General features: G+C 48.5%; 2 protein-coding genes across 13 annotated transcripts in view; both read right to left on the bottom strand.

Annotated features, from left to right (window-relative positions):
* Positions 1-16,305, bottom strand: part of SLC6A12 (solute carrier family 6 member 12) — a 24,810-nt gene extending 8,505 nt beyond the window's left edge. For 8 of the 11 annotated variants that reach the window (XR_007153898.1, XR_007153901.1, XR_007153903.1 and 5 more), the window contains exons 1-9: positions 16,092-16,305; positions 9,984-10,118; positions 6,860-7,000; positions 5,950-6,037; positions 4,836-4,968; positions 3,248-3,382; positions 1,371-1,474; positions 932-1,056; positions 408-520 (exon numbers count right to left, since the gene is read on the bottom strand). Coding sequence is in view for 5 of the 11 variants with exons in the window: in XM_047866329.1 (XP_047722285.1) it covers positions 408-520; positions 932-1,056; positions 1,371-1,474; positions 3,248-3,382; positions 4,836-4,968; positions 5,950-6,037; positions 6,860-7,000; positions 9,984-10,118; positions 16,092-16,305 (1,188 nt within the window). In the remaining 6 variants the exon portion in view is untranslated. Of the gene's footprint in view, positions 1-407; positions 521-931; positions 1,057-1,370; positions 1,475-3,247; positions 3,383-4,835; positions 4,969-5,949; positions 6,038-6,859; positions 7,001-9,983; positions 10,119-12,967; positions 14,569-16,091 lie in introns of those variants that run through there. The other 3 variants (XM_047866330.1, XM_047866331.1, XM_047866333.1) reach the window with 3 other exon arrangements.
* Positions 16,306-21,087: 4,782 nt separating this feature from the next.
* Positions 21,088-60,544, bottom strand: SLC6A13 (solute carrier family 6 member 13). Of its 2 annotated transcripts, XM_047866334.1 has the most exons (16): positions 60,444-60,544; positions 56,931-57,137; positions 47,878-48,012; positions 45,165-45,305; positions 41,112-41,196; positions 40,309-40,441; positions 39,272-39,406; positions 32,656-32,759; positions 31,624-31,748; positions 30,057-30,169; positions 29,594-29,731; positions 28,718-28,820; positions 28,167-28,267; positions 27,009-27,179; positions 26,595-26,717; positions 21,088-21,296 (listed from the first exon to the last, which is right to left on the bottom strand). In XM_047866334.1, exons 2-15 carry the CDS (start codon positions 57,130-57,132, stop codon positions 26,595-26,597), a joined length of 1,809 nt encoding a protein of 602 aa, XP_047722290.1. In that variant the 5' UTR covers positions 57,133-57,137; positions 60,444-60,544; the 3' UTR covers positions 21,088-21,296. The 2 variants fall into 2 exon arrangements, with proteins under 2 accessions (XP_047722290.1, XP_047722291.1); XM_047866335.1 differs by lacking the exon at positions 21,088-21,296 and having other exon boundaries at positions 26,196-26,717.
* Positions 60,545-70,369: the final 9,825 nt, after the last annotated feature.

Here is a 70,369-nt window from a genome sequence, read left to right as displayed (position 1 = left end):
TTTGCCTGGCGTGGCCTTGCCCTGGCCACCTCGCACCCCACTCACCCGCGCTGATGCACAGGAGCGCAGGAAGGGGCACGGGGCAGAAACAGGGTGGCCAGCCCTGCCCTCGGCCGTATCTCTATGACTGAGGGTCCCAGCAGTGAGGGTTGGAGGGGGAGATATGTTCCGTCCCCAAGATGGGGGCGGGGCTGTGGGGGGAGAAAGCAGGTGGCCCCCCTCACAGAAGAAGGTCTTGAGGCCAAGGGTCACCCAACCAACTGCAAGGACAAACCTTGGAAAGTGGAGTGGGGCTTGGAATGTAGGTCAGGGGAAAAGGAGTTGGGGGGGGGGGAGGGAAAGCCCAGAACCTCAGAAGCTGGCAAGAGAGTCACCAGGGCAGGGAGGGTCGGGGTGGGGTGACGAACCTGGCTGTCCAGCCCTAGGAAGATGAGCATGATGAAGAAAAGGCAGGACCACAGCTGGGATAAGGGCATCATAGTCACCGCCTTGGGGAACGCGATGAAGGCTAGACCAGGACCTGCAGGCACACAGCACAGTCAGGAGAGCTCCTGGCTCTCACTGCCCTGGCGAAGAGACTTTTCCCAAGGCACTGTGTGTGTGGAGGGGCAGGGGGAAGGGGGGAAGCGTTTAGGGGAGTGGTTCAAGAGATCAGGGTAGTTTCACCCCTTACTCTGCTCTCTGGTTCTGGGGAGTTGGCTGTGCATTGGTTCATCCATTTATCCATCCCTGCACACAACCGTGGGGCTACCCGCCCTTAGTGCCCTCCCCCACCTCCCTCCCTCCCATGAGAAGGCCCAAGCTCTGCCCCCAGATGCTGAAAGGTTCTCATAAGCCAGCTGCTGGGACTCCTGCCTGGGACCCTGTAGGAGGGATCTGTGTTCCCTGACCCCCCTTCCCCTCAGGGCCCAGACAGCAAAGTGGCACCTACCAGACTCGGCCACTTCAGAGATGGGCATCCCCTGCTCCTGGGCCATGAAGCCCAGGATGGAGAAGACCACGAACCCGGCCGCGAAGCTGGTGGCGCTGTTGAGGAAGCAGAGGGCGATGCAGTCCCTGCGGGGCGGGGCCAATGCAGAGGAACCAGGAAGGAAAATGAGGAAGACATCCATCAAGGGAGGGGAGATCCAAAGACAGCAAGCGGGGAGAGGAGAGGGAACAGGAAGGCAAAATATGCGAGAGGAGAGAAATGGAAGAGAGAATGGGCGAAAGACCACGGTCATGTAGTGGAAGGTGAGAGAAGAACGTGAGGAAGAAAGAAGAGGAGGGAAGGAAGACACTGAGTCTGCAAGATGAAGCTGATTCCCGACCTCACTGCAGGCAGGTCTGGCGCCCCGGGGTCCCGCAGCGTCCCCGCCGCCCAGCCCTACCTGTAGCAGTTGTTGTGGTACTTGTTGTAGCTGCCCAGGGCTGTCAGGCACCCCTGGCAGATGGCGAAGGAGAAGAAGATCTGGGTGCCCGCATCCATCCACACCTACGTGAGACCCCAAGAAAGTGGCAGAGGGAGTGGGAGGGTGCCCGCCCATCACCCCTCAGCCTGGGAGGGTGCCCGCCCATCACCCCTCAGCCCCAGCGGGCCCCCCTGGGTGTGCCCTCAGAGTTGCTTATTCCCCACTCTCTGCTCACAATCTCTTCACTGGCAGGCCAGGTTTAAATTTGCCTCTTTTGGGGGAGAGGCACCTGGGTGGCTCAGTCGGTTGAGCATTCAACTTCAGCTCAGGTCATAATCTCACGGTTCCTGAGTTCGAGGCCCACATCTGGCTCTGTGCTGATAGGGTAGAGCCTGCTTTAGATTCTGTGTCTCCTTCTCTCTCTGCCCCTCCCCAACTCTCTGTCTCTCTCTCAAAAATAAATAAATAAACATTAAAAAAAATTTTTTTAAGTAAATTTTCCTCTGGGGGCACTTCGTAGGCACCAAGTACTTGAATTTCTCAGGTGGAGTGGCGGTGCCCCGAGAAGGCAAAGCCTACCTGCAGGGCAGAACTGAGAGCACCTGGCTCATTCAACAAGTGCCACGGGCCACTTCATTAAAATATAAAGAAAAACACCACCAGGACTCCACGGGGAGGGAGTGCAAAGAATGTGCTCAGACAAGTCCTAGAGGAGGAAATACAAATGGCCAGCAAATCTGTGGGAAAATGTCCAGCCTCACAGCAGTAAAAAATAAAAAAAAAAATTAAGACAACAAAATGATACTATTTTGATCTATCAAATTACCAAAGGTTAAATTATTATCGAATCTCCCATGGGCCCTGCAGAAAAAAGGGTGCCCTCCAATACTAGGGGAGAAAGTCCACATTTCTCTAAAGCCAGTACATTTCAAGAACCTTAAAAGCACATGCTCTTTGACTTAGTGATTCCAGGGCTGACTGCCGTCAGGAAATAATCAGAGAGGTGGCAAGAGATTTAAATATGGGGTGTCCAATGCAGCTGTATATACGATCATAAAAAACTACATGACCTTAAATGTCCAAGAATCAGAGATTGAGAAAGTGATGACCCCCACCCCAGGGGTGAGCGTTCAGAGGACACGGGGCCTTGTCTGCTTTGCCCACTGCCCCACTCCATGGTCAGAGAGCCACCTGGCACTGAACGGGTCCTCAGTACATTTTGGATGAATAAGTGACCGAATGGATGATGGATGGAGGACATATTGTGCAAGGATTTAAAATGACTTCTACAAATGAATGTGATAGCATGAAAAATGCTTACAGTGGAATTTAAATGAAAAAAGATGCATCTCTCTGTATATAAATATCTCAAGTACATTAAAACAAAGATACACAACACCAACTAGAAAAAGAGTTGGAAGGAAATATACTAAAATGCTCATAGAGATGATACCTGAGTGGTGGGATTACAAGACACCTTTATCTAATTTTTCTCCAGTGGGGATATATTGCCTTTAATCTTTTTAAAAAATGTTTATTTATTTTTGACAGAGAGACAGAGCATGAGCGGCGGAGGGGCAGAGAGAGAGGGAGACATAGAATCCTAAGCAGGCTCCAGGCTCCGAGCTGTCAGCACAGAGCCTGCTGCAAGGCTCAAACTCAGACCGCGAGATCATGACCTGAGCTGAAGTCAGACGCTCAACCGACTGAGCCACCCAGGCGCCCCTTTTTAATTTTTTTGCAGGGGGGAGTATATTGCCTTTAAACCAAGAGAAAAGCAACTACAGATTTTCAAAAGTACAGCTCTGGTTTGGGGTGGGAGGCATCTGGGAAAGGGTCCCCAGCACAACCCCTACCTGGGGGTCCTTGAGGCGAAGCAAATCTGGCTTCAGGTAATAGATGACACCTTCATAGGCTCCCGGAAGGGTGATGCCTCGGATCAGTAGGATGATCAGCATCAGGTAGGGAAATGTGGCTGTGAAATAAACAACCTGGAGGGGAAGCGGGGCCAGGTCACTGCTGTTGGGGACACAGCTGCCAGGAGGTACCAGGGAGTCTGCAGTGGTCCTCCTGTCACCCCCTCCTCAGGCAGCATGAGTCACACCCAGCTCAGGGTCCGACACCTTCTTAGAGATGCTGAGAGCGTGTGAGCACCTGTCTTCCTTTACACATTCCAGTGGGTCTTAGGTGCCCTGGCAGGCAGACTGTGAGATATACATCAGCGGGGCAAAGAGGGAACAAAGACAGGGAGGGGTACAAGCTTCCAGCCATAACATTTCGAAGACTATTTTAGAATCCAGGGGCGCCTGGGTGGCTCAGTCGGTTGAGCGTCTGACTTCAGCTCAGGTCACGATCTCCCAGTTCGTGAGTTCGCGCCCCACATCGGGCATCCTCTGTCCATCACCCACCCCTGTCCCTCCCCCACTCACTCTCTCTGTTTGTCTCAAAAATAAATAAACGTAGAAAAAAAAAATAGAATCCAGAATCTGTTCTCCCTTAATCCCTCACCCTAGCTGGTCTCCCTATGCCCCTGGTGAGTGTGGGACATGGTGAGGGAAGGGGAGCAGATCACCGCAATGACCTGTGGCAAAACTTAGACTGCACTTTTCCAGGCTTAGGGTTGGGCAAGCAGCAGTGGCCTGAGCTCTGGGACATGGAGACACTCAGATGGGTCTACTTGGCCCCTGACCAAGTTTAACTCCTTAACCCACGGGGATGGCAATATCTGTGTTATTATCACTATTTCTAGTTTTATTGTAATTACAACAATCCGTGGAAAGGCAAGGCTGCCCCCCAAGGGCAGGCTAATCAGAGAAGTCAGCATCCCGTCTACTTCTGGCTTTAAAAAGCATGAGGCATCCACCTCAGATTCCCTGGGTTGAAAATAAGTGTTCAAGTCTGAACTCTCTCAACACATACAATAAGCCACTCTTGTCCATTCTTGGCTTAAACCCCCGTGATTATTGGAAACTCACCACCTCAAAGATAGTTCTGTGTGCTAGTTCTTACCAAACATTGTCTTGTTATGTTGTTAGGTGCAAACAGCAAGTCATAAAAGTGTATGATCCTAATTGTGTAATATACACACATAATAAATACAGATATACACAAGCATACTTAAAAAGGAAACTAGAAGGCAATACAGCAAAACATTAACAGGGATTAGTAGATCCAAACTGCCACCATGCTGGCTCCAACAGTGATTAGGGGGACTTTTATGCTTCTCAATTTGCTCTGCATGTTTCTTATGTAAACAGGTCTTTTAAAGTAATATTGAAAGAGAAAGTCTTTCCTTGTGCTGAGCTAAACTCTTCCTACCATTTTCCCCTGCTCTCACCATGCCTCTCCCCTAAACTACTCTTTCAGTTCTCCAGAGGGACTCTGTGAGTGTCTCCATGGATTCTGGGGGCTGCAGAGAGCTTACCAGGAGCCAGAACACCTCACCTTGCCAGTGGACTTGACCCCTTTCCAGATGCAGAAGTAGCAGATGACCCAGGCAAGCAGGAGGCACAGGGCCAGCTCCCAACGCAGGGCCCCCAGGTCATGGATGCCTGAGGTGATGCCCAAAACACGTCTCCTGAGGATGGAAAAAATGAATAACCAGGTGAAAGGCTACAGGGGCACAAATCACCTTTGTCTTCAAGTCTCTTGATTCTTAGAGCTGACCCCACACATCTCAGGTTCCAGGCTTCCCCACCCCATCCCCCTGCACCTCCCCTATGGCCATGCCATGTTCCCACCTGTAGTCTGTATGCCCCTGGCCGTTAGAAGACCAAATCACGTAATCCCATAGGTATCTTTGTCTTTCTAACCATCCAGCTTTCTCTGTTGTACAGAGAGATAGAGATAGAGAGAGAGAGAGAGAGAGAGAGAGAGAGAGTGAGGGTGGTAAATAATAAATGGATAAGTAGATGGAGAGTAGATATTCAGGTTGATGCACAACTACATGGGTATCAAACAGAGGGGCTGAATGTGTTTTAGTACCTAAAGGGTGTAGGGAGTAGTGGAAATGTGTGTGCGTAAGCATTGGTGGACATGTGTGAGGTTTGGGTGACATGGGGTCGTAAATGTGTGAGGGTGTAGGTAGACACATGTGAGTGTTGGTAAATAAGTGTGGGTTTTAGGTAAGGGTGAGGGTACAGGTATACTTGTGTCAGAGCGAAGGTGGACACGTGGGCATGGGCAGATGTAAGGGTGTAGTCAGGGGAAGGGTGGAGGTGTGAGTATAGTGTTTGCCAGTTTTTGCAGTACAAATGCTTCCTCCTTGGCCAGTTTCAAGCCACCAACATGACATCACTGAACACAAAGCTGGGGAGCGATGTGCACAACCAGCTCTCCTTAGCTGGGACAGACTATTTGCCGTGCACCTGTGGACACGTGTGGGTTGATGTGAGTGTTCCCTCATGGCTCAGTGATGTGCGAGGTGGGGGTGGGAGGTGGGTAAGTCCTGAAAAGCATGCACAGAAAGGCTTGAACTTGTACTCCAAGTCCCAGACCTCAGACATCCAAATTTCCTGCTTGGGGCCCTTAGCACATGGCATCCAAGCCCAGCACCTACTCCCAGAATTCCATGACAGGTGAAGTGAAGTTCTCAGACGGGGTCGCTGTGCGGGCTCCTGAATGGTTCATAAAGTCCACACAATGCTCTGTTGGGAACAAGGGGTGGGGCGGGAGGCTGTGCATCAGCTGGGGACCAGATGGGGAGAGATGCCCTCACATCCTAGTCCCTCCAACCCTCTGACCTTGCAGCCCAGCAGTCCCCATGATTCCCAGTCCCAAGAGCTTCCCCTGGAGCCCCCATTTCCCAGGAGTTAGCCACTCAAGTGGTTCATGGGACCATGTGCCTCCCTCCTCATGTGCCTCACACTGCTCTTGTTCCAGTGAATCTGGCTGTTTCTCTGGCCACCCCGCCCACCAACCTCTGACACAGACCTCGGATCCCCTCTGCCCCTATAACTTGCTCACTCTCTCTCCACTCAGTAGATGAATGGACTGAGTTCTTGGGCTTGCTCTTCCCCCCACATGGCTTATGCTGTTCACATTTTGGGTCCTTCTCATCCTTCAGGCCTCAGCTATCTCTTTCCCTCCCACTGCTGTATAGTTTCTGCAATGTTTCTTTCACCCATTGCAATTTGTGATTGTTTTATTAACTTGTCTCTATCACTAGACCACACACTCAAGGAGGGCTGTGGCCACGTTGCCAGTGCTCACCCTTGGATCTCTAGCACCTGGCACAGAGGGAGTGAGGATAACCCCCTGCAGTTATATAAAACATTCACAGTCTTGTTGGATTTTTGGTTCTCCTAATGGGAACCTAGCCTAGGCTCCCACAAAACTGCACCAGAGGCCACAGAACTTGGCTTTGAGGCAAGTTATACCATGTGCTCTGTCATTGTTCGCCATCACCAGCCACCACAGGCCCAAACCCTAAGGAGAGGCCCCCTCCCAGGGGCTGAAATGATGGATACCTGTGTTCCAGGTATTGGTACAGGTTGTCCAGGGCAACTCAGAGGTAAAGGAGCTGAACAGGTAGAAGAGAGCCCAGGCGAGGATGATGATGTAGTAGATGTTCAGGTAGGACTCAATGACCACCGACGCCAGACCAATGCCTTCGGGAGTAGGGCAGGCATGGGGAGCAACAAATAGAATCCAAGAGATCAATGTTAGCCCAACAAAGTCACATAGAAGCTGCCAGCTGTGGCTAGAAGGACATTGGGTACTAAACGAACAGAACACCCGTGGTTTGCTTGTTGGCCTCAGAAGCCATTTACAGCATATTTTTCTTTTTAAATTTATTTTTATTTTTTAATGTTTTTAAATTTATTTTTGAGAGAAAGAGCACGAGAAGGGAAGGGGCAGAGAGAGAGAGGGAGACACAGAATCTGAAGCAGGCTCCAGGCTCTGAGCTGTCAGCACAACCCCACGCGGGGCTCGAACTCACGAACCATGAGATCATGACCTGAGCCGAAGTCAGACGCTCAACCTCCTGGGACACCCAGATGCCCACAGCATATTTTTCTAAGTAAGAAAAGCAGGTTACAGAATACTGTCTCAGGCATTCTTCCACTTTTGCAATATATATTTGAATGTATACCTTTTTTTTTTTTTCTGATGAGATAAAGTCTGGAAGGATTGTCATCCAAAAGTTAACGGTGGTTGTCTATCTAGGTGATAGGATTTCGGCTCATTTTTTAAAGTTTGTTTGTTTTTTACCTTTTGTCCATCTGCATTTTCTAGTTTTTCTGTGACAATCATGCATTACTTGTAAAATAAAAAGTGCAAAACCAAAAGAAACCAGCAAGGAAAAAAGAAAGGAGAAGTGGTCGCTGACTGTCAAGAACTCTGGAGCGTCAGTCTCCACACGCCACCTCGCTGCAGAGTGCGGGGCCAGAGTGTTGGCAGAGGCGTTCTCACACCCAGGAGCAGCCTGGAGGCTGGCTGTGGCTCCCTATGGGGGGGGGGAGGTACCAAAGGGCAGGCACAGTCACCCCCACCCAGCCCGTCTGCTCCTGCAAACGTGGGATCTTTGCCACAGTAATTTTAAAAGTAGCACGTTGCCAGGGAGGCTCTTAGTCCCGAGGTGTGAAAGCTGGGCAGAGGACAGATCACAGGCCTGTTTGTCCTGAGTCCTGAGTCCTCGCCCGGGCTCAAGAACGACTTAAGGAAGGCCAGCTCAGTCCCAGGGCAGGTTGGAGAATCAATGCTGACTGTCAACAATACCACCCCTTGGCCAGGCAAGCCCACCCCGATTGTCTATTCCCGCTGGCCTGGCAAACTCGACCAGAGGCCATCCGTGTTTTCCTGCATCTGGGTCCCTGCAGAGCATCCAGGCACTGGGGGACGGGAGCCCTAAAGTGGCCGTGGCCAGGGCAACTTGGTCCTCGGGAGGGGCGGTGGCTGGGGCTGCTGATGGTGAGGAGGGTCCCCCGGGGGAGCTGGTGGCAGGGATATTCAGAGCGCGCCCACAGACGCCCACACCCAAACAAGCGGCCACTGTGCGGCCACTCGCTCGCTGGAACGCACTGTGCTCCCACCACCCGCCCCGTAAACACAGACCTGACCCTGGAGAAGGCAGGGCGCCAGGCTGGGGAGGGGAGGTGCCCCTTCTCTGAGAGGAGGAAGCTTGTGCCTGTGTGCAAATTGAAGAGGGAGGGGGTGGGCGAGCACAGGGTGTGCCCAGGCTCCCTGGGAGGTGAACTGTGGGCTGGGTGCAGTTAGGCAGGTGGCGGGCAGGCAGTAAGCAGCCTGGACCCTCCCACCAACATAGGTGCACACACCTTGAGTGAGCCTTTCCCTGAGACCCCAGGCCTTGGAGTCTCTTCAGCTTGGAAAAGACAGAAGGAGCAGCAATCGCTCCCCACAACCCCCATCCAATGCTTAGTCTGCTCCCCCTGTCTGTGGTGACTCCCTTGGAGAGTTGGTACATGCGTGCCAGAGAGGCCGGCCCCTGTTTTGGACACCCAGGGGCTCGCGTGGACCTTGGGATAGAGCCCAACTGGCTGGGACAGTAGGCTGCTCTGGGGTCTGGAGCAGAGCACTGAGAAACTCTGTGCTCCGGCTGAGGCCACAGCACTCCTGGAGCAGCCAGAACTCATGAGTAGAAATGCATGTGGGCCAAGCTTCCCCCTGCCCCAGCCGCTCACTGCTGCCGCTACAAGGGTCCCATGGACGCCCCAAGAGGGATCAGTACCAGACCAGCCTTGTACCCCAACCAAACCCCCAGTCAGTGGTCAGGGACCCGGCCTGCTCAGGAACCAGTGTTTCTCTACCATGCCCACCCCCGTCCAGCCTACCAAGCTGGGCAGCAACCCCAGATAGCCTAGTCCCTGGGCTCCCTTAGGGACTGACATGAGGGAAAGAGTCTTCTCCTCATTTCAAATATGCAAGAAACTTCTCGGAGACCAGGATTGGGTTTCCCACTGGCCCCCAGGGGACTGGTCCAGTCAATTAAAGATGGGGTCAGGGAAGGACACTCCAAACTGCTCACACTAGTGTCAGCAACTCCATAGAGGGAACAGGAACTGTCCCTAACATAATCCCGAACACGAGAAATAGCATGAATTTGCAGCTCAGGGAGGCCTGGGTTCAAATCCTTAGTGAATGACCTCGTTTTCTCATATACAAATAACTAAGAGAGTTATTACTGGAGGATTCAATGAGGAAATGCATGTAAAGTGCTTACATGAGCCCTAACACATAGCAGGGCTGAGCAGATGTTAGACGACATCATCTTCATCATCATGACTATTGTTATGTACTCTGGGACCACGCCATGCACCCAGGAACAGCTTTCCAGGAAGCCAAGGAAGATGAAGCTCAGGATTCCTCACTTGCAAGGACCCCTTCCAAGGCTCCTCATCTGAAGTTTCACTTGCAATTTTGTGCTGTCTTTCTTGAGGAATGCCTTCCTCCCAGCATCTATAAGCTTTGGGCCCCACAAAGTCTGGCGACACTTCCTGGGTCGTCCACAGCACTTAGCACGGGATGAGAGGAGATGACTAGGAAGCGGTGGCCCCAAAGGAAGGGGAATGGGGTGACGGAGGGATAGAGGCCCTTGGGGGCCCTGGTAGAAGGGCAAAAGGGAACACTCACCCTGGAGAAGGGGGCAGATCTTCCTCCAGGCTGTCACGCTCCCTTGGCTGGTGTACTGGCCCAACGCCACCTCCAAGAAGAACACTGGGATGCCACAGGTGAAGAAGAAGATGAAATAGGGGATGAAGAAGGCTCCTGTGGAAGGAGGCAGGAGCTGAGCCCTCAGTCCTCGGAGACCTGTGCCCCAGTGCTCGTCACCCTCCACACCCTCCCAGAGGCCCAAGTCGGCTTCCTCCCATCTGCTGGCAGGGACAGGCAGAAATTTTCCAGTCTGAGCCCCACTCAGGATAGGAAAGGCCTTTGAAGAAAAATGAGTAAAAATTTAGGTGGAAATCCTAACAGACGCACTATTTATTTTCTCAGTGTGCTTCACAAACTCAGTCAGTTTATTATTTTTGGAACAAAAACATGTGTTCTGTATAATTTGATATGCTTATTAAATTATCAAGTTTGTTACATGTTAGAGAAAAACAAACAAAAACACCTTGGAAAAATTATTTTCCCTCTAATAATTTTCAGAGGGTTTTTTTTCCCCTCCACCAGGCTCTGGTCTGAACTGGGGTCTTAGCAGACAAGGCCCTTCCTCTGCTCAGGCAGATTCCCAGGCACTGGGGTTTCAGTAGCCATGTGATAAAGCACTGACCTACAGACCCCCATAGGAGGCCAGACCTAAAAAGCATCTGATAAATTATGGAATTTGAAGACAACCCTAAGCCATCAGTGCCCACTTCAGTCACTAAGATAGTGACCTCACCTCAGAAGTGTATCCATGGGTGAATGGAATATTGTTTACTGTACAATAATAACACTTAGCACCTATTTGCTGCTTACTGTATATAAGGCATTCTTTTTTTAAAAATTTTTAATGTTTATTTTTGAAAGAGAGAGAGAGAGAAAGAGAGAGACAGAATGTGAGCAGGGGAGCGGCAGAGAGGGAGGGAGACACAGAATCCAAAGCAGCCTCCAGGCTCTGAACTGTCAGCGCAAATTCACAATCCATGAGATCATGACCTGAGCCGACGTTGGACGCCCAACCAACTGAGGCACCCAGGTGTCTTTGTAAGGCATTCTTGTAAATGCCTCACCAGCATCAAAATCCTCATCAAAGCCACCTCCTGTGGGGTAGGTACTATTGTTATCCCCATTTTACAGATGGGAAAACTAAGACACAGATGAGGAAACTGAGACGCAAACCCAGCTGGTCTGATCCTGAGTCTGTGCTCTTTTTTTTTTTTTTAAGAGAAAGAGAAAGAGCTCAAGTGTGAGCAGTGGAGAGGGGAAGAGGGTGGGGGAGCTCAAGTATGAGCAGGGGAGAGGGGCAGAGAGAGAGAGAGAGAGAGAGAGAGAGAGAGAGAATTTCAAGCAGGCTCCACAATCAGCATGGAGCCCAATGAGAAGCTCAATCCCACAACCCTGGGATCATGGCCTGAGCTGAAATCGAGAGTCAGAGACTCAACCGACTGAGCCACCCAGGCACCCTGAGCCTGTGCTTTTAACCACTGCATCATAAGACCTCTCAAGTAATCCACTTTACTTTGTAGACAAAATAGAAAGTGCAAAGGGAAAAAGCATTGTACACCTTTTCAGTTTTTTATACACACACACACACACACACACAAACACATACATACTTCTTTTTTTGCAAAAGTGAGAACCTACTATAATCACTTGATAACCATTTAAAAACACATCAAGAACCTATTATATCAATAAATACATATGTCACAATTTTAATGGCTGTATAGTATTCTGCCTTATGCATCCACCCTAGTTTATTCCATCAGTACTCCCACTGGCATTTTTGGTTGTTTTATTCGAAACTCTGCTGTGATCCGTTGTCCACAGCCTTGTGCACTTGCCTAATTTGCTCCTCAGTATAAGTTTCCAGTAGACAAATTTGTAGGTCAGAGGGTATGCATATTTTTTTTTTGCTTTTTTTTGTGGTAAAATATATATAACATGAATTTTACTTTTTAACCATTTTTAAGTGTACAGTTTCGTGGCATTCAGTACATTCACATTATTATCCAACCATCACCACCATCAATTTCCAGAACCTTCTTACCCAACCCAATCTGAAATTCTGTAGCCGTTAAATAGGAACTCCTTGTTCTCTGCCTCTCTCCAGCCCCTGGTAACCACGATTCTACTTTTTCTCTGTGAATTGCTATTCTAGACACCTCATAAAGAGGGATCATACAGTGCTTATGCCCTCAAGGTTTATCCATGCCATTTTAAGGCTGAACAGTATTCCCTCTTGTGTATATACCACATGTTTGTCTATTTGTCCATTGAGGGACATTTGGGTGGATTTCCACCTTTGGGGTTTGAACATTTTTTTAAGGTCTTTGACATGCATTTCCAAATCGCCCTCCCAGACTCTCATACCAATCTGTGCTGCCAGTAGCGATATGTGAGAGTGAGACAGAAGGATTTGCGAGTCTTCTGGGCCCTACAGAACCATAACAGCCAGTAACTCTGTGAGTCCTGATGTCTTTTTTAACCCCAGGTTTGCCGGTACATCCTGAGTACTGCTGGAACATTCCTCAACCCAGTGCCGGTACCATCACTGACTCCAGTTTATGTGGCTTAGGTGGCTGAGGGGCAGTGTTCAGAAGTGTTTGGGCTGGGGGCTCTCCCAGAGGGCACTTTCCCAAAGTCTGGTCTGTGGTGGCCTGTGACCCATGGACCCCTTCTGCTGGCTTGTGCGGAGGCCCTTCTCTCTACTGAAGGAGACAGTCTCAGCTCTACCCTTGGCATGTAGACTTCAGCCCCACGGAAACTGGGGAGAGCTCAGGAAGCCTGGAGATGGGCCGCCGTCAGCCTGAGTTCACCCCAGAAGAGCAGTGAGGGCCTGGGCCATGGGCAGCAGTGAGAGGAGGTTGGTCCTGGATCGCCTGGATGGTTCCTCCATCCTCCCTGGGTTTCCAACGCACTATCACTGCAAACACAGTTCCCTCTAATGAACTTCTGAGAATCCTCACCTGGGGAGATTGCCCTGGCCCACATTTCTCTTGGCATCTGCCCAGACTCTGGGCACCAGAGGCCTGATCATGCCCCACAGGAATCTGTGAAGACAGGATAACTTGAGACGTGTTTATAATCTCCCTCCCTCTCCCTCTGCTCTAAGGTAGGCCTTATTACCTCTGCCAAGCACACACTCCTGAACCACTGAGTTTCCATTGATATCTGGAAACTCAGAATTCATAAAATTCTCTCTCCGAGTGAACCATTTTTTGAAGATGATCTAGTTTAGTGACTCCTTGCTTTTTTGTGATCAAAGACATTATTATACCAATAACATTGTTTTTTATCCCTTTGGAAAGATTTTTCTCTACAAAACTATTTATTAACTAATAATAATTATCTATTAAGCAATAATAATTGATTCATTTATCAGTAAAAACTATATTTAACTGCCAACTGAGAATTATGGTCAGCTTGAGATAAACCCTATTATCGCAATGAGTTAGTGCAATTGTAAAAGCCTAAAGCAATGAGTTGACATTTGAGTTGGTCCATGAAGTCATGTCCCCCACACAGATCCATTATCAAGTTGTCTGCAATGAGGAACATGTGTTACTACTTTCCTAGACCCCCACACACCAGTGACCTCAGATCGGGACCTTTGATCTGGCTCAGCGTCTCTTGTTAAAGGTGAGGGAAACACACCAGGGCCGGCGGGGGGGGGGGGGGGGGTGGTGGGCAGTGTGCCTCCTCCAGGTACTTAGGTTGGGACAGAGCTCAAGTGAGGACACAAGGGACAGGAATGAACACAGACCCTGGCCAGGAAATGCAGTCTGGTTCTGCCTCTTCGCAGATGACCCAGGCTCAGCCCAGCGTCACTGCACACTGGCACAGGTGCTTGTCTCCCCAGGCCGCCCCACAGTACAGAGGCCACAGCCACAGTGCAGCCACCAGGTGGGACGAGGCAGCGTGGACCCTGGAACCCGAAAACCTGTCTCCTTTTCGGACGGCAGGGAGAGGATGCAGGAGCCTGCGAAGCAGGCTACCAGCTCCCAGCCGGTTCTATGGTCTTGGGCAAATCGCTAAACATTCTGAGCCTCCACGTGCTCTATGAGATGAGGGCTCAGCCTAAGTCCTCTTTAGCTGGAGCATTAATGCCCTGTGTGTCCGTGAAACTGGCCTAGGACGGTTCAGTTTGTGAGTTCAAGCCCCACATCCGGTTCTCTGCTGTCACCGCAGAGCTAGCTTTAGATCCTCTGGCCCACTCTCTCCCTGCCCCGCCCCTGCTCATGCTCTCTCTCTCTTTCTCTGGCTCGCTCCCTCTCTCTTTTTGTCTCTCAAAAATAAACATTAAAAAAAAGAAAAGAAAAGAAACAAGTTCTTCTTGCTTCCCCTGATCTCTGGCCAGGATTCATCCCCCACTCCCAGGCCTGGCTCCATATCCCTGACCTGCCAGGAAACCCCAACGCTATTTCTTTGGAGCCATTAGTTCAAGCAGCTTGTAATAATAACTGTAAGTTTTGAAACACAGAACAAGTTACATAGTAGATACTCAGTAAATACTTGTCAAATTAAATATGAATTGTGTTTAGAAGGATTTTCTAAACAATGATTATCTTTAAATAGGAATGTTTCTTCTTTTTACCTTTCTGGAATGTTTCTAATTTCACAATATACATATGCGATTTGTACAAGAAGAATAAAGATATTTTCAAAAGGGAAAGATGAATCTGTCCAGTCACAGGGGCTCCTGGGTGGCTCAGTCGGCTAAGTGTCCAACTCTTGATTTCAGCTCAGGTCATGATCTCACGGTTCATGGGTTTGAGCCCTGAATCAGGCTCTGTGCTGGTAGCACAGTTCCTGCTTGGGATTCTCTGTCTCCCTCTCTCTCTCTCTGCCCCTTCCCCCGCTCACTCTCTATCTCTCTTTCAAAATAAATAAAAATTAAAAACTTAAAAAAAAAAGAATCTCTCCAGTCACAAATAAATTCATATAAATGAATTCTTCCATTTGTATGCAAATTCCAAGTAGGTAAATCTACAGCCACAGAAAGTAGATTAGTTGTCACCAAGGGTTGGCAGGGACACGGAATACAGTGACTGCTTATGGCTTCGGGGCTTCTTTCTGGAATGATGAAAATATTCTAAAATCAATTGTGGTGATGGTTGCACAGTTCTGTTAATAGGCTAATACCATTTAACTGTACACGTAAAAAGATTAATCTGGCCCCTTCCCACCATGCCCCTACTCATTTTTATTACCAGTGCTGAAAAATAATAAAATTAATGTTCCTTCAATTAAAAAAATCATAAACAAGGTAATATCACCTCTCTGATCAAATTCTTCTACAGTTCCCATCTCACTCAGAGGAGAGGCTACAAGATGTGGGCCCTGTTACCTCTCTGATCCCTTCCCCTACTCTTGCCCCCATCTGTCTCTGCCCTCCTCTTCAAACATGCCAGATGCACTTTCACCTCAGGACCTTTGCACTCGCTGTTTGCTCTGTTTGGAATGTTCTTCACCTGAGAACTGTCCATACGATTCACTCCTTTACCTCCTTCAAGTCTTTCCTCAAATGTGACCTCCTCAGCTAAAGCTTTGCAGGTCACCTTGCTCCACATTTTCAACCCCACCCCCTCCCCGCCGATGACCCAGCTTTGCCCCACCCCTTCCCTGCTTTGCTTCTCACCGTTCCACAACTCGCCATTCAACATACCACGCATTTTACTTGTTTGTCTGTCATCTGCCACCTTGCACTAGGAATATGTTCTGTTTTGTATCTAGAACACTGCCTGGCCCAGGGTAGGCCCACAGTAACACAGGTCGAATGAACGAATCCTATCAGCCACTGACACTGTCCAGAATAATGAAGGATTGTTAGTAGTGTATCTTACTAAACACTCAGATTCCTTGGTCCTGCCCATTACCTCGATTAACCTTCACCGGAGCCCTGGGAGGCACCATCCCTATTTCACAGAGGAAGACCCTGAGGCGGAACTAGAACTCAGACCCAAGCCCTCCAAACTCCATTCCAGCCTCCTTCTGGTTTACCGCATCGCCAGGCAGGAGGCACCCAGGTGGGCCCTGCCTGGCAGTCAAGGCACGGCTCTCCCCACCACGCCTACCTCAAAGTGAACTCACCACCTCCATTTTTGTAGCAGAGATAGGGAAACCTCCAGACATTGCCCAGCCCAATGATCTCCCCGGCCACTGACAGCACAAACTCCATCTTGTTGGTCCATTGGCCCCGATCCTTCACCTGGTCCTCGCCTTCCTGGTCCAGCTTCTCTCCCTCCTCAGGGAGCCAGGAGACCACAGGAGGCCCGTCCTCGGGGACTTCCATTTTTCTGTCCATAGCCACGGGGTAGATGGGGGGGCCGCCGAGCCGGGAGCGGGCAGGATGGGGAGACAGGCGCGCCTGGTGGGAGGACAAGGGGTGAGCCGTGCAACCCCAGTGCGTGCCCCGCCACCCCTGCTTTCTCCATCCTCGTCTTTTGTCATCCGTATAACATTGCTGTAATATCTCATATGGTTGCAATATTGTTTAATATTGTCGGACTGTTGATTTTCTTCCTGAACTCTCAAGGACTTTTACACCTGAAGTTACACTTTGCTCTCATAACTCAGAGACCAAATAGGGAGCCAATCTTAGTTTGTCCATTTTGCAGATGGAAAAACCCAGGCCTCGAGAGATGAAGACCACGCAGGAGTGGACTGGGAGGAAAGGGCTCGGGGTCTTTTATTCCGAGTCCCTTTTGAGCTTTACAGCCAGCCACCATGTGCGCTGGGCCCATCTGCCCAGCTCCACAGGGTCCACTGAGTGGTGCCAGCCCAGCCTCTGGCCTCCAGCCCAGGAGGGATCGAAGCCTGCCAGGGGTGATAGGAGGTCAAAGGGCAAGTGTGGCTTAGGTGACTGCATGGTCTTCCCCTAGCGGTTGTGTGCTCATTCCCGTGCCAGGTCATTGATCGGCTCAGGGTAAACATGGGAGCCAGCTAGCCCTGGGTGTCTGATTGGGAGGGAAGGAGAAGGTGGGGCCTCTGAGCAAGGCCAGGTGAGACCCGGAATCGGCACCAGAACCAAGTACCTATGGCCTTCGAGGGAAACCTGGCTCCTTTTCTCTCCGGCATACCTCTGTCCTGAGAACACGCAAGGGGTCCTGGTGGGAGATCCCAGGGCGAGACTCACTTGGGTAGTGGTCATCTCCAGGTCAAGGTGGCCCCTCGTGGGAGACCCAGAAGTGGCTGCCCATGACAGCGGGTCACTGCTCTTCCTCAGTCCCTGCTCCCCTAAAGAGCCCAAAGCTCCCTGAACTGCCAGAAAAATGATGTGGTCGTTCTCAGCTTTACTCTGTGCCTGTCATCATCCGTTTGTCCACCCCCGGGAGATAAATTGCAGCACTGCGGTGTTGTCCTGGAATCCGTGTTTGCCTTCCCCTCCCTCCCCTACACACAGCTGCCCTGAGGCCACCTCCGCCTTGGCTCCCAGTGAGCTGCCAGGAGGAGGTGCCCGGGCTCCAGAGGGAAGCGCCCACCCACTGCCCCTCACCTCCAGGGGCGCTGGGGGAATCAAAGTGACCAGAAGCTACCAAGTGCTCCATGCTTCTCCAAGGCTCTAGACAAACACAAGGGATTCTTTTTACTAAAAGAAGTGTCTGTGTTTATTTGTTGGTCCTTTTAACCCAGGCAACAGCCCAAGCCCAAGTCAGTTAGAAAGGCGTGGCAGGAGCCATTTGAGGTTATGGAAATTTTTGAAGGTGACTTCGAGGGTACAGGTTATCCCAGGAATGGGAAAGCCTGGCAGGGGGAAATTCTGGTATGGGGACTCAGAGGGTTCCACTGCAATCGCAGCCCAGGACAGGAGATGAGGAGAAGCACCCAGTGGAAATCAGAGGTCTTGGGCTTCTGGTGTCAGGGAGGAGGGAAGGGAGGAAGAAGGAAGGGAGGAGGAGGAGAGGGAGGAGGGGAAGAAAGCTCCCAGGTTCAGAGGAGACTGTCAGACCTCAGGTGGGGGGGGTGGTGCTTTGAGAGCCAGAGTGTCAGGTTGGAAAAACAGGGCAGTCTGGCCCCAGGGGGAAAAGTTGGCGGGTACCCGAACGAGCTGTAGATGTTGTTACATAACTGGGGTTAGGGCACCCTGACCAATGGCCCCCAATTCATTATCAAACAAATGAATGGATGCGTGGAGGAATAAATGAATGAATTCAAAAATGTTAATGGAAAAGCACCAGACATGAAACCCAAGTTCTAGTCCAGACCTAGCCAATAATAATATTAACAAAAGTTAACGTTGTGCCAAAAACATACACTTGTGTATGTTACTAAATTTCATCTTCATTAAAATCTTTGACGTAGGTATTACTGTTAACTCCATTTTATAAATGAGGAATTGAAGCTCAGGGAGGCTAAGGAACAGAACTTGACACCCACCAGGTGTTCAGGAAAACTATTTTTGAATGATTTGAATAAACTTACCAATACACTAAGCGGTGGAGCTGAGTCTCTAACTTGGTGTGTGACCTTAGGCAAATCACACCTCCTCTCTGGGCTTTAAGTCTCCCTGGAAGAGAGAATGATCCCTGTCAACAAGGGCATTGGGAGGGTGGGGAGTAAAAATAAGATCCATGAAAGACAAGGAGAGATTTTTGCCTTTGCCTGACCAAGTACCAAGTACCAAGAGCTATAGTGTAGCTCAGCTCAGGGTGAGCCCCAGCACACAGGTCACCAAAGGGGTGGTCAAGGGACAAGCCTTACTTCGCAGACCAAAAGCAGCTATTCCAGGGCCCAGCTGTCCTGGACAGTTGAAGGAGGGGAGACCTGCTGGGGCAAAGGAGTAAACGGAGGGAAAACCAGAGGCGAGTGCAGGATGAGGAAGCAAACCCACAGGGTTTGGGTTGTATCGGGATGGGGGAAGGGAGACAAGAGAACATACATTGATGAGCTGATAATGACATTTTTTTTTTTTTAATGTTTAAAGGTTACTGGGAAGATCATAATTTGTGTGTTAGAATGAAAAACCGGAATGGCAGAATGAAAGCAAGAGCATGTGAGAAGGAAAGCTGGCCTAGAGCCACGGCAAAGCCAAGGGGAAACAGGCTGACAGTGCAGCAAGTGCAATTCAAGTTAGACTCAGGGAAGAAGTGTCCAGGAGGATGTCAGACACAAAAACAAGCCGTACAGAGCTCTCCTTCTGGGGTGACTTTTAAGAAGCCAAGAGGATGGCACGCCCCACCTTTCTGCCTCCCCCACCCCGTCCCCACGGTACCCTTCTACCCACTCCCCCGCTGTGTGCTAGGAATAAACAACGGTGTCATCCACAGTTGAGATGCCTTCCAGAGATCCCCCCCTTCCCAAGGGTCCACCCGTCTCGGTCAGCTCTCCAGCCGCTCGCACCACCTTCCCACCCCCGCTAAGCTGGAGCAGGGCACGGGGCACGGATTGGAGCTCACCGCACATCCATGCCCTCCAGAAGCAAAGACACCTACACCCACACTGGGCTCAGTCTGCCCATCGAGGAAATCTTCAAGAGGCCTAGCAAGTCCGGAATTAACTGTGTTCAGGAGCTGGGCATGAAGACGGAGGCCTGGCCGGGGGCTAGCGGAGGAGCAGACAGGTGGGGAAATGCCACCCCCCGTGTGCCGCCGGGATCCCAGTGCAGCCCATCACCCTCCCGGGCCAGCCCCGGCTACGGGGGCGAATGGGATGCCCCAGCCCCTGCTGCAGCCCACACCCACATACCAGTTCCTTTTTCCGTACACACACTGGTGCTGTTCCCGTCACGTCCCTTTGCACACACATACCTGTGTGCATGGCACCAAAACCTGACTCCGTCTAGTCCTTCACACCCTGTGGGCTGCTCGCTTCAGCTGGTGGCCGCCTGCACCTCCCGGCAGCTCCCTCGTTGCCCTTCCCTGGCACAAGCATGCTCATGCCCCCCCGGCACCCCGAGCTAAGGCTGCTTCCTCCTTCTGGGAGACAGTTGGCTCCCTGCTTGCCCTGCCCCACCTGTGGGGGAGGGCAGAAACCCCTCATCTGCGTGGCTAATTGCAGGTCATGGGCCCTCAGGAATGCCCAAGCTTTCTCCTGTCTGCTCTCCCTTCCCACATCGCTGGGCACTGTCTGCTTCCCCTCCCTGTCAGTCAGGTGACCACCCCTCTTTCCCCGCTTGTCTGGGGCCAGCCCCCGATCTCTGTACTTTCCCAGGATGGTCCCTGAGCATGGTTTGGGGAAGCTGGGGTGATGCCCCTTGTCCTAAGAGTCCCAAGCATCAGACTTTCCTCCGGTCCCAGGTTTTTGTACCACAGACACACACACTTCTGCAAAGCTTTGCCACCTGGGACTCAGCCCTCCAGCCCCTCTGAGGCACCTCTCAGGCACTGCGAAGGCACATCCAGTCCTCCACTTCCTGCTCACCTCAGTCCCGATCTCCGCTCCCGTGGTCAGCTCAGCTCCATGCCTTGGGTCCCCAGGACAGTCCCGGGGAAGCAGCTTGCAAGAATACCCAGAAAGACGGGACCTGAGAGGGAAACTGTCCACCTCTTCTCCTTCCCTTTTCCTCTCAGCTCAGAATCCCGTCCAAGTTGTTGTCCTGGGACTCCCAGACAGAAAGCAGCTCTGTGTGTGTGTGTGTGTATGTGTGTGTGTGTGCACGCACTCACACACACCAGTGTATTGGGAAGTGAAGAGACAGAGAAATACCACAAGCAACAGGAGGGACTGAAGCCAAAAGTTTGTGCACCAGGATTACAACATCCGACTTCAGGAAGCCAAGTCCTCTGTCCCCAGCCCCCCCCCCATCTCTCTCCTGCTGTGGGCTGCCCCCCCCCAGCCCTCCTAGTGGGTGCTGTCCCAAGACGGTCCCTCCAGACCAGCTCAGAGACTCATACCCCATTTCATCTCCCTCCTTTCTTTCATCCCTCCCGCCTTCCCCCTTCTCACCGTGCCCCTCCAGCACCAGCAACTTCTGAGGGAAGAAATGAGGATGTACAGGTCAGGGAGCAGCCTTCTCTCGCCAGAGGAGTAGGATGGGAGCCACCAACCCCACGGTGGAAACTGACAACCTTAGGAGGGGAGTTGGCCTCAGTGACGAGGGCTCAGGAGGAGGGTGAATCACGCACTGGAGTTTTCCACCAAGTACCTGCCCTCTGTGGTTTCAAGGCAAGGCTCTGGACCTTCACAACCACTACCCTATTCCCTGGGATTTTCCTAGAGAAAGTGCCCACAGCATACTTCAAGAAACCTAATCTAGAAAAGACACAGGTTTACAGTCAGACGAACCTGAGTTTGAACCCCTCCTCTGTTCCACCAGTCAGGGCAGCTAGGCAAGGATCTGAGCCTCAGTCTTCCAATCTGTAAAGGGTACAAAACAATGTCTACCTACTTTTCAGGGTTAAAGACAATATGGCAAATTGCTTAGGATATTGTAGGTGCTTAAAGGCGAGTGGGGGTGGGGGCGGTCATTGGTGTTTGTTGTGTGTCCTCGGGACGCAGGGGCTGGGATGATGGGTGTCTGGGCCCAGGCAGCAGCAATTATGTTCTGGTGACCTCTCAGCACTAAGGCACACAGCTGAGACAGCCTGGCAGCTGTCAGTGGTGAATTGGTATTTGTAGAATAAATGTGTATGCCCCCGCCATGAGTGAGTTCATCCAGAACGGGGTCCTTATCATTATTCCTGAGCATGCCCTCGTGGTGCTGGGTACAGGACCGTCCCCTGGTCGGTCATTCATTCAGAACAGCCAGTGTCTTTTTCAAGACAGTGAAGGTGCTTTTTCAGCCCCAGGTGCTGAGGAGGGAGGGGAAGTTGTGGGGAGCAAGGGAAATTTCCCTTTGCATGAACTTCCCCTTCATATTTTAGAACTTCCCAGCAGGGCTGGGGTGTGAAGTGAGAATCTCGGTCTGTAGTTTTCCATCAAGCAGCCCCACTCGGTGTCTCTCAGGCCCCTCTCAGCATGTCCTGTGGGGATCCCCAGCAAGAGAAAGCTAGAGCGAGTCTCCGGCCTCAGACTCTTAGCCTCTGTGAAACCGGAAGGTCGGCTCTGGCAGAGCCACACGGCCTCAACCAGAATTCACACCCCTGTTACCCCTGGGCTCAGCTGGGACGGTGTGACCTGCATTGCTGCATCTGCCCTGTCCCTGCATGTTGGGTCCACCGTAGTGCAGAGGGACACCAAAGTCCATGAGATTACAGAACAGTGGCGACAGCCGTCCCAGAACAAAATACCCAGCCTCTCCATGAACGGAAGCAAGAGGAAAGAGAATCAGATGAAGCAGGGGTTAGATTTCCTAGCTCATTCATTCATTCAAAAATTTTATTTCAGGGGCACCTGGGTGGTTTAGTTGGTTAAGCAGCCGACTCTTGATTTCGGGTCAGGTCACGATCTCACAGTTGGTGAGTTCGAGCCCCACATCGGGCTCTGTGCTGACAGCGGAGTCTGCTTGAGATTCTCTCTCCCTCTCTCTGCCCCTCCTCTGCTCCTGCTCTCTCTCTCTCTCTTTCTTTCTCTCCCTCTCTCCCTCTCTCTCTCTCTCAAAATAAATAAACTTAAAAAAATTGGGGGCACCTGGGTGGATCAGTTGGTTAAGCATCTGACTTCAGCTCAGGTCATGATCTCACGGTTCATGGGCTCGAGCCCCACATCGGACTCTGTGCTGACAGCTCAGAACCTAGAGCCTGCTTCGGATTCTGTGTCTCCCTCTCTCGCTGACCCTCCCCAGCTCGTGCTCTGTCTCTCTCTCTCTGTCTCTCTCTGTCTCTCTCTCTCTCTATCTCTCAAAAATAAACATTAACAAAATTTTTAAATAAAAAAATTTTTTTTATTTCATACCTACAATGTGTCAGACTTTCTGCAGGGACCTGGGGCTATGCACGGACAGGCAGTCTTACTACCTTACCTTCAACTTGTAGAACAGCTGCCTTGTTTGCTCTGGCCTCCTTTTCACTTTGAGCCCATCCTTACTCAAGCCCACCCTGGCCCCTGCAGCTTCCAACCCCCACTGGGTATTCAGACCAATTAGTAAACTCCCAGAGGCCAGAGACCCCAATCTTTACAAAAGGTAGGAATCCTGAAATTACTTGGAAAGCCTACCTAAGACTGTGTCCACACTGGGGAGGGTCCAGAGACAAGATGAAATACAGTTAAATGACTCAGTCATCTTGCAGCAGTGAGAACTGTGAACCCCATAAAATGTTCTCCTCACCACCTTCATCTAACCCCATGCATGCTTTTAGAAGGCCTGCCATGGCACCTACTGTGTGAGCATGTAACTTTTGTTCCTGCAGTGTGTTGTTTCCTAGGGCATAAATATCTAAAGGGTGGGGACTGCTTCATAATTCCTTGTTTTTGCCTCCAGCATTTAATGCAGTGCTGGCTCAGAGCAGACACTCAGTGTTCATTGGATGGATGGATGGATGGATGCAAGCTGAGGGAAAAAAATCCATCCCAGTTTTCCATTTTCTGGAAAACCATTGCTCTCCTGGAACCAGGGGATAGATTAGGGCTTGAAGGACTCAGGTCCCGCTTTTCCTGAACAATACAGCTAGTGCCAAGCCCGACTCTGGGGCCACGGGATGCAGAGTTCTTCTAGGGCTACCTCTCCCTTACACCCTTGCAAAACGCCTAGCCCCATAAATGTGTAGCCTTTTTCTGGGCCCAGTACGACTTGATGCCTGCGGCTGGAGAGGTGGTAGGGACAGCAAAGATGCCTCTGAACTCTTCCTGGCCTAGTGTCATGGGGCTGGAGCCACAGGAAAGAGGATGAATTTGCTCGAATGTGTCCCCAGGGCAGCTCTCCCCTACACCTTTCACTGGACTCCAACAACACATTGATCTAGGTATTATTATTTCCATTTTACAGAGGAGAAAGTGAAGGTCCAGAACGGTGAACCGGCCCAAGGTCACAGAGCTGGTAAGTAAGAAGGCTCAGACCCCAGCGGGGACTGCAAGCCTCTGGGAGGGACTATACTGGGCTGACTGTGGTGTATCTCAGTTGGGCACACTTATCTGAGGGTAACAGAGGACTGGGTGTCTGTGTGCACACAGATGGATCTGGGACATGCGCCAGGTCTGAGGTGTGGGATCCAAGGCTCCAAGGCAGCCTGGTGGGCTCAGCTTCCCCGCCTGTAAGGGCCCCGCTTACAACTCCAGTGAGCTGGGCTTCCTCCCTCCCCATTCAGCCATCGCTTGCCCAGGGCTCCCCACGCCTGTCTTTCTTCCCTAACAGGTGTGGCTGCTAGACAAGAGGGGTCCCCTTCTTTTTGTGTCTTTTTCCTTGGAGAACTGCAGGATCAGGTATCTGGCCTTGCAGGGAGAGAAAGCAGATGGGACAGACAGCAGGCCCTGCCCCACTGTCTCGGCTAAAGCGACGTTCAGGAGTTCCTGCTCCTGTTCCTGGCCCCGACGCAGGCAAGTGGCTTTTCTCTCACGTCTTTGCCTGTCAATGCCCTGGGTTATTAGAGCATATCCCCCTCATCCGTCCCCCCAACTGGCTTAATGACCTCACACCATTTGGCACTGAGGACTGAAAGGGCTCTCACACCCATGACATCATTTGAGCCCTACAATAAGACTGCGTGCATGCGGGTGCACAGTATTACCTCCGTCTGAAAAACATGAAGATCTGAATCCCAAGTAAGTTCCTGTGCTCACTTCGGCAGCACATATACTAAAATTGGATCTCGGGTAAGTTCCACGAAGACAAGTTAGAAGCAGGTCAGGACTGGACCCCACATCTCCTGATGCTCAGGCCAACGGATTATTTTCACACCATATTCCACCACTAATGAATCTCCTAACTAGGATTCAAATTGCCATTACTGAAACACTGGCACTCCTCCCTCAGATGCTTGCAGCTGTGATCACATGGATGGATGGAGAGACAGCTGTCACACTGTCAGCACGGGGTTCACAGTCCGCCCCATCTAAACCAGCGAGTTCCTTCCCAGACCCCAGTTTGCTTTTCCTTCAAAAAAACAGCATCTGTCACAAGTTCTTATTGAAGACACTGTGTCATGTGTCACGAGTATAGCCCAGCGTCACATAGTAGGTGTTCTGGAAATATCGTCAGATGGGTGAGATGCCAGGGGTGTGGTGTCTCAAGCTGCAGCATGTTTCTCTAGCAGACTGACTTCTCCCACCTGGCACACCTGAGGGAGGCCCAACCAGTCATTGTCCAGGAAGAAGCAGCCAACACCGACCAACAGGAGGGCCGCGATCACCAACTTTTATGAGTTCTCCCAACAGCCACAAACAAATCAAAAACTGAAGACTGGCAAAGATTCCGGTGCATTTTCCCACTAACTGACCTGTAAAACAAACTAGGAAAATCACCCAGGGGACGCTGTGTGCCCTCAGTCTGCAGCCCCAAGAATCCCAGGCACTCCCCCAGAACAACGCCAGAAGGACCATCTGAACAGAGGTGGGGACACCGGCCGACCCCAAAGCCTCCACATGTTCAGGGAGAAATGCAGCTGTGTGTGTTCAGGCACTTACACACACACACACACCCCGAGAGATAAGTCCACCCCAGCTCCACGCAGCTCCACACACATAGGCTGCAGACACCTGTGGTAGAACTTGGGGACCAGGCCACGCCACTGACCCCGAGGTAGGACAGGCTTTGCCTTCTTCCACTTGCATTCTCTTTGCAGCCTGACCCCAAGAGCTCATCTGAGCAGCTCCAGCCCTGACCGCGAGCTGTGGTCATGGCAGTGCCACCCCCTGGTGGCCACGTCCGGCGGTGCCGCGCCTGGCATCTGTCCGCTGAGCAGAAAAGCGGTGGTCCTCAGGAGGTGGGCGCCCTCTGCTGGCTGAACTTGGGTAGTGCCCGTTCTGTCCGGGCTTCTCATGCCTGCGGCCTCAGGTCTGCTGCAGTCCCTGGCTGTATCCCTCGCGTCCCCCCGCAGGCACCCGCGCTTGCACTCACAAGTTTGGCAGGTGGGGTCAGGGAGGGACATGGTAAGGGGAATGTGGGCGGGAAGAAGCCCAACCACACTTTCCTCTGCCTTCCTCTAGCTAAGGCTCAGGCCGCCCTCGTTCCTCCCTCCGTTGCCCTGCTTATTCCACCGAGCGAAGGAGGGAGGGAAGTGGCTGTGGGAGACGCATGGACAGAATGTGACAGACCCCTCTGGTGTGAGTGTCTGAGGATGGAGGGTCTCAGCTGGGCCCCACTGCCCTTCTCACCACCGCAGTCCCCTCTGCTCATGGTCCACAAGTACTCAATGAGGCAGGGAGAGACAGAGAGGAGGGAGGGGCCGCTAAGGCCACAGCTGTAAAGTGAGGAAGTGGCCAAGGCCGCAAGGCAGAGGGGCAGGAACCAGGCAGAGCCTCTGGCAGTCGGTGGGAAGAGCATGGATTTAATGGAATGAAGGGTAAGAGGGACAGGGCTGTCACTCCACCCACCGGTCCTCACCCGGCTTCCCAAGGCCTGTTGCGAAAGGGGTGCCCTCAATACCAGCATCTCACACCTGTACAGCCACCCCTGGAGCAGAGATGTTCCAGTGGCAGGCGCCCAACCCAAGGTGGATTCCAAACCCTCCTTCTCATCTGCCCCGGGAGGAGGCAGAGAAGCACAGCGGGGCTGCTCTGCCCTCCCCTTCTGCAGCTGTCCCCACAGCCAGGCCCACGGGCACGATCCGAGGCCCTGCGGACCTAGCAGTGGGACTCCACTTCTGTGAGTATGAGCAGTGATGTCCTGGGTGTGGCGGGGGCAGAGGGTTCTGCTCGGTTCCATCCAGGCAGGTCCTCAGCTGGGCACAGGAGCTGGCGAATTCTCTGCAAGGAACGTGGAGGTGGCGGTGGTGAGCTGGAGTCAGGGGCATATGTCCCAGCTTCCCTCACCACCAGCGTCTGCCTGCCGCCCCCACAGGCAAACGCGCCCTCCAGGTGCCGGGCCTGTCATCACCGCCTGTGACTTGGAGGCTTCCAGTCTCTTTCTGAGACTCGGAAGCACTCAGTGCCTCCCCAGCACCTTCACTGGGCTCCTTTGCTGGCAGGCATCTGTGTATCATCATGGGGGCCCTACCTCACCCTCTAGGGCTCCTACCCACCCTACTGACTCTCTACCTCTCTGAAGGAGCCCTTGAGGGTGCTGAGCTTGTAGAAGCCCCAGGCAGGAATGCAGACCATGGAGGACAGAGCCAGGAGCCAGCCCAGGGCGTCACCCCACCACGGGTATGTGTACTTCTTGTTGTAGGTCAGCGGCGTGTACTTGATCAGGGAGAAGAGGAAGGTGGCCTGAGGATGAGAGGAGAAGAGAAAGGGGCTGGGAGAGCAGGGGCCTTGTGCCCTCGGCCCCCCTGGGAGAGCTGGCAGAGACCAGTCCCCTTGCAAGACTGGATTTGCCTCCAGGCTCAACTGGGTCAACCAACCCCCAATCCCCATCCACATTCTACTCAAAGTCCATACCCCCAGTAGTATTTCCAGGGCACCTACCTTGTTCCTGCAGGGTCCCCGCACCCCTGGGCACCCATACACATGGCCGGCCCTCAGCTAGGACATGGTCACATGGCTGCTGGTGTTTTCGGCTGCTTAAGTCTCCTGCACCGTCAGGAGGGGCTGCCAGGGCCTCAAGGGCAAGGGTCATGCCTCCTTCCCCCTCGCCTCATTTATGCCCTGCCTATAGTGGGCGCGTGGGGGGACTGCTGACACACAAGATAGAGCCCAAGGAAGCAGCACTTAGTGGTTTATGGTTCAGGCTCTGAAGCCAAGCTGCCAAAGTAGCTCACGGCCACTTTCTCACTTGGGCAAATGGTTTCACCTCTCTGGCTTCAGCTTCATCTATAAAATGAATCTAATGGTAATTCTTGCTTCATGGGGTTCTTGTGCAGATAAAGTGGGCTAAAATGTGTACCACGCTCTATGCCTAACGCAAAGTAAGTGCCCTGTGACGGTGCTGTTATTATTGCTGTGGTTCATAGTATTATTATGCACAACCCAGGACACTTGGGTTTTGCTCCTGCCCTGTGACATTCGACTGACTCTGTGGTGTGGGTTCAAGCCATCTGACAGCTCTGAACCTCAGTCTGTCCTTCTGTGAAATGGAAAAGAAGAATCTATCTCGCTAATCGTTTTCTAGAATCCAAGAGGAGGACGAGTGAAAATCTAAAATGATTCTCAATCCTCATGGACACATCCTTTCCAGGGCTAACAGCCTATCTACCCTCCTACGGCCACCGTCCTTCTTTGCCTTCCTGTAGTTTTACCCCCTGAGGGTTATCTTACTGTGCATACGGCTGGTGTGAGGAAAAGCCAACAATATTTGATAAGAGGCCATGGCCTGTACCCAATCATATCTTCAATGTTGTCGTAGAAGCGCCCGGCTCCTACCGTGCAGAAGAGAAGGAAGGAAGGGAGAGAAAGGACATTCTTTAGCATCGAAGGCAGAGGCAGAATGGGCAAAGGCCAATGAACAGAAGCTACCAAATCGCTTTCCAAATCGCTGCTGGGAGAATCTCTTCCCTGAAATTCATAGGCATGCACAACAGTGGGCAGGACTCGGCTTAGGCAAAGATAACAACTTTCTGATTACCAAGACTGTTAAGGGCTGAAAAGGTTTGGATAGGACAGGATTTGGACCCACTTGGGGTGGTCTGGGTACAGTCATAACCAGGAGAGTGACAATGGTAGCAGTAGCAACCAGAAGATTTTTGAGGCTGAGTAGGGGAGGTGCCCCAGGAAAAGGTGGGTGTGAGCAGGAGATGACTGTCTTTTGCTCTCAGGCCCTGAGGTGACGGTGAGTACTGGGGTTGGGACCTGGGGGAAGAGTCACTCACCATAGACCCAAGCCACGCAGAGGGACTCAAAGATGGCCACAAACAGGAGACACATGCCACTGGCTGCGTAGTAGTCAAAGAGCTGAAACACGTACATACCACCCTGCCCAGGAAGAGATTAAAAAAAGAAAAAAATGAAATGTATCCAGAGGAAACAGATTGGCCCATGGCCTCCGGCCTCACACCCTCAGACACAGAGCAGACCTGGTGAGGATCATGGGAGACAGATATTAAAACAACGTAGTCTGTAAGTTCTAAGGCACTAGGCAGCTATGAGACAGTAATTATTTTTTATTATGATTTTTGGAAGGAAGCTAAAACAGACAGCTACTGTTAGCTCATCCCTGAGAACATTTAGGGATTGACCCGGAAGTCTAAGAAAAAGCGTGTACTTTTTTGGCAAACGCTCAGACAGGGGCTGTCCTCGATACTGTCAAGCTGGCAAGCTCCATCTCCTTCCGTCTCCCTTGAGACAAAACAGAAAATATCACCCCTCCCCAGGGCGCCCTTTCTTCCTTTGAAGTTTGTCCCTGGAACTTGGTTCAGTTGCCTGGGAAATCACAGGAGCTTGCTGGAGAGGCAGTCCTAATCCAGGACTTTCTGACCATCTTTTTCACACCTCTTAGCTTACCTGGAGCCAAATGACCCCTTGGCCACCCCCAAAGGTAGGTGGCCAGTGTCCAAAGGCCAGAGGAAGGCGCCGCCTGCTTTGTGCTTCCTGTGGCTGGGAAAGGAGGGCGTCCCAGGGCCCTGAAGCCCGGAAGGCCTGCCCCGCGACCTGAACCCACACAGCCTGCTCGGCCTGACAGGTGGCAGCGTCCAGCTTGGCTTCTCTTCCTCACCCGGTCCGCACCTCCAAGCCTCCCAGACCCTCACCTCTGTGAGCATGACCAGCCCAACAAAGAAGGAGACGACAGACACGCTGAGAATGAGAAGCTCCCTCCGGTTTTTCTTGCGGAATACACGGGGGTACATGTCCACCAGCGCCGTCACCAGGCTTTCTACGCACACAAACTGGATGAGAGGGCAAAAGAATTGGAGGGAAAGAGAGCTCCCAAAACACGCTGCACCATCTAGCTCTGGCTTCTGGCTCCCAGCGTCAGCCCTGCAGCATCCCTGTCTCAGGTCCCCGAAGCTGTCCTGTACACTTAAGTCTGGACCTCCCCTTCAGAGCTCGTGTTGGTCCCTAGAAGGGCATCCACTTCTGACATTCGCCCAGCCCCCGGCTGTTTTAAGGCCCCTCGGGACATCAAGCTCAGCCTCGTTTCCCCTGCTCCCCCTTCTCCAGCCCCCACACACCCACCCATCTCTCAGGCTCTGCTCGGCCAGTTCTTGGTACCTGGCTGTCCAGTCCCAGGAGGACGACCATGAAGAAGAAGCAGCAAGCCCAGAGAGGAGAGAAGGGCAGCATCGCCACAGCCCGGGGGTAGGCGATGAAAGCCAGGCCAGGGCCTACAGCAAGAAGCAGAGGAACACAGTGCAGTGCCTGGGCTGGCTCCAGGCCATGTTTGATCCCAAGGCTTCCCAGCGGGGGCCATGGAATCACAGGAGCCAGAGGAAACTTGACCCCAAAGTTACCATCATCACCCCCAAACTCACCCAGGAGAAGCCACCTAAACCTCTACCTGGGTCCCAAATTTCCAAGGCACCACCCGCTGTATTCTCACTGGCAGGGATGGAACCTAGACATTGTGAGTGTGAAGGGCTTTGGAAAATGGAAAGGGGGCATATCACCTGCGTTTCTGCAAGCTCCACCCTGAATCCTCAGGCTCACTCTCAGGATCTCTTGCCCCAAACCAGAGGTTTCAAACTTAAGAGCCAAGGGGTCGGCAGGCCAGGTACATTCGTGCAGCTGACCCAGTGTCACACACTGGTGAGAGGGAGATAATTCTAGCACCTGCTTCAAAGCTTTCCACTGCATGGTGCGGGCAAAATGCTTTGCACAGTGCCTGGCATTTAGTAAATGTTTAATAAAAGTGAAACGCTATGATTTTTAATAAGACTCAGTGGGATCCCAGTGCTTGGTACTCTGCGTGACAGGATGTGCTGTGGGAACGTTATAATAAAACACTGCCTTGCTAGTGAGTGCACGACGGTGGCCCTCAAGAATAGGGGAAGGGCAAGGGACATTTACAGCTTACCCAGGTAGAGGACCAATCCTTGATTCTGTTTAAAAGCAACAATAGCACTGCATGGTGAAAAGGAGGAAACTATGTGCCACTGTAAACTTATCTTCGAGATACAGTTTAAGATGAGCAAAACAAGGGCAGCTGGGTGGCTCAGTCAGTTATGCATCCAATTCCTGATTTCAGCTCAGGTCATGATCTCATGGTTCATGAGTTCGAGCCCTGTGCTCCCTGCTGACAGTGAGGAGCCTGCTTGGGATTCTCTCCCCCTCTCTCTCTGCCCCTCCTCTGTTGCACTGTCTCTGTCTCTCTCCAAATAAATAAATAAACTTAAAAAAAAGTAAAGTGAGTAAAACAAAAAGCCCAGAACAGTGTATATAGTATATTATCAATTAGCTTTTTGAAGGGAGTAAGAAATAGCAGTAGTAATATGTGCTAGGCATGTATGAATGTTTGTGTGTGTGTGTGTGTGTGCGTGCACTTTTTACTCATATATGCCTAAACTGTTTCTGGAAGGAGAAACATGAACCTCATCACCTTGGTTGCCTCCAGGGCAAGGACGTGGAGGCCAGCTGTGGGAAATGCTCACTGTCTATGCCTTTACCCTTTGAAGCTGGGGTCAGGGTGCTCCCCAGGTCTTCCCAGGACACGTCCACCGAAAGATGACTATGGCTCACCCCCAGTGTAGGCGACAATAGAAACGTGTACAGATCCCGCTTGGCGAAGGTTCAAGCAAAACTCACAGAAGCCGCCCCTGGCACCCTTCCCCACAACACTCACCAGACTCGGCCACCTCAGAGATGGGCACCCCTTGCTCCTGAGACATGAAGCCCAGGACAGAGAAGATGGCAAATCCGGCCACAAAGCTGGTGCCGCTGTTGAGAAAGCAGAGGGCGATGCAGTCCCTGTGGGGCAGGTGGAAAGGCGGAGACAGGCAGGGTCAGAGAGGGGTTGCCAAGAGGAACTGGGAGCACTGCCCCTCAGACAGGCAGACACTTACCCCAGCCCTTCACGCAGGCCAGAGAGGGGCTGCCCGCCAGGATTAGCTTCTGCCCTCCCCCCCACTCCATTAGCTGAGACTTAGAGTCAGTCAAGGTAGCCATGAAAGAATAAGGCCCTAAGGAAGTAAAATGCTAGTCTAAAAACTACAAACTGCCACACGGCCTCCCCTCCCTGCCATATTGCCACCACACTGCTTGGGACGCTACCACTCGGACACAATTCAGTTTGGCGTACTAATATGGAGGGTATGGACATAGACAATCCCAAGCAACAAATAACTCCCATCCCCCAAATTTGATTTCGTAATTCATGACATGATTTTTTTTTTTTTTTTTTTTTTTTTTAGCTAAGATTGAAATTAGCTTGAATGCTCTGATATGAACCAAGTAGGGAACCAGAGGGAGGGGGACATGGGAAGGGGAGCAGTGAGGTAAAAATAGGTAAGGATTCAGTGTTTGTTGGGGCAAATGTACAAAGCAGGCCAGGCCAAGGTTCCACTGTATATGATGAATTACTCCTCAGCCTTCAGCCCACCAACCTCTCCGTTAGCCGGAGGGTTGGGCCCTCGCTGTGGTTTCCCAGCCAACTGCAACTATCCCAGCCTTTGGAAGCAATCCCCCTGCCCGTGCTGCAGTTGGCTCCTTTCAGCAACTTGTGGCCCTGGGGCATTGGAAAATGGGGTGAAGACGAGTAAGGGGAAGGTGAATCCATGAGCTGGTGCACCCTCCAAATCACCCTTGATCTAGCATGCTGGAGGGGGGCAGTTGAGAGAGGCAGATTGGTGGCCTGGGCCCCACTGCCCCCAGTCACCTGTAGCAGTTGTTGTGGTACTTGTTGTAGCTGCCCAGGGCTGTCAGGCACCCTAGACAGATGGCGAAGGAGAAGAAAATCTGGGTGCCTGCATCCATCCATACCTACACGGGGAAAAGGCAAGAAAGTTGCACTCCAGGAGAGCCAGGCCATCTGGGCTCCATGGGGGCACACAGGCCCATGGCTGAGCCAGACACTGGCTAGCAATGGTGAGAACCCTGCTCTCAGCCTGTGACCCTGCTGTCCCAGTGGGCTCTACTTCCTGGGCCCCTAGATGGAGTTTCTTGGGCACTACCAGGATGGCGTGGGCATTGGGCATTGGAAAAGACTAATGGACCCTTGATGGAGGAGGCTGGGAGGGAGCCCTAGGACTAGGCTAGACCCAGCACCAACTTTTGTATAACAGAAATACAGCCCTGGGTTCTGCCTGCACTTCCCCCCTATCCTCGCCCCTCCTGGCAGTGTGACCAGTTCAGAAGGAATCCAAGGACAGATATAGGCCCTTAATATCAATGCCAACATGAGATATGGCTTTGCCCCTGTGTGCCTCAAAATCTGCTATCTGAAAAACAGAAAGTAGTCCGCAGCTGACCAAGTCAAGAGGATGAATAGAAATGCATCTGTAAGGGCTTTGTACTCCTCGGTGGGGGGGGGGTGGGGGGAGGGTGGGAAGGAGCTCTGTGGCTAAACATAGGGCATGGTTGTTACTGTTGTCTCAGCTGGCTGACCCAGCCCCGGCATGTTATGATTTAGATTCAACAGCTACAATAACATCCCAAAGAGAAAGAACATCAAGGCGAACAGAACTAGGCAACTCTGCAGATCTGCAGGAGGTGGGGTCCTGGGGCTACAGACCCTCCCCAGGCACCTCCCGTCTTCAGAGGATGTGAGCACCACAAAGGAGCACTAAGCTACGGGCGCAGAAATCACCAGGCAGGTGTCCTACCATCTCTGTGTTCGCCATTTCTGGTCTCTGCCCAGCCCTGCCCTAGCAGCTCCCAAGTAAGCCCCTGCTCTCCTTACCTCCATGTCAAGCTCCCAATGCCCACATCCACCAGAACCTCAGCTTCTGTCTGTCCAAAGCTCCTCAGTCCCTCACCTACCTCTCCCTGCCTCACTAACCATCTCCGCGGCCCCCAACCTCCCTTGCTTTCTGGTCACACTCACCCCCACCCAAGTGCCCATTTTCCTCAGCATTGTGGTGGGTCTCAGGGACCTCTTGGCAAGCCCCAGTTGAGATACTGGATCTCTAGGACTGAGGGAGAACTCAGAAATCTGTATTATTTTCAGAGCTTCCTGAATGATCCTAATGTCAGCCAGATGTGGGAATCACTGCCCCTGAGAACTGGCATCAGGGACCCATCCAGGGCACTCAGTCCTCTGGTTATAGTCCCATTTCTGTGGGAAACAGGACAGCACAGGGAAAGCTGGTGAAGAAAAAGGGAGACCATCTCCAGTCTCCTGCCCCTTCTGCTCGCTGTGAACCCTGTCCCCAAGGTATTCCGCGAGGTGGGAGTTGCCACCAGGGAAAAGGCGTCAGCAGCAAGCAGCACAGTCGAAGATCCAGAAGGGTCCCTGGCTAACAAGGAAATAGCACACAAAGATGGAAACACCAGGAAAACTTTTTTAAACCTGACAGCAAATTATAATGGGAAAAGGAGGGGCAGTTTCGGGATTTATTTCAGAAGCTAGAGAAGGAAAAGTTAGGAATGAAACTGAGGATGAGAAGGAGGGGCTCACAAAATTCGGTGTGATGCCACGGACATTTGAGGGGGTGCCTTGGGTCCTCCATTTGCTCCTTTGACATGTCTCAAAGCTTTTTCTTCTAAAAGTGCCCCCACAGAGCCTGTGAGAATGGTCACTGCAGGAAAACTCAGTGACCGGAGGTCGCTCTGTTCTATTTCGTTCCTGTTCACTCAGCAGGTCATTCGCAGCGCCTTGCAGCAAGAGGCTCTGAGCCTGTGGGGAGAGGCCTGACCCAGGCACAGACATGGAGGGCTGGGAGACGCCCTGATCTACCCGGGGGCTCACAGCCACGGACCCCCGCGATCTCTCCCCATCAGGTCATCCAGGATATGGCCCAAGAGCCTGCCCAGTGTCAGATCTTCCAAGTTTGTTCCCTGTGCCTGGCAGTGCACAGGGTGCAGACTGACCCACAAGTTACCAGGGAAACCCTCCAGTGCCCTCAGAGACATTCTGCAGCTGCCCACACACAGGCACGGGCTGCAGATCCCATGGTGATGAGGTTTCGCGAACTTGGGTTTGAGAAGAAAAAAATAAGAAAAATTGTGCCTTGGCAGTTCACCCTGCCCTGAGGAGGACAGACTAAGACTGGGGTGGGAACAGAGGTTAATGAGAACACAGAAAAAAATGCAGCAGGAGGTCTGAGAGTTCGGAGGGCAAGGGGCAGACCCGGTGCCTCTGACAAAAGCCCCCTCCTGGGGAGCTTGGCAAGCCCCCTGCTCTTGGCCCAGCTGCAGCCTGACAGGCCTGCTGGGATGGGGAGAGCAGTGGGATCAGAGGAAGGGCCACAGGGACAAGCAGAGCAAGCTGTCCTGTTCCCCGCCACAGGCGACCCGCTCCCTGACCACGCCAGCAGCCCTGGCTTCTAAAGCAAAGTCCCAGTGTGTCTTTGGTTGAAATAGAGGTCTGATCGAGAATAAGACAAGTGTGAAAAACACCTGGTGGAATGTGGGCAAAAAAGAGGTCTTTGGGGGAGCAGAGAAAGACAGAGACCTCTAGAAGATCCAGGAGAGACGTTTCCAACTTTGAGTTCAATCCCAAGGACTATTATATTCAGTATTTTTAGGACGGCAATAGTGTGCAATGGAAAAAGCCTGGGCTTTGGAGTGAAATTGAACTGGGTTCAATTCTTAACTCTATTCATTACTAGCTATGTGATCTTGGGCAAGTCACTTAACCTCCATGAACCTTGCTTTTCTCATCAGGGCAATGGGTATAACAACAAATAAAATAATATATATGAAATACCTAACACATAAATATTAGTTCCCTATCCCACCTTCTGGAATAATAAAAACATCCCTTAAAACTCTCAAATTCATATTCTTTGGATGATTTATATCATGGTCATCAACACAGCAGACTTCTAGAGTACCTGGAATGAAACCCAGGCTCCCCCATGCGCTAGTTTTGTGGGTTAGGGCAAATTTGTTAAGTTTTCTAAGCTTCCATTTCTTCTTCAGCAAAATGAAGCTAACGGCAAACTCGCAGGGTTGTGTGGGGACCACCCTGTGTCATGTAACCAGTTACATGCCTGGCAAACAGTAAGCACATAATAAATGTGTTAGCTGTTGCTGCTGTTTGTTGTTGTTGTTGTTGTTGTTATTTTAAAAAGGCAACTCGCCTTTCAGTAATGATGAGGTCCCATAGATTTCAATGCACGATGTCAAAATAAAAAGACTCGTTCTAATCAATGGACCCAACCTCTTCCCTTAACAGACCCTTCATTAGAATAGCTTAACATAGGGCTTTAAAAGGCTCCACAAGGGCTCTTTGGACACTGTACCCTCACCCTGCTGCCCCATCCATCTATGGAAGTACAGCAGGACAGAGGGCCAGGCGAGGGAAAGAAACAAGCGCCCAGTAGAGTCCTGAGTTTCCAGGATCCACTCCTCAACGTGAGACAAGCCCCAGGGAACACGAAGAGAGTCCGTGACCTGCCTGACACACAGCAAGCCTGGCAGAAAGAGAGGAGAAAGCCAGATCAACCCAGCATTGTCTCTGCCTGCCTCCCCACTCCCAGACCAACTGCTTGGCAGAGAGAGATGTCTTTGGTCTTTGTGTTGGCTAGCAGGAATTTTGCACCGTTCTCAAGTGCCAGGCAAATGCCAGTTGGAATTATCGCACTTCCTGGGGAGTGCCAACTACATTCAATTAGGGCTCTGGCAGGAGCATCACACCTGCAGGCCGCTGCTCTGTTCGCTGACAACAAAGGCTTCCTGCAGCATGAGACCAGGACCTGGCTGCCAGTGAAGCTGCTGGGAAGCCCAGACCAAGCCTGGCTCTTGAAACATCTCCCTCCTCATGGCTTCAGAGGACCAGAAAGACACATGCTATCTGCACAGCCTACAGCTGGCTGGGGTTGGAAGGGTAATATCCCAGAGGCAGATTAAAAGAGGTTTTATTCCCTGCGGTAACCCAGACCCAGAGTCGTGCTTTATTAACGCTCAGAGTTGAAGGCTATCTGGTCCACCTTCTTCATGTTTGCTAGAAGCTACTCTACAACAAATGCTACACCTAGAACAGACCTGCTGCATAATGAATGCTCAAGAAATTTTTGCTGAATGAATGAGCTGTGAGAAAAACCAAGATGTGCAGACGGGACTTTGCTTTCAAGAGATCCTAAAGTAGGGGCACCTGGGTGGCTCAGTCGGTTAAGCGTATGACTTCCACTCAGGTCATGATCTCGCGGTTTGTGGGTTCTAGCCCCACTCTGTGATGACAGCTTGGAGCCTGGAGCCCACTTTGGATTCTGTGTCCCCCTCTCTCTCTGCCCCTCCCTTGCTTGCACTCTGTCTCTCTCAAAAATAAATAAACATTAACAATTTTTTTTTTAAAAAGAGAGATCATAAATTATATGGGATTTGTCAGCATTCGGGCCCAGCTTCCAGTTGCAGACATGAAGATGGAAAATTCATTAAACTCTCTAAGCCTTCATTTCCTATCTATGAAATGAGGATACTTCATTGATCTGTTGTGAGGATAAGCTATAATAATGGATGTAAGCCTCTTAACAATGACAGGGATATAGTTAGCACTCAATAGTTGTTGGCTATAAATAGCTGATCAGGACAAATGAGGCACTGATCACAGAAGCCATAAATCCATTCCAGAAATCCCAGACCCCTCTCTCCTAGTTAGTTCTGTGTCAGCCTACCTGCCTGTCTCCCCGCCTGAACACAGCCCTTCCTTCCCACCCTGACCTCCCAACAAAGGCAGACTGTGCGGTTTCACAACTGGTTCACACCTCTGCTGCTCCAGAATGACAACGGAGCTCTCCTGCACAACAGACCCAAGCCAGAGTCTACCCTTGGCCTTCAAAGCTGTCCTTCAACTCTGCCCCCATGACCTCCTGTTCGCTGTGGACTCTCCACCACAACACTTTGGTCCCAGATAAGTCAAAGTGCTTATGATTCACAAAATAAAAATACACTTTGGCCAGCCACTTACTTGATGTGTGACCTTGGGCCTTGTTTGCTCATCTGTTCAATGAGGAGTTTGCACTAGATGATCTCTGGGGTCCTTTTAGCGCCAACACCTACAGTTTTATGGTTTGTTCCAAAGCCTGACTACAGCCTTTGTGCCTCACGTGGAGCTGACGCCACAGCAATCTGCACCTCCACTATGTTTAAGAAATGGGGGAGGGTGGGATAAGCCCATATCCCCCCAGGTCACTGAGCAATACCTAGGACGCAAGGCTATGGATTCCCTGGGGGAGGTTTTGAATGCAAGTGCTCTGGCTACTTCTGGGAGCCACAGCAGGCCCGGTAGAACTTGGGATGGGAGAACTTAACTCGGCTGGGGTGGCTGGAAGGCCTAAGAAAAATTCAGCTGCTGGATCACCCAAAATTCTGTATCATGGGGACCCATTGCTTCTGCATGGGCTGAGCGCCCAGACCCAGAGGAAAGTGTGGAACTGTGTGCCGCTCCCTTTGCTCTTATTCCCCCGGGCAGTTTCAGGGAATGTGCTGGTACCGCATTATTTATGATGTTTGCAAAGCCATCCAACGGTTAGTCTTTTTTGTGCTGGGAGCCTCCCGCCCTATGTCTCCTCAGGGCCCCTTTCCAAACTCTGAGAACTCCTCCAGGACCCAAGGGGAGGATCTCTAAATTGTACATGCTCCCCAGGGAGGGCGACCTCCGTGCCAGGGAGGCAGAGGCAGGGCACGTAGCTGGGCAACACATTTTAGGGGCTCTGGGGTGGAGCTTACCCACGCTCCCCTCCGGCCCTCGACACCTCCTGGCTTTGCCAGCTTTCAAAATGGCTGCCAAACATGAGAAGATAAGAAACCCGTCAGAGGCAGTGGCTTCTTATTTCAAGCCCTGCTTTACAAACCCCTCCAGTCAGCAAGCAGCACCACCCCCCTCCCTACGCCAAGCCACGAGGAAGCTGGCTGAAGCAGACAGAGTGTGGGCACAAAGGAAGGGCCAAAGGGGAGGGAAGAGGCAGGGGCCTCTTGACAACTGACAGGAAACTCAATACCAGCCCAGCTGGCTGGGAGGGGCCCGGGACACCTCAGAATGGGCCACGTGGCCACAGGGAGGGAACCAGAGGAGCTGGTGGAGGGTGAAGAAATAGAGAGGAAGCTCAGTGTGAAAGATTGCCAAGAGAAAAAAAGTGCAAAAAGGGGACGGGGTAGACGGTGGGGAAAGGGCCGCCACCTGTGAGTAAAAGGCCTTGAGGGACACGTCTCAGGCAGCCCTGAGAGGTGTGAGCCAAGCAGGGACCACAAACAGCTGCTGACACATGTCTGGAGCCCCCCTACGCCACCATGGATGCCTTGGGGTTTGGGCCAGGAGCAGGGATTCCGGACCACAGTGCACGGAAACAGCCTCCAGGGCCACGTGATGGCCCTTGTCTGTGGCTTCTTACCTGGGGATCCCACAGACGCGTGAGGTTTGGGTACAGGTAAAACTGAATTCCTTGGGCTGCCCCAGGCAGCGTCACCCCTCGAATTAACAGGACCACCAGCATGAGGTAAGGGAATGTGGCTGTGAAGTACACCACCTGGCCAGAGGGCAGATGAAACACAAGGAACCTGTGAGTTTGGAAGGAAGGACCTGGCGATCCAGCAGCAGAGTCAGGAGGCCGGAGCTCCCCCACACTCACAGAAGAGGTCAAGAGAATTTCTCTCCTCCCCCACCCAACCCCTGCAGCTGTTCAGCTCCATCTGCCCTCTGCCGTAAGCCGCAACCTCCCTTATCCCTTTCTCCCTCCCACTTAAAGCACCCACCCTCCTCCTGACACATACCCAGTAAATACTTGTCGAGTGACTGAATGAACTCAGGCATTCTCCCACCAAGTGTGCTTAGAATTACGGCAAGGGTTGTCAGGTATGAAAACTCTGTAACACATGATCCCTGTCCTCACAGAGCTTACAAGCTTAGCACACCCGGGCAGCCAGATTACGAAGGAAGCCTTGTTGGAGGCCTCCAGGGCAAGAGTCCAGAAGAACTCAGAAAGCCCTCTCATACCTTGTACACCCAAGGCAAAGAGTGCCCCCCACCCCAGGTTCTCAGGGTGGTTGAGAATCGTTTTGAGATTAACAGTCTCGGGCAGATTCTTTCTCCCAAGAACTGTTGGGAGAAACAAGAGCCACGAACTGTGTCCAGTTTGCAGTGTGCCCCCACACGTGGTGTATTGCAAGATCACATTCCACAGATCTGGAAGTGTCCTTCCTGCCTTCCTCTCCCCCTCCTTTCCACTCCATTTCCCCATGTACCAGAGTCCACAGGATTGAATCAAGGAGAGACACAGAATCAAGGAAGGGAGCCACACAAAATCTTGGCGAGATCATTCCCTCCCATCCCTGACCAGGTTACAGCTTAGGAGAACTCCTGGGTGACCAGGCCCCCAGGGAGGACAGGGAGTCCTGGGATGAGAGGGGCCAGGAGCTCTCCAGCACGGACCTTGCCCGTGGACTTGACCCCCTTCCAGATGCAGAAGTAGCAGATGACCCAGGCAAGCAGGAGGCATAAGGCCAGCTCCCAACGCAGGGCCCCCAGGTGTTGGATGCCATCGGAGATCTTCAGGACCCGCCTCCTGGGGAGAGAAGGTTGAGCCGGGCTCCACTTTTGCTGCCAGCCTCAGTTTTGTAGCCCGTGTGTCTCAGGCAGTGGAGCCATGCCTCCAGGCTCTTGTCCAAAGGCTTGTCAGCTCTTTTCACTCAGATCCATGAGGCTCTCCTTTGCCCAGAGGTGGGGGTAGATATAAAGGGAGGCAAATATAAACTGTTCCCAGGTAAGTTTGCTCTGGGAGGCTGAGTACCAATTTAACCTAGAGAGGGAGGTGCAAACACATATCTTCTCAACCAGGGTTTCAGGATGTTTTGATATTAGGAATCATGTCCTAGGTCATTATCAACATTAGGGAGGGGGGCTAAGAGACAATATGCATGTAGCAGAAGGGAGGAGGGGTTAGGAGTGTGCACACACATGCATGTGTGCTAACATGCACATGGGTGCGTGGGAGAGGAGAGGCAGGCACAGCCTGAGGAGAGTTGCAAAATTCTCATCTCTGAAACCAATTCTGCATTAACCACAAATACAAGCACACCAGAGAAAAGGCCATTTAGGTGACTACTTAGGCCACCAAAGAAGGACGTGGAAATTCTTCTCTTGTGGTCCCCTGAGGGTCAGTCCTGCATGAGCCCATCCCTGTGCCCTTCTTTTGAACACAACCCACACTGGGATGGGGAGGGGGCCTCACTTACTCCCAGAACTCGATGACAGGAGACGTGGCATTCTCAGAGGTCACATTCAGGGAGCCATTGGTCCTCTGGAACTCTACACAGGATTCTACCCGTGGGTCCCAGGGAAGGAAGCAAGAAAAAGATCATTGAATATTTGGCATGACTAGAGAGAGTCATGGGGAAGGTAAGGTCTTTGGAATGAACCAGGCTGAAGTTGTCCAAACAAACATCCTTGAACACAAGATGAACTCAACAAGCTTACTTCACCTTCCCCCACAGGACTGTACGTGTGGGCTTCTAAATGTTTGGGTACATATTCTTACTAAAGCATGATCAGATGGCATCAGGAAAGATATTCCACATGACATCTTCTTCAAAGTATACAAATATTTCTAGGTCACTGTCTTGTGTAAAGTCACAACCTTTGAGGGATCATAAAAGTGCTTTCTAGGGAAAAGATGGAGCAGAGTGGCCAAGAGCACAGACACAAGTTAGAAAGTTCTGGCTTGAATCCTGACCCTCTGGTTATTTGCCGTGTGGCTCTCTAACTTCGCTTCCCTCAATTCTAGAATGCAGTGATATCCAGTTGTGGGATTGACAGGGGACTAAATGAAAATATGAGTGCAAAGTGCCCAGTAAGTAGTGGTTCTTAACTATCAGCATCTGACATTGGAGTTTCACAACGGGGCTCACATTCTTTTATACATTGTGTTAGTATAATAATCCTAGAGATATTAAGATAGTGTTTCCCCATCATACACATGAAGAAAGTGAATCTTAGAAATGGCCGGTTCCAGCTCATAAATGACGAAGCAAGGGCTAGAATCCAGCTCAGCAAATTATATGTTTTACCTTCAAAATCTTACCTAGAATCTGACCATTTTCATTACCACTACCAGCACCCTATGAAAACCCTGCAGGTTTTCATCCTTCCCTGGCTCCTAGACTGGCCTTCAGTTTCTACTCCTGCCTCCTTAGCCAAATCTCCACACAGCAGCCAGAATGATTTTGTTAAAATTTAAGTGGCTTTATGTCATGTCTCACTTTAAAGCTCTCCAATGAGCTTCTCATCCCATACAGAGAAAAAAAGCTATAACCCCTATAATTGCCTCCAAGGCCCTTTTCAATCTACCTCCATCACTTCTGTCCTCCTTTCCCAGTGCTCCCCCAGTCAAATGCTCCAGCTACACCGACCCCCTTGCTGTTCCCTGGATGCTATAGGCACAGGGCCACCTCAGGGCTTTTGCACTGGTTGGTCCTTCTACCTAGTGTTTGCCCCTGAAATCTGAGTGGCTGATTCCCCCACCTCCTTCAGAGCATTAGTCCTGTGTCCTCTCAGTATGACCTTCCCTGATGACTCTATTTAAAATGACAACTCCCACCCCTAAAACTCCCAATCCCTCCTCCCTGTTTTACTTTTCTCCCTAGCACTTCTTTGAACATAATACATATTAATCATTTATTTTGTTTATGGTATGTGTCTTGCCACTAGAACAAAAATTCCATGAGGGCAGGGAGCTTTGTTTTTGTGCATTTTCATAACCCCACTGCTTAGAACAGAGCCTGGCACATAGTAGGAGCTCTATTAAATATCTGTTGAATGAATGTAAATCAAGCATTCTTTTCACTAAACCTTTTCTCTCTCCTTGAAGCTTCTGCACACCCAGAAAAGTATTGTTTCATCTTGACAGGACAAGATGTCCTGTATATGAAAGATGCTAGGCTCTGAGTAAAACCAGACTCACTAGGAGAAATGTCAAAAATGCCAAGCAAAAGGCTCGGGAATTGAATTTTCCTCAGAATTGTCTCAGAGATCCTCCAGTCAACCCAAAGGTATATAGGCCTAAAAGTGCCCTGAAGCAAAAGCCGTAGGCCACCAAAAATTTGCAACATTTTTACAAAAGGAACTCCCCTGAAATCTGGATCAAATCACTGTCTGACAAGCTGGTTGTCAAGGGTGATTTCAGCATCATTAGAATATATGAATGAATGAATGAATGAATGAGGGTTGAAGGAAAGAAGGGAGGAGGGAAGAAAGAAAGAAAGAAAGAAAGAAAAAATATATGATAAAGAAGATATTAGAATAAAACAGGTTTTTAAAATTGGACTCATCCGGCCACCTGGGTGGCTCATTTGGTTAAGGGTCCAGCTCTTGATTTCAGCTCAGGTCATGATCTTGCCATTTGTGAGTTTGAGCCCCACATCAGGCTCTGCACTGACAATTTGGAGCCTGCTTGCGATTCTCTCCTTCTCTATCTGCCCCTACCTCTCTCTCTCTCTCTCTCTCTCTCTCAAAATAAGTAAATAAACTTTAAAAAATAAAATAAAATTGGAGTGATCTGACGAATATTTTTTCAAGTGCTTATGAGGTAGGCAGCACTGTGCTAGTCACAAAGGATACAGAGATAAAGATACCTTTTCTGTCCTCAAGATCTTGCTGACCTGTGGGAAAACCAGACCAACAGCCCAAAAGTAAGGCAAGTGCCACAGCAGAGTCAGGGCTCAGTGCAGGTAATACTACATGTATTTAAGAACACGGGGTGCCTGCGTGGCTCAGTCGGTTGGGCAGCCAACTCTTGATTTCCACTCAGGTCATGATCTCATGGTTCATGAGTTCGAACCTGGTGTCTGGGTCTGCACTCACAGCATAGAGCCTGCTTGGATTCACTCAAGCCCCTCCTTGCTCTGCCCCTTCCTCGCTTGCTGTCTCTCTCTCTCAAAAATAAATTAACTTTAAAGGCCAAGAAGAAAGGAAACCTATTGAATCTTGGGGCATCAGGGGAGGAAGCTCCAAGATTTGACTCTTCACTTGCAAAATGGTGGAATGAAGGTGGCAGAGATCAGCAAAAGAATGCCTAGGAAGGGATCAAAAGTTTGAGGACAAGAGGGGCCTTGCTAAACATTGCAAAATGTGCCTCCCTGGCAAGAAAAAGACTCAGACTCCAGTTCAGAACTGACTACCTTACCTGAATAACAACAAAAAATTAATCATGGCACATATAGGGCCTTGGTGACGGATCAGCACTGAGAGTTGTAGTGCTGAGGGTCCAAGCAGGACAGCTCTCCATCTGTGCTGTCCAATAGGGTATTTTCCAGCTACATGTGGATGTTCGTGTTTAAGTTCATTAAAATTAAATACAAGTTTTAAAATTTGGTTCCTCACACACACTAGGCACATTTCAAGTCCTCAATAACCGCACGTAGCTAGCACCCACCACGCTGGATAGTACAGAGAACACTGTCATTATCACCGATAAGTTCTCTTGGACGGCACTAGAGATTTTTAATTGTTGTTACTTTCAGTCAAATAGACTCAGCAGTTCTATGGCCATAGGTAGTTCTTGTTGTCTTACGAGAGAGTCACATGCAATCTTATAAGCACAGGAGAAATTAATTGTTACAAATTGTAATGAAGACATACAAAACAGTTTATTCTCTGGTTAAGTCCAGATGACCTGTGAGTTAGAAAGACCTAGGATAGTATCAGAAAGAAGCCATGAGAAACAAAACTAATGGACAAACAATACATATATACACCTAAGTAATCATACTTCAAATTGAAATAAGTAAATGGCTAAACTACATAGAAAGGAATCGATTCTATTTGCATAACACATGCTTTCATAATACATGAGTTGAATGCATTATTTTTAAAAAATTTTTTTAACATTTATTTATTTTTTAGAGACAGAGCATGAGCAGGGGAGGGGCAGAGAGAGAGGGAGACACAGAATCCAAAGCAGGCTCCAGGCTCCAAGGCATCAGCACAGAGCCTGACGCAGGGCTCGAACTCACGAACCACAAGATCATGACCTGAGTCGAAGTCGGACGCTTAACCAACTGAGCCACCCAGGTGCCCCCATTATCATTTTTTTAATTTTTTTTTAAGTCTGTGACATTTTTCCTGTGATGCTGGTGAATTCTCACTCTGACTTCTGATCCAAGATTTCCATGACCTACTTGACAGACTTCTAGTGTGTGCCAAGTTATGGTTGGGGATACTCAGGACATAAGGATAATCTCAGTCTTGGCTAATGTGGTGTTTAGAAATGGACTCTCTAGAGATGACCTTACCTGTGTTCCACTCATGGTGGCAGCTTCCCCAGGGAAGGTCGATGGTGAAGCTGCTAAAGAGGTAGAAGAGGGCCCAGGCCAGGACAATGATGTAGTAGATGTTGAGGAGGATGACAATCATCTGGGAGGCATAGCCGATGCCTGGAGGGGAAAACTGCAGAATTGGGCTAAGGACAGTGGACAGATTTCTCATAAGCCACCCCTCCCAGTTTAGGAGGGGGTTTGTACTCCACTGTCAGGGCCCTTAAACATTGCTGGGTCCAGGCTCATTGACTCTCTCCTCAATCTCCCCAGCAGGTGAGGAGAGACTTTTCTCTCTGCCTTCCATTGCTGTGCCCTGGATTCCTGTGAATTTTCTTCTTTACCGGTTCTGAAAATTCCCTGATTTTCAATAGTTAATGTTCCCTGGAATTAGGCTGATATATTTCTGAAATATAAAAACACATGTTAAGAGCAGAAACAGGGGCATCTGGCTGAGCTCAGCTCATAGACCATGAGACTCTTGATCTCAGGGTCATGAGTTCAAGCCCCACATTGAGGGTAGAGCGTACTTGGGGGAAAAAAAAAAGAGCAGGAATAGACAATTCACACAAGAAGAAATACAAATAGATCTTTCCTAATAATTGTAGGTATGCAAAAGGAAACAATGATGAGGTACCTTTCTGTATAGCCAGATGTAATGAAATTTGTTACAAATGATGTAACTCAGTGATCTCCAAATTTGTCCAAATATTAGAAATACCTGAGAATATTTTTAAAATTTCAAAGTCTAGACCAGACTCCAGACCAATTAAATCATGATCCCTGGGGATGGGATACAGGCCTCAGGATGTTTTGAAGATCCCCAAGTGATTCCAACTTGCAGACAAGTTTGGGAACCACAAATACCTTGGAGTCATTAAAGATAAGGGGGAAAGATACTTACTCATATCTAATGACATGGCAAGTCAATATAACATTTCCATAGAACAATTTAATAAGCTAGACCAAGGGACATCAACTTGATTGTCCATTTGATCCAGCAATCCTCATCCTGGAAATTTATCCCAAAGAAATAATTCCCCAAAAAGAGGCAGAAAGCTATCTCAACAAATACACATGATAGCAGAATATAAAAATGTTATAAGTAATTGAAAATAATTAAAAAGCCCCAAACAGAGAACTGTTAATTATGATATACCCACTCAACTGAAGTTTATGCAATCATTAAATTATTATTGTGTTGGGGCGTCTGGGTGGCTCAGTTGATTGAATGTCTGATTCTTGGTTTCAGCACAAGTCATGATTCCAGGGTTGTGATATCAAGCCCTGCATCAGGCTTCATGCTGAGCGTGGAGCCTGCTTGTCATTCTCTCTCTCTCTCTCTCTCTCTCTCTCAACCTCTCCCTGTCTCCCTCACTCATGTGTTTTCTCTCTCTAAAATAATAAAATAAAATAAATAAAATAAAATAATTGTTGGGTAGAGGATGGAAAAACTGAAAAGTGGGAACATAAACCGTGTATGTTCCAGATTAACAGATATGTTAGCTCTATTCAGAGAGACAGAAAGAATGAAATAAACCCCCCAAACTGGAAACAACACAAATGTTCTTCAGTGGGTGATGGTTAAATGAACTGTGGTACATCCATACCATGGAATACTATTCAGCATTAAAAAAGAATAAACGAACTCTTTATACAAGAACTGGGATGGATCTCAAGGGCATCATGCTGAGTAAAAAAGCTAATCTCAAAAGACTATAGACTGCGCAATTCTATTTATATAACATTCCCAAAATGACAAAATTATAGATATAGAGAACAAATTAGTGGTTGCCAGGGGCTAAGGATGGGTCAGGAAGGGGTAGGTGTAACTACATAGGAGTAGCATGACAGAGATCTTTGTGATAATGGAAGAGTATGTATATTGATTGTAGTGATGGTCACACAAATCTACATATGTGATAAGATAACACAGAATTATACACACGCGCACACACACACACACACATAAATGAGTGCTTGGAAAATTGGGGAAATCTGAATAAGGTCTGTGGATAGTACCAACGTTAACTTCCAGGTCCTGATATTTTTTAATAGTTAAGTAACATCTTAACATCTTGGGGAAAGTTGGGTGAAGGGTACATATGACCTCCCCATACTATTTTTGCAACTTTCTGTGACTATATATTATTTCAAAATAGACACTTAAAGAAAATCCTATAGAAAGAGAAATATTGAAATTAAACACCCTCAAGTCTAAATAGCAATTGTGTCAAGACAGTAGAATTATTAATGATATTTTTTGCCATTTAAAATTCTCTTTATTTGTTTTGTAATTAATTAAATATGCTTTGAAAAATACAAAATCATTGTTATGCATGTGTAAACTATATAGCTAAGATAGCTTTGCACTCTACTTATTTAACCTAAAGCCTTTTTCCCCTTCTTCACCCCCATCTTCTCCATTCTCTCAGAGACCAGGGGATTAGCTCAGCCCTAAATCCACAAGTGGGGGGTTTAACATAAAGACACAAAGTCTTTAAGTCTGTGACATTTTGCTTGCCATTCTGATGAATTCTCACTCTGATCTTTGACCCAAGATTTCCATGACCTACTTGGCAGATTTCTAATATACCCCAAGTTAGTAGCACGGCTACTAAATCCAGTCATTCCAAATAAGGTTTATAACCATGTATGCAGATATCCTGGAATCAGGCACAGGGCTACTCACCCTCAAAGATGGGGCAAATCTTCCTCCAGGCTGTGATGCCTCCCTGGCTAGTGTACTGGCCCAGTGCTGTCTCCAAGAGGAAGACAGGAATGCCACAGGTAAAGAGGAAGATGAGGTAGGGGATGAAAAAGGCACCTGTGGGGTGGGAAACAGGCTTTCCATTACCTGGCACCACCCTCCTCATAGTCCACATTCATCTCCTCCCATCACCACCCCACGTTGCCAGTCAGAATCCCCAGGGGTGCAGGACATGCAAAATGCAGGGGACATCTGTCCAGATATCTGGAACCATAGCAGAAATCAAGAGTCACCAAGTTACCTAACGAGCCCTTTTTATCACTGAAAGTTTCAATCTATACCTACCAAGGCTTGCTCCCCATCGAACATCAATTATTACTTTAATTACACAAAACTTGTGGCCACAGCAAGGCGCTCATTGAATAATGGACATCCAGGAGCATTAACACAGCCCACAGACTATAATTTTTTCCAAGGAAATGACTGCTTTTAATGGTAGAGAGAGACTTTTAGCAGACTGAAATCAGATTTCCCTTTAGTAATCCTTTCTCCTTCTGTTTTTCATAATTATTGGCTGAGACAAGTGTACTGATTCTGGAAATGCTGGCATTTTCTCCACTGTGGACCTCTATCTGTTGGCAAGGTAGATAGGGCAGTTCACAGAGTACCAGGGAAGAGAGAACTGCACACAGAAGGAGATCCAAATATCTGCGGAGAGTCCCCTTCTAGCTTTCAACTGAGTGCCACTCAGCATCTACATAGGAGGAAATGACCCGAACTAAGGGAAAGAACCATTCAGAAAGATTGAGAGTAATCGTGCTCACACAGGGCTGGGAAGAGTGCTGGCTCCCACTAGCCAGACTGGATAGTCCCAGAATTCTCAAGGCATTGGGAAGAGAAGGTATTTCCTCAGAAGTGGGGAATGATTAGCCCTAGATTGAGCACAGCTCTGGTTCTCCCTAACAAATCTTAGAAGCAAAACCCAAAAGTATCAAATAACTTCACTGGTCCCGAGCAAAGCTCAAGAATTTTTATAGAAATATAAAAATCCCAATAAAAATACTGTTCAGAAATGAAAGTGAAGTAATGCTTCTTAAGACAAGCAAAACTTGAAAGAATCCATCACCAAAAGATCTGTACTACAAGCGATGTTAGAGAAAAACCTTCAGCCAGAGGGAAATGATGCCAGAGAGATATATGAATCTACACAAAGGAACGAAGAATGTTAGAAATGTTACATACACAAGTAAACATATAAGAATTTTTTTCTTATCACCCAAATCTCTTTGAAAAGTTAACTGACTGGTTACACAATGTAAGGTGGAGTTTATAACAGATGAAAAAGTAAAACGTGTAACAACAAGAGCACAAAAGTCAGGAGGAGAGAGATGGAAATGTATTATTGTAGGGTTCTTATATGTAAAGTGGTATAATATTACTTGAGGGTGAATTGTGATAAATTGAAGATGTATGCTACAGGGGCACCTGGGTGGCCCAGTTGGTTGACTTGAGCTCAGGTCATGATCTCTCAGTTCATGAATTCAAGTCCTGCATCAGGTTCTGTGCTGTCACCGCAGAGCCTGCTTCAGATTCTCTCTCTCTCTCTCTCTCTCTCTCTCTCTCTGCCCCTCCCCAACTCCCATTCTCTCTCCCTCAAAAATAAACATTAAAAAAAACCCCAATGTATGCTACAAAACCTAAAACAATCATTCAACTAACATAACAAAGGCTTATGGCTAATAAGTCATCAAAGGAAGAAAGCCAACAATGGAATAATAAAAAATATTCAATTAATTCAAAAGAAAGCAGAAGGATAGGAAAAGGGGAACAAAGAACTGATAAGACAAGTAGGAAACAAAAAGCAAGATAATTTTATTTAAATTTAACTGTATGAATAATTGCTTTAAATGTAAATAGTCTAAATGTCCCAAATAAATGGCAGAGATTGTCAGATTGGCTTCAAAATAAAAACAAGGTTCAGCTACATGTTGCTTAAAAGAAATGCACTTTAAATATCAACACATGAAAAGGAAATCCTGCCTTTTGAGATTACATGAATAGACCTCGAAGACATTACATTTTCAGAGAGAGAATAACAAATACTGATTGTTCTCATATATGGAATCCAAAAAAGCCAAATTTGGAGTGCCTGGCTGGCTCAGTCAGAAGAGCATGTGACTCTTGATCTTGGAGTTGTGAGTTCGACCCCCACATTGGGTGTAGAGATTACTAAAACAACAAACAAACTTAAAATAAAAATTAAAAAGCCAAATCTGTGGAATTAAAGGGTAGAATGGTGGTTGCCAAAGACCTGGGGATGGAGGAAATGAAACGGTTTAAAATGAAAGTTAATGGGGAATAGAGCTCTCCAGTCCTTCACCTTTCAAATCTCTGGCCTGTAGTCTACACATCCATAAGTCAGGCACCGAGGAAGGCACCTGATTACCAGAAGGGCAAAGAAATAAAGATCATAAACACCTCAGCCTAATAAGTCCATAAGTCAACCCAAGACTTGTTGAGTAGGAAAGGAAAATAAGGGAAGACAGAACTTAGTAGCTGATATGGACAGTTACTGCTCAGAGTTGAAAGCATGGCAGAAAAAAAGGAGAGAGAAGAGGGAGAGACAGAAAGACCGAGAGAAAGAGAATTTTTGCCCAGCTCAAGCCCCACCTCCCTATCTTTATGCTACCTGCTCTTTCCCAATAAATCAAGCCAATGTTTAACTGCAGTAGGTTCCATGGTCAGCTCTATGCCTCTCCTCCTCTGCCTCTTTGAGCACGTGCGCAGCTGGCCACAAGGGGCAAGGTTCACACTCAATAAGCAGAGCCACTAGTCCTACAAAGGGAAGGGGTAGAAGAGAGATGGGACCCAGAGGGAGCCAGGTGCAGATTGGGGAGTCCTTTGGGGGCCCCCTGCCTCTTTCCCCACAGCCCCAGTCACCACCATTAAAAGATGGAGCTAGTCCTAGAGGTGGAGGATGGAGTTCAGTTACCTGCTCCCTATTCCTGTGGGTTAGTCTCCTTCTCCAAATTCTAAAAGGTCCTGACCTGTTCCCCCATGAGATGGAGAGGCCACATGCCCAACCTAGAGGGGAATCATTCTGTAGGCCACCCTTCACAAAAGCAGCACACTCTGTGGTGTCATCTGTAATGTTCCAGCTAATATTTTAAAACATAAACAGATGAGATTCCACATGAGCAACACAGCAGTGAGCATACATGAACAGTTATGTGCTGCAGTCACCACTAATCTGGCCACTCCTGGGGGGTGAGTAATTAACTGAAAATGGTAACAAATAATCACACACTACTAAAATAGCTATTACTGTTACATGGAGGAAAAAAGTGTTCTTCTCTTCTCTCTGTTCCTACGTACTGACAAGCAACAGCAAGGTGACCAGTTCTCCCTGAGGCCAGGTACCATTTAATCCTCTTTGCCTTCATCTCCCTATGGTCTAGAGCTGCCCTTCCCCCACAGCCTGCTCCTCTAAGATCCCCATTCCTAGAGATCCAGTTGCGGGACATTCTGCTGTAGCCTTACATGCAGTCTCCAGGCATCCCAGGTGTTGAGAAACTCAGTCTGCTGGCATCCAGGTCTAGGGAGCTGGAGAGATCCTAGCGGAAGGCCCATGTTCTGAAGCCACCAGGATCTGGGTGTCTGGGGACTGAAGATCAGAAGCAGAGAGGGCTTGGGGGGAGGCGGGGTACAAGGAAGAAGGAAGCACCTGTCCTCGCACAAGGTAACTGATCTCCAGCTGCTGTTCTATGACTAGCAAAAACCAACGATTCTTAGCACAAGTGACCTCTGCCCCTGGTTTTCAGCAACCTGGACTTAGAAATTAAGTGTGGAGGGTGAGGGTGCCTGGGTGGCTCAGTAGGTTAAGTGTCTAACTCTTGATCTCAGCTCAGGTCTTGATCTCAGGGTTGTGAGTTCAGCCCCGTGTTGGGTTCCACAGCCGGTGTGGAGCATACTTTAAAAAAATGAAATTAAGTATAGGGGCGCCTGGCTGGCTCAGTCAGAGGAGCATGAGACCCTTGATCTTGGGGTTGTGAGTTTGAGCCTCATGTTTAATGTAGAGATTACTTAAAAATAAAATCTTTAAAAAGAAAAGGAATTAAGCATAAAATGTTTGGCAGATGGTCTTTTTGTCTGGGCTGAGATTGGCAGGCAAGTAACTTAAATTCCCTTGTGGTAGAGTTGAATTCTCTTGCCAAAACCCTCTCCTACCACCTTTCCCCAACATCATGCCTTTTGAGTTATCCAGAGACTTTTCATCTGCATGGCTAGAACTTTAAGGGATAGGCCCTGGTGGAAGGTCATGTTTGCTTTTCCCTCCAGGGAAATGAGGGTGGAGAGCTTGAGAAATAGTTCTTGGGCCACTTCTCCAGTCAGGAGACCCATCCCCACCACCGCCAGACATACGGGCACATTGTCACTACTACGCGACACTCATATTGGCTTATCCCTCCCCAGGAGGGAGAATACAGACAGCAGAAATGTACTTTGCCCACTCCCAAGTTTTGCCCAAATCACCCATATTTCCTATTTCTAATCATTTTCTTTCCCCATTATCTTGAACCCACTGCAAGCGGTCTTTGCCCCGCCATACCACTGGGACTGCTCCTACAAGGTCACCAAAGGCCTCCATGCCACCAAAGCCAACACTTCATTCTCACTCCATATCTTTCTTAACCTATCTGCGGCATTTGATGCTTGCCTCCCAAAACACTTCATCACCCTGGTATCATCTTTCTTCACTGGTTTCTCCTTCTCTGTCTCCTGATGGTCCCTCCCCTTCCCCCCAGTCCTTGCTCTCTTTTATCACCATCAAAATTCTAATCACTCTCAAATTTATATCTCCCATCCACATCTCTCTCACAGACTCCAGACTCATATGTTTTACTGCTTAGTCGAAATCTCCACTTGATATCTGACAGATATCTCCACTCAGTGTTCCCCAAAGTCAACTCCTTATTTTCTTCTTAAAACCTGCTCCTCTTATGGCCTTCCACATCACAGTAAATGGCAACTCCTTCCTTCGCAGTGCTCAGTCTGCAATCCTTGGACCGCTAAGCCCAGGCAGCAGCAGTGGAAGTGACAAGAGGTGTCAGATTCTGCATACATCATGTGGGGTCTCCAGTCCCAGGCACTCTGGGTTCCTCAAGTCTGTTGGCAGCCAGAGTCCAGGGAGCTGGAGAGCTTCCAGCTGAAGACTCATGCTCTGAAGCCCCCAGAATCTGGGTAATTAGGTAGATCTAACAGTCTGGGAGTGGGAGGGAAGGACTCAAGGATGACTCCGAAATATTTAGCCTTGTAACTGGTCTGCTTCTGCCCCGACTCGTGTACAATCAGTTCTCAACGGCAGCCAAAGAGATTATTTTAAAATGTAAGATCATGCCGCTCCTGCTCAAAACCCTGCCCTGTCTCCCCATGTCACTAGAGCAAAAGCCAAAGTCTTACAATAGCTGACAAGGACCTACATGATCTGCCACCCTCGTCCTATTTACTTCTCTGACCTCAGCTTCTATTTACTCCCCTCCTTGCAACTCCTCAAATAAGCCAGTCAGCTTCTTGCTTTACTACTATTAAATCTTTTGTGTCCTCTGCTTGGAGCACTTTTACCCTCGATATCCACATGACCAGCCCTCTCACTCCTGGCAAAGCTTACTCAAATGTTCTCGATGTGCCCCCTCCACACACAAACACTCCTGATCCTCTTTTCCCAGCTCTAGTGGTCATTTCCCACAGCACCCATTAACTTCCGATATGCTATATAATTTTCTTATTTACTACATTTATTGTTTATTGTCTGGCTCCCTCTTCAAGAATGTAAGCCCCACAAGGACAGGGAATTGTTCTGTTCTGTTTGTAGATGTAGCCCAACAGCTTAGAATAATTCTAGGCAGATAGTTTGTACCCTGTAACTGCTGTTGAATGACTCAGGCAGGGTCGGGGCTTGGTGGGCTGTGTGCTGGGGCAACTGGCTGAGACTGGAGACTCCAAAAAGATATCTGGGGGTGGATTGGCCACAGGTCCCGGACAGCAGGGATTGTGCTCAGCTAGGAGATGATTGAGGCAGGCATCTTGCTCATCCATCTCTCTGAAAAGCCTACCAGTTTCTTCTGATTTTAGATGGGCTTCTTTTAATCACTGTCTCAGCTTCTCTGGTTTTCAACTCTAGTGTTTAACTAGTTTACCTGCTTTTCTATCATCTTCTTGCTTCAGCCCTTTCTCTGCTCTGGAACTCACTTCAAATTGGATCTACCAAATGTTAAAGCTAGAAGGAACCCAAGAAGACATCATTTGTATTTCTTAAGTTTGGAACTAAAATTATATTTTAGGGACTTTTTTAATCTCTGACCTCACCACTAGACAAATATTGATAATAATAAAGGGCCAAGCTTATCTTCCCCTCCTGCCCCAAGCACAAAAGTAGCTGTTTAAAGCTAGGAAGTTGAAGAAAGGGCCCAGAAGCCCAGAAGCAGGCCGATAGGGTCCATTACCTGAGCATGATACACCCCAGAGGACCCCAGCATCCTTCTCCAGAACTTGCTCAGAACATTCCTCTCATCCCCTGGGAGTCCAGGTCCCAGTTGGAGGACCATGGGTTTAAATAAAATCACTAAAGCAGGAGGAAAAGGGTCAAATCAATGTAAGTGGTCTCCATTCTCCTCACCTTCCTTCCCCATATTGGTAGCAAAGGGTCAGAAAGAGGCATCAGTTTGTTCCTTGACAGACAAGGGGGTGAGAAGAGGAAGTGTGGGGACCCATTCTCTGTGGGAGCTTTGTTTTGCTGGGAGATGAAGGGGGCTGAGTGGTGACAGAAAGGTTAAGCTGCTGGGAACCCCAAAACCCAGGCATATCTAGGTCCCTCTCACGAGCACACATCTCCTCGGTTAGTCCCCCTTACCTTGGCAAAGGAGGCTTTCCATTAATTCCCCCGGTGGCCCTGGGTGACTCATGCCCTTCAGAGCAAACCTGGGCATCAGTCTCTAGCTCCAAAGCCCCTCAGAACACTTCCCTCCAGCTGCTGTCATCCATCAAGGAAAAGAGGAGTCCTAAGACCCTGCACTTGATCAAGGGAAGAGATTGTGGGTGGCAGTGTTAGGGATTAAACCGAGAGTTTGACTGGATCCGGGACCCCTGAAAATGTCTCCACTCTCAATCTGAATCAGCATGCTGGAAGGCAGGCTCTCTCCAGGGAGAAAGCAGCCACAGCCATCATACCCACCCTCTTCCCTCACAAGCCCATAGCAAGAACCAAGGGCCCCCGATTCTTTTCTCCTCTTGGGCCTGCATTTCCCCTGGAGACAATATCACACACTCCCAGGCCTACACAGACCCACCACAGAGTCCCAAGGCAGAGTTCAGATCCAAACACTGCCAGACAAGCTCCCTCAACAGGGTGAGCCCACACCCCCCACTGCTCCTATTACGGTTCCCTTCGCTTCACCTTTCTCAGCCCAGCGGTTTTGCGCCAGACCTGGATATCACTCCCTCCCACCTCTTCGTGCCACTCCTGCTAATTCCCAGGCCAACCTTTACCCAATTCCAGAGAGGCTTGGGGAAAGCCGCTCACCTCCTAATCTTCCTGCCATGTGAGGAGCTAAGCTGGTTACTAGGCTCCAGATATAGAGTCCCAGTGGCCAGCTTTAGCCCCCAGATTCCTCCTCCTCCCTGGACCAACCTCGTCCCTCCACCCAGTTCTCTGAAGGGAAGCGTGTGGAGTGTCCAGGACTAGGTTCAAAGTGGGAAGACCTCCTTCCTTCCCTCACAGGGCACACAGAACAAAGTCCTGTGATTTCAGGCTGTTGGCCAGAAATCCCTGGGGAGAAAGGACGCATCAGCCCATACCCACCCCTCTGGAAACATACAAATTAACTTCCAACTCCACGGCCAATCCTCCAATTGCCACAATCCTGAGAATAGGCTCCATGGGCTCAGAGGACCTCTGTACCCTCCTCTCCGGCCCTCCCACCTCCACTGTCCGAAACCACCGGGAGACTGAGCTCAATGCATTTGGAGGCTCCAACTCCCCTGCACAAGGCTGGGTGTCACATTAGGGTACCCTCCAATCCTCATGGCCCCAGAATAACCACTGCCCTCAGCATTTCCCCGAGTTACCTACCTCTGCACTTCCCCCTCCTGCAGCCCAGGCTGCAACTTCACTTCCAAACCAGATCTGGGAGCCCCAACACCTATAAGCTTTACCCATCAACAAGGAGATATTCGTAACCTACTGCTCAGCCAGAACACTTCAGTACCTGAGAAATCCCTCCAGGGCGTCCCACAGAGGTCTGGGATTCCCTGAAAGTGAGTTACTGGTTGGAAAATTACCACCCTGCTGTGGGGTAGCAAAGTTATTCTAGGAGGCTGGAAGGGATAGGAGGAATGAGAAGCCAAAAAAGCCCTAGGAAAGAGTTAGAGTTAATACTGCATACACACAAACATTCAGTGGGAAGTTTTGAAGGCAGAGCCACTAGTATCAAAGGTTATGACACTGGTAGGGGTTGGTTAATGACTGGCTTAGAGAATGTCACAATGCCAGCAGAGAAAGGGAAAACACAAAGACTAAGGAGTCTCAAGACCACAGGACAGTTCAGTATCAACATCATCTTCAACACAGCTGCCATTTATTAAGCACTTTACACACATTACCTCTCATCCTTACAGCAACTTAAAGGCAGGTACTACTATCTGAATTTACAGGAACAGCAGCTGAGGCTCTGAGGGCCTCAATAACTTGCCCAAGACTACACAGAGAGTAAGTAGCAGAGCCAGAATCCAAATTCTGATACATCTGGTTCCAAACTTATGTTCATATGTCTTTGATGCCATAGCATTCTAGAAAGACCCCTGGGAGAGTTACATAATCTCTCTAGGTCTCAGTCTCCTGCAGTGTCCTTACTGACTTGTAAGGGGCTGTCCAACTCCAGCATTCTATGCACCCGTGGGAGTCCCCAGAGGGGCAATAATTACAGGAGATGGAGACATCCTCCTTCCAGGGACGGGTGGGGTGGCGCAGTAGCTCTCACCTCCCCCATTTTTGTAGCAGAGATAGGGAAACCTCCAGACGTTGCCTAGGCCAATGATCTCCCCAGCTACTGACAGCACAAACTCCATCTTGTTGTTCCAGTGCCCCCGTTCCAGGGTACCATCTTCCTTCGTCTTTTCCATGACAGGGTATACTGGTTTTGTCTCCCCATTGCTGGCTGTGCTCGAGATCCTGTTATCCATCCCACCTGAAAACAAGCAGAGTGTTCTATTACCGCTGGGAACCCTGGGAGGAAAGCCTTCCCCTTCCTTCACCAGCAAACTCCCGAGGGAATAAGTGCACCAGGAGAAAGTAAATTCCTACCCCCTTGCCTATAGACCCACGTCTTCCTTGGCATCTCGTATTGGTAAAGCCTGGGTAACACCTGCTAAGAATGTATATTCCTTTACTGTTCAGGAAGGAAGCATTGATGCTGAAGTATAGATATTCTTTCCACTAGGGAGGGCCTCTTGGGTTGGGGCTTGTGGACATGGAAGAGTTCACATGGCCCCTGGGCTAAGTTCTCCACGCCATCCTACAACCAGCTTTGTCTGTGTTAGCACGTGCTCCAGTGTCTGTATTCTGTATGGGGACAGCGGAAAAGATCCTCAAACCCACCAATCTCCCATGCAGGAATTTACTCTAGGGAAATAATTGTGACTGTGGATAAAGATTTGGCACTGAGGATGTTCATTGTTTATAGCAGCAGAAAATTAGAAAACACACACAGGTTAAGAAATTATGGCCCATACATACAACGGACTAATATATAATCATGAAAAATTGTGTTGCAGAAGAAAGTGTAATGAAATGAAAGTGTTCATGATATGTGGAGTGAAAAATTATAAAATAGCACATATGATATGATCATGCTTGGAAAACATTTTATAAAGTGTATGCATCAAAAGACTAGGATAGGGGCGCCTGAATGGCTCAGTCGGTTAAGCGTCCGACTTTGGCTTGGGTCATGATCTCGCGGTCCGTGAGTTCGAGCCCCGCATCGGGCTCTGTGCTGACAGCTCGGAGCCTGGAGCCTGTTTCAGATTCTGTCTCTCCCTCTCTCTCTCTGACCCTCCCCCCTTCATGCTCTGTCTCTCTCTGTCTCAAAAATAAATAAACGTTAAAAAAAAAAAAAAAGACTAGGATATCCACCAAAATGTTTCTCGCTCAGTGGTTGGATTATAGGAATATTTTCCTTATTTCTATTTTCTATGTTTTCATCAAAGAACATGATTTATTTTGTAACATTAAAATAAAAGCAAGTTTTTTTTTTTAATTTTTTTTTCAACGTTTAGTTTATTTATTTTTGGGACAGAGAGAGACAGAGCATGAACGGGGGAGGGGCAGAGAGAGAGGGAGACACAGAATTGGAAACAGGCTCCAGGCTCCGAGCCATCAGCCCAGAGCCTGACGCGGGGCTGGAACTCACGGACCGCGAGATCGTGACCTGGCTGAAGTCGGATGCTTAACCGACTGCGCCACCCAGGCGCCCCAATAAAAGCAAGTTTTTAAAAACTCCTTCCAGGGGCTCCTGGCGGCTCAGTCAGTTAAGTGTCCAACTCTTAATTTCAGCTCAGGTCATGATCGCACAGTTTGTGAGTTTGAGCCCTGAGTCGGGCTCTTTACTGTCAGCAAGGAGCCTGCTTGGGATTCTCTCTCTCTCTCTCTCTCTGTCTCTGCCCCCGCCTCAAGCGCACTCTTGCTCTCTTTCAAAAAAAAAAAGAAAAGAAAAGAAATCCTTCCAAAGGAATGGGAGAAGCTGAGTGGGCCCTGGAATTCTGAATTAAGATGGACTGACCTTCCCAGCTATCTTTCTACCTCTCTCTGAAGTCAACATAAGAGAAAGATGAACTATGGGCTCTTTTTCTTTGTTGGTGATGAAACATGTGGGAATCTATTTCAGTAGAGAAGACAACATGAAATGAATAAAGGGCCACAGTTCCAAATGTTTCCCTGCCCTATTCTAGACTCTTACTGAGATTGAAGATAAGATCTGCTATGGCTCACACGTAAAGAGTAACTACTACAAAGCACTTTACATATACTTATTTCACTTAATCCACACAACCACCCTGAAACGTAAGCAGTATTAGTTCTGCTTTGTAAATAAAGAAGGTGCAGCTCAGAGAGGTTAAATGACATATCTGTGGTCATATAGCGAGTAAATTGCACAAGTGGGACTTGAACCCACTCTGTCCCTGCTCTTTCAGTTAAATCTCTCGATTTAATTGGCTGCCCAGGTTTATTAGCATGTCTTTTTTTTTTTAATTATTTTAGAGAGACAGAGAAAACATGAGCAGGGAAGAGGGGCAGAGGGAGGGAGAGAGAGAGAGAGAGAATGAGAATCGCAAGCAGGCTCCACGATCAGTGCAAAGCCTTACATGGGGCTCGACCCCATGACCCTGGGATCATGACCTGAGGTGAAATCAAGTCAGACGCTCAACTAGCTGAGCCACCCAGGCGTCTCTCAGCATGTCTAAATAAGCATCTTCTAATGACTCTCCTGATTTTTCACAGTGGCCCCTTTTCCAGAGAAGTAAGCAGATGGACATTTTTGTATCCCTCAAGAAAAATTCATGTTAACAGAACTTTCTCATTGGGAGCCCCATCTGGCCAGACTCTCCTATGGTTCAGTTTCCCCAGCGGGGGCTACCTTCAGGATTCAAAAAGTTAGAGAGAAAGTCAAGGAACAGTAGGGATCTTTGCTTATTTGATAAATTAGGGAATAGGCTCCAAAGAGTGTGCACTGAGAAGGAGAAATCCAAGCAGCTGGTCCCAAGAAGCAAGCTTCCTCAGTCCTTTTGAGAAGGTTGTCTAACGTCTTGTGCCGGTTCTCAGCCTCCCTTTACCATCCGATGGGTGTCTTCCGATGATGGCATGCCATCTCCTTCCACTCCTTCATCTTCTCAGACCCTAGAAGAAACAGTAGCCCTATCCTGGGTCCCTTGCCTCATTAGGGTACTGTTTCTCAGAGGTTGTGTGGTGCAACAAAAAGGTCATGAGTTGTAGAGTCAGACAAGCCGGGTACAAATCTTAGGTCTGTGCTGTACCACTCGCTGCCCAACTTCAGAGAAGTTAATTAATTACTCTGAGCCTTCGTTCACTCATCTGTAAAAGTGGGGAGGATTAGATGAGGTTATGCATATAAAGTAAAGGACTTAGCAGAATAACAGGCACTCAAATTTGTAGTTTCTTTCAATCTTGTCAAAGAGTTGCTCATTGTCTCATTTCACAGAGAAAAAAGCTTTCCTTTCTGCTCAATCTAGGGCTCTCTTTCTCTAAATCGCATTGTCCCTTAAGTCAACAGCCACTGCAGTTTCAGAAAGCCAAGAATATAGCATCTAGGCTTTGCATGTACACACATGAATGTCAGAAACATATATTCTAGGAGGATCAAAAAATCCTTTGGTTGTAAGTCCTGTGATCCCATCCTATAGTCTGAGACCCAGAAACAGAAAAATGAGAGAGGGAGGGAGGGAGAGAGAGAGAGAGAGAGAGAGAACATATTACGAACCTTAGTGCAGCTGCTGCCAGAGGTCCAGTCAGGGGGAGAAGAATTATCTAAGGGGGAAGGGGAAGGTGCTGGCTATTTAAAGTGTGGTTCCAACTCCTCTGCGGCACTTGCACTTGTAATTCTAAACTTGGCCCTGCCCACATTCCTCCTCCTGCCTCCCCACCCCACTTTCCCTCCCCCTGAGCAGCAGACTTACACACCCGAGTCATTTCACAGCCTGGGGAGTGCGAGTACACCCTGGCAGGTCAGGCCAGTTGCTTGTGAGGCTGGGCAGCTAGTCTTCTCCCCCAGAGCTCATGTGCTCTTGCCCGCCCCACCCCCCACACCGGCAACCTCAGGGTCACCCTAGAGGGATCCCACCTTCCACCCTTTCTCCAGCCCCAGTGCTCCTGTACTCCTATACACACATCAGGAATAGGTGTCCCTTGGGTTGGGTGCTGTGCAGATTAAATGTACATTTCTCAGGGCGCCTGGGTGGCTCAGTTGGTTAAGCATCTGCTTTCGGCTCAGGTCATGATCTCATGGTACGTGAGTTCAAGCCCCACATCGGGCTTTGTGCTGACAGAGCTGACAGACTTGGAATTCTGTCTCCCTCTCTCTCTGTCCCTTCCCCGTTGGCACTCTGTTTCTCTCTCTCTCTCTCAAAAAAAAAAAAAAAAAAAAAATTGAAAAAAATTTTAGTGTACATTTCTCTTATGCCTCTGTAGGTTCTGATTTGGTGTAGACCGTGATTAGAATAAAGATACATATGTACACCTGAAACTAATGTAATACTGTGAATCAACTACACCTCAATTAAAAAAAATACATTGATAGAATGAAAAAACTATCAATCATTGAAAGTTGTACCATATTATCTATTTTTTATTTTGTACTTTTTGTTTTACTGGCAAAATTATATGCATAAAGTTCAATAAAAGAAAACTTTCATTAGAAAACAAAAAGTAAAGATATATAGATTACAGACAACTGAGAAGCCAGGAAAACTTCCTCAACACACATACATGCACACACACACATTTATATACATATAGAAAAGCTGAGGGGCGCCTAGGTGGCGCAGTCGGTTAAGCGTCCGACTTCAGCCAGGTCACGATCTCACGGTCCGTGAGTTTGAGCCCCGCGTCAGGCTCTGGGCTGATGGCTCAGAGCCTGGAGCCTGTTTCCGATTCTGTGTCTCCCTCTCTCTCTGCCCCTCCCCCATTCATGCTCTGTCTCTCTCTGTCCCAAAAATAAATAAATGTTAAAAAAAAAAAAAAAAAAAGAAAAGCTGGGAGTGTCTGGGTGGCTCAGTCGGTTCAGCGTCTGACTCTTGATTTCAGGTGAGGTCATGATCTCCTGGTTCGTGAGTTCGAGCCCCGCATCGAGCTCTGCGCCAGTGGTGTGGTGGCCTGCTTGGGATTCTGTCTCTCCTTCTCTCTGCTCCTCCCCCACTTGTTCTCTCTCTCTCTCTCAAAGTAAGTAATCTTAAAAAAAAAATAAAAAAGAGAAGTCAGAAAAAGCATTCACTAAACAATTAATAGTAGCTCTATCTGGAGAGAAGGGGTTGGGGTCAGGAAATGAAAAATGAAGTAAGGGACATTTTCCACTTCTGCTTAAATTTTTAAGCTTTGGGGTCGGTTTGAATGTTTAAATAACGTGCTAGAATTGATTTTTTGAAATAATTCTTTAAACCAATAAGAAAAGAAAGTGCCAAACTTTCCAACAAAGCAAAGCCCTAAAGTCCTCCTAAGTGAAAGAGCCGGCTGTGAAGAGGGGGCGGGCGTTGTCCCGGGCACTCAGTGTCGGGGCAGGAGCAGCCCAGGGCCCGGCTGTGGTGAAGGCAGGCTGCCTCTTTGGCCAGCAGAGCCCCCCAGAGCCACCGGCTGAGGCGCAGTGCAGTGCCAGGACACCGCCTCGGCGCCGAGACCAGACGGTCCAGGGCTGAGTCCTGCTTCCATCACTTTCCAGTTTGTGGTCTTGTTCGAACCTTGTTTTCAAGAAATCTATGAAAAGGTGCTTACATTGCAGGGTTGAGTTGAGGTTTCGGGAGAAAATGGGCATATGTAAAGGGCCTAATACAGAGCAAGCCTTGAATGTCAGGCCAGACAGTAAAAAATAGTCATGTGGTGGAGGTGGATGACTGAATGGGATTAAAAACAAAAAAAATTTGCCTGAAAGGACACAGAGGAGTAGAAAAGAAGGTAAATCCGAGATTCTAACACAGTTTCTATTTCTCTTCTGTCTCATCTGCGACATCCCCTCCAGGGATGGTAGCAAGGGGCACGGCAGTGCGTTATGATAATACCCAAGGAGCCTCACAGAGATTATTCCTGTATTTCAGCAGCTCCGTCTCCTCTCCCCTTCTAACCATCCCTCCATCTTACTTAACTGTAAAACAAGAGACCAAATATCTTCTCTGAGAGAGGTTGCAAAAAAGTGTGTCTTCAAAGCCAACACTGTTAACTTCTATTTTTATTTACCATTGAGTGGTACTTACTAATGACCTTGTAACTGAACTGTTAAGTTGGAAACTCTGGTATTTGTATTCAAAAATGACCAGATAGGGGCGCCTGGGTGGCTCAGTGGGTTGAGCATCTGACTCTTGATTTCAGCTCAGGTCATGGTCCCAGAGAGTCCAACCCCACATGGGCTGAGCGTGGAGCCTGCTGAAGATTCTCTCTCTCCCTCTGCCTCTCTCCCTCACTCACACTCTCTCTAAATTAAAAGAAAAAAAAAAAAAAGACCAGATAACTTGAGTTTACTGAGGCCTCAGATACATATATATATATATATATATATATATATATACATCACATATATAAAGATACCATACAGCCTTTAGCAATGTTGCACAGCCCCTCCTGTGTCCTCTATGTGCAAAACTTGGCATTCCCAGTTTCCAGGAAAGACTGTCAGGGATCAGGGCATCATTAAGATCAGGCTGAGCTAGTTTTGAGTTGCTGCTCTCATGTTAAGGAATGTTTTGTTTTGCTGGTTGATCCTATTGTTTTTACATAACCACTTGCATATTACCATTTTTTTAAATTTATTTTTAAATAATCTCTACACTCAATGTGGGGCTTGAACTTACAACCCTGAGATCAAAAGTCACATGCTCCACTGACTAAGCCAGCCAGGCGCCCCACATATTACCATTTTGATTGCTCTTTTGCTATTTTATTCCTCTCCAAATCTTTGTTACCCTCAATTTCTTTTTTTTCCATAAAGTAGGAATTGATGTGGTAGGTCTTTTTTTTTTTTTTTTTTAAGAGAGAGAAAGAGAGAATACACTCAAGGGAGAGGGACAGATGGAGAGGGAGAGAGAGAATCTTAAGCAAACCCCACACTCTGTGCAGAGCCCCACACAGGGATCAATCCCATAACCCTGGGATCACAATCTGAGCTGAAATCAAGAGTCAGACACTCAACCAACTGAGTCACCAGGCGCCCCAATGCTGTAGGTCATTTGCCTTGTTTAGGTTGACCAAAGTTTTAAAAAGTTTGAAAACCACTGGAAAATGAGTGTTCATGACAATTCTTCATAACTCCCTGTCTGGGGTTAAGCACAAATCAGGCAGGACTAGCTTTGCATCTCCTTCACATTGCCATTATCCTTTTGTCTCCTGGGTCAGGGAATCTGGGAAAAGGTAACACTAGAACCAGTACTCCAGAATTCTCACTCAAGAGTCTGCATAAGTTCTAAGACTCACTCAGGCCTGTTAGTGAGGATAATGGGAAGATGTGCTCCCAAAACAGGATGCATGAAATAAAGTGAACAATGGAGAAAGTGGGCCTGGGAGGTCTTGGCTTCTATCCAATTGACCCTGGGCGTATTTAAATGCCAATATGCCATGATATACTCCCCCAGCAATTTTTTGTCTCTACTAGGAGTGACACAAGGGCAAATAAATTTTAGAAGGAGAATGATTCATTTCAGAAAGAATATTTATGAGCAACTCCAGTGTCAACACTGGAATTGGTTGGTGAGGGAAGTGGTGGGTTCCTCTGGGAATCTTTAAATTAATAGGCATAGTTAGTTCTGTTTAACCACAGGGGTGAGGAACTGTTTGACCTCTTTGATCTCTTCAAATATCACCCTGAAAGGGAAGAAAGGAAGTAGTGAACAAACTAGACAACAAATTATGTTTTTTTAAAACTGGAACAATTCAAGCAACAATATGAATAAGGATAATAATGGGTTTTAACCCAAAGGAAAAAATATATTCACAAGTCCATGCTAATATAAGTATATAATCAATGAAGTAAATAAATGGGGGAGAAAGGAGAGCTCTCCTATACAGTAGAATTCCAATTAATAAAAGTAGAAGGAAAGCAAGAAATAGAAACTCACCATTAGGCAAATACCACTGTAATAATTGTTGGAGAAAAGATCCACCAATGAATGCTAAAATTAGTGGGTGAGAATTTGAGGAGGAACAGAGTTTACATAGTCTCAAAGTATCTCCTCCAAGATATTTATTAACTACTAAGAGGCAGTAACTTCATGGTGGAGAAATCAGACAGAAACCACCATAACCAAGTGACCAAGGTCAACATCTCCCATAATAAGACTTATCAATAAGCACATCACGAACCACAGGAGATGATGTACTAAGAAAAACACAACATTTCTGTGGTATCCTCACCAAAGATTGAGTCTGGTCACGAGAAAACATAAGACAACCCCAGAGTGGGGGACACTGGACAAAATAACTGACTACTACTCTTTAAAAGCATTGAAGTCGCGAAAGACAAGGAAACTGAGGAACTGTCTTAGGCCGCAGGAGACTGAAGGAAATAATAACTAAATGTAACCTGGGATCCCACATAGGATCCTAGGTAGGATGCTAGAACAGAAAAGGGACATTAGTGTAAACACTGGTGGCATATGAAGAAGGACTTAGTTTTGAATGTGCTCTGCCGATGTTACGTCCCCGATTCTGGCAACCGTACTACGGTTTGGTAAGATGTTAACATTAGGGAAAGATGGGTGAAGGGAAACCGGACTATTTTTGCAATGTTTCTTTAAGTCTAAAACTAATTTATATAAAAAGCTTGTTTGTTTGTTTTTTCCCAAAGACTATCGTTTGCTCCCTGACTACTGCTTTTCAAGTACTTGATTGACCCTGTTGTGAAAAGCCCTGGTAACACAGGTGATACTGAAAATGTTGATGACTCTTCACTACGCTGTGTTCGATTCCACATGGGATAGCCTAACTTCTGTCAGCCCAAGGTCTTAAAGAAATAAAACTAATGACAAAGAATATTAATGTCAATCATCACCATTACTAGTTGTATCAGGCACTTCCAGTGTGCCAGGCACCGTGTAAGTGCTATTCGTGCACCATCTCATTTTACCCTCAGAGAAAGCCTATGAAACAGATGTAGAGGCCGCTTTGGGGCAACAGGCTTGACCGATGGAAGCCTGAGTGAGGTGACCCTAGCCTCTTGGCTGAATACAGACAGGGCCATCAGGTGACCCACCTCAAAGTATCCATAATCCCTAGCTGACCAATGGGTTACATAAACCCGGACACAGGTAACAAAAAAGGAAAATTACATATATTCCCACACCTCCTCCTCCTCCCCTTTAAATACAGCCCACACCCCTGCCTCATAACAGTCTCTGCTCTGCTGTCCTGCATGCAGCTCCCTTCCAGTGCATTCAACAAACTTCTATCTCCCTTGTTCTGCCTCGGGTGAATTCTTTCACCTCCCATGCTGTAAGCTTCCACCCATCGGGTTGCCCCACATTTGGGGGAGAGACACCACGACAGAAACAGCTATTACAACTTCTTAAAAATGAGAACACGTAGGCTTAGGGAGAAGTAAATAACTTACTCAAGGTCACGTACCTAGAAAATGGTGGGGCAGAATTTGAACTCAGGCTTGCAAGATTTCAAAGTCCACTACTTATAAATACCATGCTACACTTTAACTCCAGGAGGGGTGGGAAAAAAAGACAAGAAAAAGGCTACCAAGCACAGCTGTAGCACTGTGTTTATTTGGGCTGTTGCTAGCCCATGGGATTAAACATAGCTTTCTTAGGAAAGAGGTGAATAATGAAATGACAAGAAAGGTTGTTGCTTTCACTGAAAATTTCATCAGACCTGAAGAATATTTTAACAATCTAATTAGAGGCTGTCTCCTATCCCAACGTGTTGACAATCCTGCCCCACTACTCTACCTTCCCTACCAAGGAAGGAAAATCATAACTTTTCTCTTTAACTCCAGAAAATTAATTGTAGTCCTTCTCTACTTGTATGCAGTTTCTTCTGATCTCTGTTCCCCTGATTTTCTTGTCTCATTCTCAGAATAGAGAGGAGAGTTTGCAACATTTATGTAACTAACTAGTCTCAGCAGGAAACTCTTGGCTGATTAACCGTGAGCGATAAGGGGCTCTGAGTGAATGGAGAAATTCTCAACATAGATTCCACACACTGACACTACAGCCCAGAGCTACGGTGAGAGAGGGCAGAGTGGCAACGTGTTAAAACGACAGTTTCAACCTTTGAACAGTCTTTTAGGCTAACCATTTTTTTTTTAATTTTTTTTCAACATTTTTTAATTTATTTTTGGGACAGAGACAGAGCATGAACGGGGGAGGGGCAGAGAGAGAGGGAGACACAGAATCGGAAACAGGCTCCAGGCTCCGAGCCATCAGCCCAGAGCCTGACGCGGGGCTCGAACTCACGGACAGCGAGATCGTGACCTGGCTGATGTCGGACGCTTAACCGACTGAGCCACCCAGGCGCCCCAAGGCTAACCATTTTTAAATACCACCACAGGAGTTTATTTACGATAGGCAAGAACATATATTGATGCACTGATCACTTAGCTGGAGGATATAGAACTCAAGGTACTGCCTATAATCTCATGTGTCACTGCTGATGACTCTTTCCTTAGTCCAGAGAGGGAGAAGGGGCCCCAAAAAGGAGTGTGACTATATGGGTCTCCTCCATCCTTATTCCCCCAAACTAGAAAAGAATAGGGCCCACACCCAAACTATGTTGTAGCAATGCCAACCAGCCAAAGACACCAGGCACACACCAGTAGTGAAACAGGTTGATTACTCATTGCAACAAGGGAGAATGTGCTCCATCAGGACTGTGGGAGATCTCAGTAAGAGGGTGTTAGAGAGGATTGATTATAAAATGAATTTGTGTTAGGTGATTTTGAGGATGGTTCGGGAAGCAGAGCTTTGCTGTGGATTGGTTGCTATTAGGAAGCAGAGATCATTTTCTGACCGGATTTCTTGCTAAATTTTATCTAGAAAGCAGGAAGAATGAAGCAAAGCTAAAAATGGGAATTTGTAGGGAAGCAGTGGTCATTCGTGGTAGCCAGCATAGGGAGACGTTTGGCCATTTTTTGTGATTTGGATAACGTTCATGTTTTTGTCTCTTTTCAGAGATGATCACAGAGTGGTCTTATTTTTGTCTTTTCCATCATGATCACAAAGTGGCCTTGTCTGATGATGATGTGGGAAATGCCTTATGTTCAACAGGAGAACACGGGGCCCAACTGTGGGTGTCAAGGCCTAGCCACGTCAAGGTTCTGGCAGTGCTAATGCAGGTCTTAGCTGTCACGGGGCTTCTTTTCTCACTGGTAGCCACACGCAGAGCCTCGCAGAGCTGAAATGACACCGCGGGAGCTGGTAATTCTGCGGAGAGGAGGAAACCCACCTTCCTCTCAAAGGCCTTGGCCACAGCTTCTCCCTTGCCATTTCCTGGAATTCTCTGGCCTTCGAAGGAAGCCTTACCCCAACATTCTTCACTCTTGTTGCATCTTTCTCCTCTTCCTTTCATTAAAAAAAGGAAAGAAAAATTTCCTAGAATACATAGACATCATCTGGCCGTTCTCCTCTCAACTCTTCTATCAGATTAATACGTAAATTTTTCTGAATATGAAATCACAATGCGTGAACATGGAGTCTGGAGAAAACCTTGCTTCCATGGGCCTTGGAGCAACTAGGAAAGCAAGGATTATGAGAGCATGACCTCCTTGAGGTGTCGCTAACCCTTGTTTTTTACACTAAGATCTCAGCAGCTCAGGAGGCTGCCTGCTCTGTTAGAGTGTTTAAAACTAAGGTGGATGGCTGTGCACGTGATAATCTGGCCATGAACCCCTGCCAACTCTGCTCCCTTCTCCCTTCCAACATGCTCCTCCTCTCCAGTTAAACACTTTTCCTCAAAGAGCACCTGGGTGGCTCAGTCGGTTGACTGTCTGACTTTCAACTTCAGGTCATGTTCTCACAGTTCGTGGGTTTGAGCCCTGCTTTGGGCTCTGTGCTGACAGTGCAGAGCCTGCTTGGGATTCTCTCTCTCTCTCTGCCCCTCCCCGCTCACTCTGTCTCAAAAATAAATAAATAAACATTTTTTTAAAAAAAGAAAGTGGGGGCACCTGGGTGGCGCAGTCAGTTAAGCGTCCGACTTCGGCCAGGTCACGATCTCGCGGTACGGGAGTTCGAGCCCCGCGTCAGGCTCTGGGCTGATGGCTCGGAGCCTGGAGCCTGTTTCCGATTCTGTGTCTCCCTCTCTCTCTGCTCCTCCCCCGTTCATGCTCTGTCTCTCTCTGTCCCAAAAATAAATAAACGTTGAAAAAAAAAAAATTTAAAAAAAAAAAAAAAAAAAGTGATTCCCAACACTGTACATCAGAATTACCCATAGAGCTATGCTACATAAATTTATATGTAGTTATATGTATTAACTATATATATATACACATATATACATATATATAACTCCATATATATAATATAGTTATATGTAATAACCACATATATATAGTTAGCTAGATTTATATATCTATATATAACTACATCTAGATGTAGTTAGTCTAGCTAACTATATATAAATCTAGCTAACTATATATATAACATATATAAGTTTATAGTCTGGGTCCTGCCTAAGAGATTTTGATTCCCTATTCTGGGGTGGAACCTAGATATCTCTGGTTTTGGGGGGCAGTTGTTTTTAAGACAGAAAGAGTGTGAACAGGGGAGAGGGATAGAGGGAGGGAGAAAGCGAGAGAATCTTAAGCAGGTTTCACGCTCAGCTCAGAGTCTGATGTGGGGCTCGATCCCATGACTCTGGGATAATGACCTGATCCAAAATCAAGAGTCAAACACTCAACTGACTGAGCCATCCAGGTGCCCTGATATCTCTGTGTTGTTTTTGTTTTTTTTTTTTTTATTTAAAAAAAATTTTTTTTTCAACGTTTATTTATTTTTGGGACAGAGAGAGACAGAGCATGAACGGGCGAGGGGCAGAGAGAGAGGGAGACACAGAATCAGAAACAGGCTCCAGGCTCTGAGCCATCAGCCCAGAGCCCGACGTGGGGCTCGAACTCACGGACTGCGAGATCGTGACCTGGCTGAAGTCGGACGCTTAACCGACTGCGCCACCCAGGCGCCCCTATCTCTGTGTTTTTAAAGCTCCACAATTTGATCTTAATGCATACTGACCCTGATTCTCACAAATATGATCTTGATTCTAACAAAGATTAAACTTGATGCACAACCAGGATTTAGAACTACTGCATCTGAAAAAGGCTACCACATCAAAACCTATCTCTAAGGGGTATAGAGATAGACAGACAGATAGATGTAGATACAGACAGCTATATTTACAGATGTGTTTATCTATATCTATCTACACTCCAAGAAGCTAAAGGTCTATTATATACTTAAACCATTTCCAAATAGGAAGATCACACACTCCACTCAGGGCCTCTCCAAAATCACATAACCCTTAGCAGGTCAGGGGCTTTTGTCTTCACTCTTAGCCCAGGTTCTTGTTTGCCCATTGAAAGCACCTGGAAAGCATTTTAAAAATCACTGACACTTGGCTCCCGACACTAAAGCATCTGATTTTATTGTTGTGAAGTGCAGCTTGGACATTGACTGTTTTCAAAAGCTCCTTGGATGACTCTAATGAGCAGCTGAA

The sequence above is a fragment of the Prionailurus viverrinus genome, chromosome B4, assembly GCF_022837055.1.
Source record: "Prionailurus viverrinus isolate Anna chromosome B4, UM_Priviv_1.0, whole genome shotgun sequence".
Classification (NCBI taxonomy): domain Eukaryota; kingdom Metazoa; phylum Chordata; class Mammalia; order Carnivora; family Felidae; genus Prionailurus; species Prionailurus viverrinus.
This window is presented reverse-complemented; position numbering and strand designations above follow the sequence as displayed.

Excerpts from the sequence above, each read along its gene's own strand:
- SLC6A13 (XM_047866334.1), bottom strand. The coding sequence starts at position 57,132 with ATGGATAACAGGATCTCGAGCACAGCCAGCAATGGGGAGACAAAACCA. Across the intron at positions 41,197-45,164 it reads CCACCATGAGTGGAACACAG|AATCCTGTGTAGAGTTCCAG; the intron begins GTAAGGTCATCT and ends ACCCACGGGTAG. Across the intron at positions 39,407-40,308 it reads GGGTCAAGTCCACGGGCAAG|GTGGTGTACTTCACAGCCAC; the intron begins GTCCGTGCTGGA and ends CCCTCTGGCCAG.